Source organism: Giraffa tippelskirchi, chromosome 9 (assembly GCF_054371585.1).
Source record: "Giraffa tippelskirchi isolate mGirTip1 chromosome 9, T2T-mGirTip1v1.2.pri, whole genome shotgun sequence".
Lineage (NCBI taxonomy): Eukaryota > Metazoa > Chordata > Mammalia > Artiodactyla > Giraffidae > Giraffa > Giraffa tippelskirchi.
In genome coordinates, this window is record NC_137283.1 from 138,931,588 (window position 1) to 138,999,918 (window position 68,331).

General features: G+C 40.4%; 1 protein-coding gene across 8 annotated transcripts; it reads right to left on the reverse strand.

The window, feature by feature from the left end:
* Positions 1-26,375: 26,375 nt before the first annotated feature.
* Positions 26,376-58,940, reverse strand: IL20RA (interleukin 20 receptor subunit alpha). 8 transcript variants are annotated; one of them, XM_081528871.1, is made up of 8 exons: positions 58,453-58,543; positions 41,473-41,584; positions 40,828-40,963; positions 35,639-35,817; positions 34,119-34,294; positions 33,407-33,551; positions 29,437-29,576; positions 26,376-27,266 (listed from the first exon to the last, which is right to left on the reverse strand). In XM_081528871.1, the coding sequence occupies exons 3-8, from the start codon at positions 40,902-40,904 to the stop codon at positions 26,475-26,477; spliced, it is 1,509 nt and encodes a 502-aa protein (XP_081384997.1). In that variant the 5' UTR covers positions 40,905-40,963; positions 41,473-41,584; positions 58,453-58,543; the 3' UTR covers positions 26,376-26,474. The 8 variants fall into 8 exon arrangements, with proteins under 8 accessions (XP_081384997.1, XP_081384995.1, XP_081384999.1 ...); XM_081528869.1 differs by lacking the exon at positions 41,473-41,584 and adding an exon at positions 48,263-48,387; XM_081528873.1 differs by lacking the exons at positions 41,473-41,584; positions 58,453-58,543 and adding exons at positions 48,263-48,387; positions 57,111-57,189.
* Between the last annotated feature and the right edge of the window lie 9,391 nt (positions 58,941-68,331).

Sequence of the window (68,331 nt, forward strand, 5' to 3'; positions counted from 1 at the left end):
TAATCAGTGGTGTGTATCTCTGGTAGTATCTTAAATGATGGCCTAAGGAATTTTTGCTTGTAAGATGCTGTGTGTGTGTAGGTTGTATAGAGGGTGGAGAGATGATTTTTTTTTTCTTTTTGACTGGAAAAAATTTCTGGTAATCTTCATTGCCATTATTCTAATTTCTCTTTACTCCTCAAAAAAGGTCAATGGTTCTTTGAATGAAGTTGCCCCAATTCACTGTGCCTGCCATTTGGGAAGTGACCAAAGACAGTAAGGAAACTATTCCTACATATTAGAGGGTACCAAGTTTGGAGTAAATTGGCCACCATCACTTTTGATCTGTTAAATAAACTACACTCAGGGTTTCAGTGTCTTTAATCTACTGTTTCTGGTTTGTGAATGAGTTGGGGTAGATTTGCATTTTATTTGCAAATGGTCTACTTACTATTTGTCTCACAAGTTTTGGAGTTCTTGCCTTGATGGAATATAATTAATATAGTCAAATGGCATCACTAGGCTAGTTGACCATATATAAATTGTTAAATATAAATCTATAAGCAGAGGCTCATTTTTTCCAAATGAATCCACCTGATAGCAAGGGACACAGGACTGCAAAAAGCTAAGCCTATGTTCCAAAATCAAGTAATTATTCTGGGTGGATAAACTGAGACAGGAGGATAAAATGGCAAGCCAAGTGTACCCCAGACTAATGGGGTGTGTGGCATGTTAAATTGCCTTAAATCCCCTTAAGTGGTAGGTCTCTGGCAGGCTGAAAGCAAAAGTCAGGAAAGTACTGAGTCAAAATACATTGACTATCTCTGCAGGACGATCTGTATACATGCCCCTAGAAGACTTGTTACTGACCAGAGTTATTGACCTCCTTGTGTGTGTATGAGTTCAGTTGTATTCGACTCTTTGTGACCCCATGGACTGTAGCCCACCAGGCTCCTCTGTCTATTTGATTTTCCAGGCAAGAATACTGGAGTCAGTTGTCCTGCTCCAAGAGATCCTCCTGACCCAGGGATCGAAACTGTGTCTCTCTCATCTCCTGCATTAGAAAGTGAGTTCTTTACCACTCTGCCACCTGGGAAACCCAATTGGCCTCCTTAATCAACAGGAAGTGATCAGAGGCCAGACAAGAAATTCAGGCTTTATTGGGGCCCCTGCTACAGTAAGGTGGAGAAGGCAATGGCACCCCACTCCAGTACTCTTGCCTGGATAATCCCATGGACGGAAGAGCCTGGTAGGCTGCAGTCCATGGGGTCGCTAAGAGTCGGACACGACTGAGCGACTTCACTTTCCCTTTTCACTTTCATGCATTGGAGAAGGAAATGGCAACCCACTCCAGTGTTCTTGCCTGGAGAATCCCAGGGAAGGGGGAGCCTGGTGGGCTGCCGTCTATGGGGTTGCACAGAGTTGGACACGACTGAAGTGACTTAGCAGCAGCAGCTACAGTAAGGAGAAGTGAGAACAAACACAGTTCCCTTGCTTGCTCATTAGTTGAGCAGAGGTGAGCTTGTTCCTTTTATGTGGTGAGGATAGGGGTGTGTCCAGAGGTCCAGCCAGGGGGGTGACTTAGATGATCTGCCCACCCCTTGTTGCTGCTGTGTCAGACTCTGCGATCCCATGGACTGTAGACCACAAGGCTCTTCTGTCCATGGGATTCTCCAGGCAAGAATACTGGAGTGGATTGCCATTTCCTCCTCCAGGGGGTCTTCTTGACCCAGGGATCGAATATGAGTCCCTTACGTCTCCTGCATTGGCAGTGGAATCTTTACCACTATCTCCACCTGGGAAGCCCCTTAGGTAGTGTTGCATGTTGGGGGTGTGTGTAGTACCCTCCTTTTGCTCCTGACTCTTCAGAAGTGGCAGTTGTGTTTTCTTAAAACCTGAAGGAGCATTTTGCTTCTTAGTCACTGAACTGAAAGAGTATCTGCTTCTTAAACAGTGTGAATCCAGTGGTCTGTCTGTGCTTTGCTTTGCGTACCCCGGATGGGGCATCTGGTAGTGATTGGTAATCAAATCATATCTAGGGACACTGAGCCATCTGCCCTGCTCTCAGCCTTAAGAACTGAGCTGTTGGAAAGGGTTTCAGCTTTTCATCTTGAGCTTGCAAGCCTACATGGTCCAGTTTTCTCAATGAGAGTATCAATTCAGGCCTTTAAAAATAATTCCCAGCCTTTCTGACATCAAGGGCATGACCCATGCATCAAGGTAAAAGAGAATCAGACTGTGAATAAAGCTATTCAATTTTCTTTTACACATAAAACAAAAGTCTAAAATTCCAACAATGGCCAACAATGGCCAACAAACAGCAGCAAAGTTTAGGACTTTAGGATCAAGAAAGTACAGTGTTGGGAGGTGATGAGGAGGTTAAGGGTAACAAGCTGCATTCCCCCTAGAGCCAGTGCCAGATTGGAGTGCACCCCAAACTACAGTGGCTGTGACTGTAACACAGTCGACCAACACTTTGGCTAACATCTATTAGTTTAATTTAATGTTATTTATTTGCCACCTGTGTGACTTGTGCCATTTTAACTCCCTGACCAGGGATTGAACCCAGGTCCCTTGCAGTGGAAGCACAGAGTCCCAACTAATGGACCACCAGGGAAGATCTGGCTATCATCTATTTTATATTCATCTTTTTAGTATCAAAATAGTGACATTTGCTTCTTATGAAATTGTTGTTGTTCAATCGCTCAGTCATGTCTGTCTCTTTGCAACCCCATGGACTGCAGCATGCCAGGCTTCCCTGTCCTTCACCATCCTTTGGAGCTTGCTCAAATTCATGTTCACTGAGTCAGTGATGCCATCCAACCATCTCTTCCTCTGTCATCCCCTTCTCTTCCTGCCTTCAATCTTTCCCAGCATCAGGGTCTTTTCTAATGAGTTGGCTCTCAGGTGGCCAAAGTCTTGGAGCTTCAGCCTCAGCATCAGTCCTTCCAGTGAATATTCAGGACTGATTTCCTTTAGGATTGACTGGTTTGATCTCCTTGCTGTCCAAGGGACTCTCAAGAGTCTTCTCCAACACCACACTCCAAAAGCATCAATTCTTTGGTGCTCAGCTTTCTTTATAGTCCAATGCTCACATCCATACATGACTACTGGAAAAACCACACCTTTGACTAGATGGATGTTTATCAGCAAAGTAATGTCTCTGCTTTTTAATATGCTGACTAGGTTTGTCATAGCTTTCTTCCAAGGAGCAAGCATCTTTTAATTTCATGGTGACTGCAGTCACCATCTGCAGTGATTTTGGAGCCCAATAAAATAAAGTCTGTCACTGTTTCCATTGTTTCCCAATCTATTTGCCATGAAGTGATGGGACTGGATGCCATGATCTTCGTTTTTTGAATATTGAGTTTTAAGCCAGTGTTTTCACTCTCCTCTTTCACTTTCATCAAAAGGTTCTTCAGTTCCTCTTTGTTTTCTGCCATAAGCGTGGTGTATCTGCATATCTGAGGTTATTGATATTTCTTATGAATTTCAAACTAATAAATATATGTTTATTTGGAGTATCACATTATATTTGAACTATTTAAAAATTTCTGGGCTGCTATCAGACGGGGTATGTGAAGAGGGATGGAGCTATGCATGATGCAAAGAAGGATACCTTTAGTCCCACTAAAGACTTGAATGTATAACAAACATCAAAACTGACTGGCTTTTAAATTACTTTTAAATTTGTTAGTATCTTAGTTTGCTATAACAGAGTATCATAGACTAGATGACTTACACAAAAATGTTTATTTTTCATGTTTCTGAAGGCTAGAAGTTCCAGATCAGGGTGCTGGCACACTCTTGAAAGTGAAAGTGAAAGTTGCTCAGTTGTGTCCAACTCTTTGAGACCCCATGAACTGTGGAGTCCATGGAATTCTCCAGGCCAGAATACTGGAGTGGGTAGCCTTTCCCTTCTCCAGGGGATCTTCCCAACCCAGGGATTGGGCTCAGGTCTCCTGTATTGCAGACGGATTCTTTACCAGCTGAGCCACAAGGGAAGCCCAACATACTCTTAGTGAGGGTTTATATGGTTATGTGATGTGTTCCAGTTCCCTGTGATGAAAAGGACATCTTTTTTGGGTGTTAGTTCTAGAAGTTCTTGTAGGTCTTCATAGAACCATTCAACTTCAGTTTCTTCAGCATTACTGGTTGGGGCATAGACTTGGATTACTGTGATATTGAATGGCTTGCTTGGAAAGGAACAGGGATCATTCTGTCGTTTCTGAGACTGCATCCAAGTACTGCATTTTGGACTCTTTTGTTCATTACAATGGCTGCTCCATTTATTCTAAGGGATTCTTGCCCACAGTAGTAGATATAATGGTCATCTGAATTAAATTCGCCCATTTCAGTCCATTTTAGTTCACTGATTCCTGAAATGTTGGTGTTCACTCTTAGCATCTCCTGTTTGACCACTTCTAATTTACCTTGATTCATGGACCTAACATTCCAGGTTCTTATGCAATATTGTTCTTTATAGCATTGGACTTTACCTCCAACACCAGTCACATACACAACTGGGTATTGTTTTTACTTTGGCTCCATCTCTTCATTCTTCCTGGAGTTATTTCTCCACTCTTCTCCTGTAGCATACTGGGCACCTACCGACTGGAGAGTCCATCCTTCAGTGTCCTATCTTTTTGCCTTTTCATGGTGTTCATGGAGTTCTCAAGGCAAAAATACTGAAGTGGTTTGCCATTCCCTTCTCCAGTGAACCACGGTTTGTCAGAACTCTCCACCAAGACCCGTTCATCTTGGGTGACCAAAGAATGCTCAAACTACCACTCAATTGCACTCATCTCACATACTAGCAAAGTAATGCTCAAAATTCCCCAAACCAGGCTCCAACAGTATGTGAACCATGAAATTCCAGATGTTCAAGCTGGATTTAGAAAAGGCAGAGGAACTAGAGATCAAATTGCCAACATCCGTTAGATCATCAAAAAAGCAAGAGAGTTCGAGAAAAACATCTATTTCTGCTTTATTGACTATGCCAAATCCTTTGACTGTGAGGATCACAACAAACTGTGGAAAATTCTTAAAGAGATGGGAATACCAGACCCCCTCACCTGTCTCTTGAGAAATCTGTATGCAGGTCAAGAAGTAACAGAACTGGACATGGAACAACAGACTGGTTCCAAATAGGAAAAGGAGTACATCAAGGCTGTATATTGTCACCTGCTTATTTAACTTATATGCAGAGTACATCATGCAAAATGCTGGGCTGGATGAAGCACAAGCTGGAATCAAGATTGCCAGGAGAAATATCAATAACCTCAGATACGCAGATGACACCATGCTTATGGCAGAAAGCAAAGAACTAAAGAGCCTCTTGATGAAGGTGAAAGAGGAGAGTGAAAAAGCTGACTTAAAACTCAACATTCAAAAAATGAAGATCATGGCATCTGGTCCCATCACTTCATGACAAATAGATGGGGAATCAATGGAAACAGTGAGAGACTTTATTTTCTTGGGCTCCAAAATCACTGCAGATGGTGACTGCAGGCATGAAATTAAAAGACATTTGCTCCTTGGAAGAAAAGTTATGACCAACGTAGACAGCATATTAAAAAGCAGAGACATTACTTTGCTGACAAACATCCATCTAGTCAAAGCTATTGCTTTTCCAGTTGTCATGTATGGATGTGAGAGTTGGACTATAAAGAAAGTTGAGCACCAAAGAATTAATCCTTTTGAACTGTTGTGTTGGAGAAGACTCTTGAGAGTCCAGTCAATTCTTAAAGAAATCAGTCCTGAATATTCATTGGAAGGACTGATGCTGAAGCTGAAGCTCCAATACTTTGGCCACCTGATGCGAAGAACTGACTCATTGGAAAAGACCCTGATGCTGGGAAAGATTGAAGGCAGGAGGAGAAGGGAACGACAGAGCATGAGATGGTTGGATGGCATCACTGACTCGATGAACATGAGTTTGAGAAAGCTCCAGGAGTTGGTGATAGACAGGGAAGCCTGGCGTGCTGCAGTCCATGGGGTTGCAAAGAGTCAGACATGACTGAGTGACTGAACTGAGACTGAGATGTGGTTATATTCTCACATGGCCTTTTCTCAGCATGTTCGTGCATGCACACACATACACACACACACAGATTGACATCTCACATCTCTTTTTCTTTTTATAAGGACACTAATCCAATCATGGTGACTCCCCACTTAGGATCTAACTACCTGTTTACCACCACCAATCAAACTGGGGATTAAGGATTTCAACAAAAGAGTGTTGAGAGGACACAAACATTTAGCCCATAGCACTTGATAATATGTATTCTATTCAGAATCTTTGGACTGCATCTTAGCTTCTGTTTCTCAGAAGTAGACCCTGAGATAAGGATCCATGGAAAAGTAGTTTATTAGGAAATGTCCCAGGAGAACTTGGGCAATGGGATTGTGTAAGAGTGTTCTATGAACATCTCATGGGCATAACTCTTTCTCAATCCTGCAGTAAAGTAAACCATCCAGAGTAAGGCAAAGGTTACAAATAGCACCAAGGGGATGTAAAATCCCCTGCAGTTACAGCTTTTAAAACCAACAACCTGGGCAGGCTGAGAGAGTAGCCTTGTAACTAAGAGCTGCAAGTAATGATTGGTAGGAGTAAAAACACCTTGTGTAGGAAAAAGATAGGCTATGGATGGTACAAAACTAGCAAGCTGCAAGAAACAAAAACCCACCCAAGCTAATATAAGCAAAAGGATATCTCAATTATGATTTCATCTGGCTACATATAATAAAAACTAGATTCAGCACCTAACCAAAGGGTTTATGTTTCTAATACAATAGGACATTCAAGATTTGACTGTTTGGGGTTGGTACAGCTTCTTCCTGCATTCCAGTTCTACCTTCTTGCTTATTGCTTCATGATTGCAAGATGGCTTTTCTACCTCCAGCCTCAGGTATACATTCCTGGTAAGAAGAAGAGGAACAGAAAGAAGGCCATATGTATATCAGGAAAGCAAATATTTCCAGAAGTCTAGAGCAGCCTTCTGATTCCTTTTTATTGGCTCTGAGTTGCATAATTACCTTTAGATGTAAGGAATTCTGGGAGGTGGCATATGGCTCCCCTGAAAAGAATAACTTTTCTTTTAGTAAAGAAGAGAGAAAGGACAATGACTGGGCCTCCTGTAGTGTCTAACAATAGGGAAGTTTTCATAAAAATACAGTGGATGCCATCTTACTGGCATCCAAGAACAAGACACAAGCACAGCTTGGATCCCTCAGGGAAGGTGATAGAACTTGCCAATGAGGAGTTTGTGTTTTGTAAGTCTTTATAGATAATGGAACATGCATGTGCAAAGAGGAGACATATGAAGTGGCAGCACACAGTGTGCGCGCACGCACACACACACACACACACACACACACTTAGGCAGGCTGGCTTAGTTCTATGTCACAGTGAGCAGTGGTTAGTGTACATGCCAAGCAGTTAACTTGGCTGCACATGCCAAGGCTGGGACCAGGTCCATATTGGTGGCAATGATGGTGACAGTAGCAGCTGAAGTAGCAGTAGTGGCAGCAGCAGCATTAGCCTCAGCCCTGGGAAGCAGAGGGGCTTCTTGTGAGAACAATGCTAGGATCAATGGTGGGCGGCCAGTCTGCTGATCTGGCCGTGGAGCCCCTCTCTGGGACACTGGCACAAATCTTAAATCTTTAGCCTGGAACCGCTGGAGCTCAGCTGGTAAAACTTGGTCAGCAAATTAGTATTAAATAGAAAAATACACATGGGCATTGCAATAATGCCTATCAGTAAGTTATTAGAACGCTTTATAATTTAAAATATCTAGTTTTGAAAACTGCTGCAACATTGCAAAATAAATATCCACAAGCTTAGAAACAGAAATTAAATTTAAAGATGACCACATTTGATGGCAAAGGACATTATTGTCATGTGAAGCATCAGATGAACCAATTATTGATGAAAAAGGTAATTTTACAATTGTCTCTTTTGTACTGGAAGATACAGCGATACAAGACATAGACAGGTTGTTTGAATTATATATAAATCATGAAGTCAGATTTTTGTGTAACCTGCACAAGTCATAGGAAATGTAAGAGGAAATATTAACATGCTCTTGTTCAAATTTACATTTAAAATTAGATCCAGACTTACATGAAAGGGATTTGTATGAAAGACTACATTTTTAAGGAAAAATTATTCTTCAAGAATCATCAGCTTTTGATATACTGATATTTGTATTTCAAAATAAATAATCAGAAAATTTCCCCAAAGTTTTCACAGCTTATAACATACTCTTAACAGCTCCAGTGACTGGGGTTACCTCAAAATGAAAAATATTCAAAAATCATTTACAATCCTGCATTTTCCAAGAGCAACTCACATTGCTTTCAATATCATTAGAAAATAAAGTTGCTAAAAGTATACATTTTGATGGCCTAATAATTACATTTGCAGATGTGAGCCAGGAAAGTCTTACCATCAATCAAGCTATGCTAATAAAATATTATTTATTGTGTTATATAAGGTTGTAATACCAAAAATATTCTTCTGTTCATTTTGTAAGTTCAATTTGTAAATGATTCCTATCTACCACTATTATTACCTTGTTACAGTCTGAATTCTGTCCCCCATCCCCAGTTTGTCTGTTGAAATCCTAACCTTCTCTGTGTCTGTAGTTGAGACAGAGCAACTAAAAAGGTTGTGCTCTTGTTCAGTTGCTATGTCTGACTCTTTTTGACCCAAGTCCTTATAAGAAGAGGAAGGGACACTAGGCATCTCTCTCTTTCTGTGTGCACAGAGGAAGGGTTATATGCAATACAGTGACAAGAGAGCTGTCTGCAAGCCCAGAAGAGAGGTCTTACCAGAAACCCTAACAACACCCTGATCTTGGGCTTCTAACCTTCAGAACTGTAAGAAAATAAATTTCTGTTGCTTAAGCCACCCAGTTTGTGATATTTTGTTATGGCAGCCTGAGTTAGCTAATACACTCCTGTACAATTTATAAACAATTGTAAAGGAAAAATATATTGTAAAACTTTCGCGCCATCCCCTCCAACAGTTGTTTTGAATAAGCAGTTACACGTTTTCATTTTGTGCTGCACCCTGAAAATTTTACAGCTGATCATTCTCTGAATTGAGGTCACCTCTGTGTCTCTCTTAGGGCCTCAGAGTGGCTCTTCTCTCTGTTTTCTTTCTCTCGAATCGGCTTTTCCTGGTTGCATGCACCCAAAGAAGGCACTTCCATCCTGACTGTATGTGTCCTCTCAGATCAAGCGCTCAACATCAACCCCTTAGTTCTGTGTCAGAGCCCTGACTCTGTGCTTCTAAAAGAGAGAATCCAATTGGCTTGGCCCAGCCTGTGGATTTGTTGGTCCAGTGTTAGGTGTCCATCAGTTCTGATGGGCTGGGGCCACACATGTGGACCTGATTAACCAGGCCTCCAGCTGCAGGAGCTGAGATGGAAGGCAATTGCAAAGGTTGTGAAGTGGGCTTGTGCTCTCAACTGTGGCAATTAAGATGCATACCTGAAGGATTACTGGCTTCAATTCCAAGCTCAACTTCTTTTCTAAGGGCGTGCACTATCTTCACTCCTAAATATAACCAACCTTAGTTTCAAAAGGAAAAGCAAAAACCACTGCTCTGTGCTAACAAGTGTTTCAGGGCTGTATTCCTCAGTTCTCTGCTAACAAAGAATCCATTAAGAATAGGATTATGTAGGTGGAGATTTTCAACAGAATAATGCCATGTCCGTGCATTTTTAGTTGAGGGTTCTCAGTTCATTTCTACAGGGATTTTTGACATCCTTCCTCATTTAACATTAAACTGTATTTGAAAAAATTAAACAGCAAAGATATAAATAAGTAGAAACATAAATATTTTCCATTGAGATAAGTTTCAATAACACATTTTGGTAAGATTAATATATATCATTTAAAAAGTATAGTAAAATCAGATGTTTTGCTATACATGTTCAGAAGCAAATTTGAAAGAGTAGTATTGACATAAAAGTACAAATTAAAATGATTGATTGCTGACAATTACCGTATGGTGTCACTTATATGTGGAATCTAAAATACGGCACAAATGAACTTATTTGCAAAGCAGAAACAAATTCACAAGCACAGAAAATAAACTTACAGTTACCAAAGGGGAAAGAAGGTGGGGGAGGCATAGATTAGGAGTTTGGGATCAGTAGATACAAACTACTACATATAAAATAGATAAACAACAAGGTCTTACTGTATAGCACAGGGAACTATATTCAACCTCCTGTAATAGACCAGAATGGAAAAGAATATAAAAAGGAATATATATATATATATATATATATACACATATATATATATATATATATATATACACATATATATATATATAACTGAATCACTTTGCTGTACACCCAAAACTAACACAACATTGTAAATCAACTCTACATCAATTAAAAGGTCACCAATTTTCAGAAAGTTTAATACAGTCACATCTTAGTTACCTCTCGGTAACTTTCAGACTTATTGACAACTCCTGCCGTCTGGAACAGTGCAACAAAATTCCCTGAGGTGCTAAGCCGGTTCTCACAGAATCAGTGCGCTGAAGCTCATTTGCTTTAATTGTAGAAGAGAGATCTGGTCAGGGCCTGTTCACCCGTACTTTATACACTCTCTAAATAACTTTGATTTTCTGGTTTGCTAGCCCACAGCAGATTGAAACCAAAAATTAATTAGGGTAGTGGAAATAAGTGAATAAAAAGCAGAAATACTGCTAAAATTTATGAAGTGGTTATTAACAACAGAGAGGAAACTGAAGAGGAGAAACAGCAAAAGCACAATAGTGTGGAGACATTTCATACACCCAGGCATCCATTTAGCATCTCCCATGCATTTAATAAGCATAAGCTGAGTGCCTCCATTAGCCTATCACTGTGCTCAGTGTCCAGGACACGGAGATTGAAAGATAATGCATGCCCTCAAGGGCTTATAATCCAGCATAAAGACTGACAGGTAAAAATGCTATTATGATATAGTATGGCGAATGATTAAGTGCTGGATAAGACTGAACCCAGGGCTATGAGCCAGAATGCATTTAAGTGGTTTCAGGTGAGATGTGAACAAACCCCAATTAAGGCAGTGGAAATGAAGAAATGCGTGAGACATGAAATATCATGGAGGTAGAATTTCTAGTTCAGGATGACTGATTGGATGGAAGAGGCGAGGAAGAAGGAAAAGTCAAGGATGGCTCTCAGATTTCTGGCTGGTGTGAAGACACAGGGAAAGGCTCCAATCTCCCCAATAAGGGCATCCCCTTATTACAGCTGACAATTTAAATGAAGACTTAGGAGTCATGACAAAAGGTCAGGGAAGTGTGAAATCCATTTAGTAGTGATTTTCTGTGTTGGGGAATAAAACACCTCATTGGAAGTGGATGGTACACAGAGAAGTCCTTGTAAGTTCCTTGAGGGTAGGACATACATCATTTATCCTGGTGTCCTCCATGCCCCAATATGGTGGATGCTTAATAATAATTTATTTATGTGAATTACAGGAAACAGAATCACTTTGACCTTTTCTAGTCATCTCCCTTTAGGGAGTAAGACAAAACGGAGGAAATTTGTATTAATAGATGTCTTTCGTGCTTGAGCAGATATCTGTTGGCTCCAGACATATTCTTCTTTCAAGCAGGATTTTTCTTAAGGAAACTGAAAAGTCTATCTTGTCATGTTGGATCAGATCTTCTGAAGACCCTGGCAAGTAGCCTTTCCATCTCCTTAGGTTACCAGTGGCTTTTATGAAAGTAGCGGATACCAATTCACTCCCTGATACTGCAGGGTCTGGAGGGAGCGGGCAGTGCCACCTCAGGCGGTGGGAGTGGCCCTGTGTACTCACAGTGTTAGTCACTCAGTCGTGTGCAACTCTTTGCGACCCCACGGACTGTAGCCCACCAGGCTCCTCCATCCATGAAGTTCTCCAGGCAAGAATACTGGAGTGGGTTGCCACATAGGCACTCTGAATTCTCACCGGTCCAGGGATGGATGTGCAGTAGGAAGCTGTCATTCCCTGAATGCAAGCGGACCTCATTCAGCCTTCCTGACCCCTAGAAGGTTCCTCATGGGTATCTATTCAGAAAATAAACTCATCTCTGAGCAGCAACTTGTAAACAATTAATTAAGTCAAGATGCATTTTTTAAAAAAAAGCTCAGAATTAGGTCAGGGTTGGATGAAAGGAAGAAACAGTCTAGATACATTATGGAGCTTCTCTGAAAAGAACTGTTTTTGTGATTTTAATCACTGACATCTACCGGAGCAAAGCTATTTTTTCATTTGAATGTTTAATTTTGAAAGTTAAGCCTGAGAAATAGAAGCGTTTTATCCTTTATCAAATAGCTATGAGTCATGGCGGATATGTCTGAAAAAATCAGTTATAAGATCTGGGTTGGCTTTGAAGCAGAAACAAAAACAAGATAAAACAAGAATCACATCGCACAAGGAAAACTGACTTCCAAAAACACTCTCAAGAATGCTCATCCTTGAGAATGAAACATAGCTTATTCCATCAGATTGCCAAATTGTGAGACTGAATAACAGATTTTGTCACTACAAAATCCCTGATTGGCTAAACATCCCACTGCAAGGATACGGGTGTGTGAACTAAAATGAGAGAGGGCTGTAGGCATGCTTGGTCTTTATGTCTTATTTTTTACATCTCTTCTTTGGAGGAGTCATGCTTAAAACCCCAAAGCAACTGGGATTTTCTATATACCTGAAAGTTGTTCAGTGTGTGTTGCTGGCTAGTTGCCAGCTAGAGGTGAGCCTTCCCATTTCAGCTACCTCTCTGTGGAGAAATCATTCTGGAAGCATTTAGCTGGAAAGGGGGCCAACAAGGAAAGAGTGCAGAGCCTAGTTCTTGGGAACAGAGGGTGGTCGAAGAGGGATGGGGGCACTCCTGACCTCTCCCTGGCCTTGCTCTCCCCAAGCAGAGGTCACCTGCCAGAGGAAGGGCTTGGTCAGCTCAGAGCTGACCCAGAGAGCTGATGGGGCCTATGACAGACAGGCAAAGCGGGGCGGTGGGGGGTCTGGGGGCTGCAGCACTGGGCACAGTGACCAAACCCTGTTGGGTTTCTGAATGCAAGTGTGTGTGTGTTGGAGGGGGGTGGTGCGTTGAGAATGGAATCTCCTGTTAACAGCGGCTCCTTACCCTTAGTGGAGGGTGATGAAGACGTGACAGATTCTCCTCTGGGAAGGCTGTGGGATCCGAATGAGCCATTTTTGGATATAAATGTCAGTGGCTTTGCCTGCTGCAGTTCAAGGAAGACGTAATTGCTGTGTGCTAACTCCCCGCACGGAACCACCCACCTCCTTGGAAGCTGAGCGGCAGACTCCAGTGGAGGGAAAGGTGGCAGAGGCTGCATCTGCTCGTGGTTGCTTCCCACTCCAGCTTTCTCAGAATTCTGACCCTGACAGCCGCAAGGAATTCAAGTTGGCAGAGGCCAGAGCATCTGCCAGGGATGTGAAGACGGCTTGGGCTGTTCCACAATTGAGGGTGCATGTATGACCCAAAGTGTTAGTTGCTCAGTTGCCTCTGACTCTTTGTGAGCCCGTGGACTATGGCCTGCCAGGCTCCTCTGTCCATGATATTCTCCACGCAAGAATACTGGAGTGGGTTGCCATTTCCCTTCTCCAAGGGATCTTCCCAATCCAGGGACTAAACCCGGGTCTTCTGCATTGCAGGCGAATTCTTTACCTTCTGAGCTACCAGGGAAGCCCCACCGTGACCCAAACGCAGGAGCCTTCTCTGTCAAAGACATGCCAGAGTTTACACATTCTGAGATAAATTCTAGGCCTGTCTAAACTTTTGCTAAGGGTCTCCAAATTTAATTTGGAGACCACTGATTTCTATACTTTCCCTGGAAACACAGATGTGACTTAGAGATATTTCTGTTTGCCAATGACCTTATCAGATATGTAAGGTCTTTGCTAGATTCTTGTGAACTTTGAAATTCATAATTCCTTTCTATCATACCTACCATAAGTCAGACTTATTGAGGCTTAGGGCACTTGCTGTTCCAATATATTTGTATTTTAGATTCTACACAAACCAAATATGACTTCCTAAGTGAGCATGGTACCTAGCAGTACTGAAATATTCAGCTAACATCCCACTGACAAATACAAAGTTTACTTTGGTTCTTTTAAACAGTTAAGATTAAAGTTTCACAAGTTTGTATGAACTCCTTTATCTGTGACTGAGTTGAAGAGCTATCAAAATTCCTAGGGTGGTAGGACTCTGTTGTTTCCTAAGTTCGAATCTAATAGATGTCACATGGGACGATTCACCTTCTGTTGTGTTCATCTGGTTTTACTTCCTAATTTCAATTACACATTTTTTGATGTTCCTGCCTGAGTTTATACACTGTGCCTGTCCTTATAACATTATTGGAACAATACAAGCCATTTAATTCTCACCATAATTACTTTTTCTGTGATTCTTTGGTCTTTAAAAATGCAATAGCTAGCTGTCTCCATCTTCCTGAGAGTGGTCTGATAACAGAGAGTGTCAGTGTGCTCATAATAGAATTTCCACACCTGTTAAAATGTCACAATTGACACATGACCATAATGAAGATGAGAAAATATGTGAGCAGAAAAAAACACAATGAATTTATATGTGTATATTTATAAATTTATATATTTGAAATATATATGTATATTTGTAAAAATGTGATACATTTCATCACTTTTTAATATTTTCCTGTTTAATGTAATATGAACATGTTCCTTTATTCTAATGGTTGCCTAGTTTTGCCTTGTATGGTTGTAACAAAATTAACCTTTTATTAATGAAAATTGAAATTATTTAAAAATAGCTTTTTATGGTCAATGCAGTGGTGAATGTAATTATAGGCTTGTGCCTGTGCTGAAGTATTTTTGTAAAGTGAATTTTCTGAACCTAATTTCTTTTTGACCATGTCTCTGCTCATGACCTCTGGTTCCAAATTGGGAAAGGAGTATGTCAAGGCTGTATATTATCACCCTGCTTATTTAACTTATATGCAGAGTACATCACGTGAAATGCTGGGCTGGTTGAAGCACAAGCTGGAATCAAGATTGCTGGGAGAAATATCAATAACCTCAGATATGCAGATGACACCACCCTTATGGCAGGAAGCTAAGAGGAACTACAGAGGCTCTTGATGAAAGTGAAAGAGGAGAGTGAAAAAGTTGGCTTAAAACTCAACATTCAGAAAACTAAGATCATGGCATCTGGCCCCATCACTTCATGGCAAATAGATGGGGAAACAATGGAAACAGTGAGAGACTTTATTTTCTTGGGCTCCAAAATCGTTGCAGATGGTGACTGCAGCCACGAAATTAAAAGACGCTTGCTCCTTGGAAGAAAAGCTATGATCAACCTAGACAGTGTATTAAAAAAAAACAGAGGCATTACTTTACCAACAAAGGTCCATCTAGTCAAAGCTATGGTTTTTCCAGTAGTCATGTACGGATGTGAGAGCTGGACTGTAAAGAAAGCTGAGCACTGAAGAATTGATGCTTTTGATCTGTGGTGTTGGAGAAGACTCTTGAGGGTCCATTGGACTGCAAGGAGATCCAACCAGTCTAAACTAAAGGAAATCAGTCCTGAATATTCATTGAAGGACTGATGCTGAAGCTGAAACTCCAATACTTTGGCCACCTCATGCGAAGAACTGACTTCTTGGAAAAGACCCTGATGTTGGGAAAGATTGAAGGCGGGAGGAGAAGGGGACGACAGAGGATGAGATGATTGGATGGCATCACTGACTCAATGGACATGAGTTTAAGCAAGCTCCAGGAGTTACTGATCAACAGGGAAGCCTGGCGTGCTGCAGTCCATGGGTCACAAAGTGTCGGACACGACTGAGTGACTGAACTGAACTGATAACCTAATCACTTTGCCATACAGCAGAAATTAACACAACTCTGTTGATCAACTAGATTAAAAAAAGGCTCCTGGTCTTTAGCTGCCCCCCACCCTCATCTTCTCCCAGGCTCCTCCTGGTTCACCTGCCTTCTTTCTGACCTTCCCTTCAAGTGCAAGAGCATGTACATCTCAGAGACATAGTACTTGCCCTTCTCTCGGCCAAGAACCCCTTCCTGGATTGTGCTTTTGCTGTTGTAATCAAAAGCTTATGGCTAAGCCCAGGGTCACCTATTCTACTATATTTTCTTCTAGAAGTTTTATAGTTTTGCATTTTACATTTAGGTCTATGCTCTATTTTGAGTTAATTTTTTGCAAAAGGTGCAAAGTTTTTGTCTAGAATCTTTTTTTTTTTTTTTACATGTAGATGTCTAATTGTTCAACACCATTTGTTGAATACATTATCCTTTCTTCAGAACTGCCTATATATCTTGGTCAAATATCAGTAAACTATATTTGTGTGGATCGATGTCTGGGCACTAATTCACATAAGTTTTAAAAACCATTTATTCATATTTTCCATTAGCAAATATTTATTGAGCAACTAATGTATCATAGAACTGTTTTAGGTGCTGGGAACATAGAGTAAAAAAAGATCAAAACCCCTGCCTTCATGGAGTTTACACTCTAGAGGTTAAGTAATAACCTGTGAGAATAATTTTGGAGTTATTCACATTCTTTTCCCAACTAAGTATAGTGTGTCCTTCAATGCCCAGTTATTTGCTGCACTGTGAAGTTACCCCCTTCCTTCCCACCTCCGTTCATTCCATTCTCACTTTCTCTAGTTGTTGGAGAAGCACAATAATACAATTTTTAGATCTAGGCATACCTGAAACTTTGAGTGCAGTAACATACTGGTTAAGTTGTATTTACCAACCTACTCTGATGCTTCCAGCAAAGAAACCTCTACTCCAACGCTAACTGCCACAGAGTTTTCTGGATAATTGAAATGAAAACAAGTAAGATTTATTCAGGTGAAGGGTAATATAAGCAGTGTTTTCAAAATGTAAACCATGACAGAGATCTCAGTACCTCATATGGTCATGAATTAAGAATTGCCACTTAATTACAGAAAGCTCTTCCTTCCTTGGAACTGAATCCTGTCTTCTAGCAACTCCCAAATACGTGTCCTAATTTCATTCTTTGAAGCAAGAAACACATGGTTAATGTCCTCATTCACAGGAAAGTCCTTTGCATGTGGCAGCTGTTAGGACTTTACTAAATCCTGGATTCCATCCACATTTCCTCTTATATCTTGGCTATTGGATCCACTCTGAGATGCTTTCTTGTTGTACAAGCCTTTGTTAAAATGTGATGCTCAGGCAGAAGAAGAGGGTGACAGAGGATGAGATGGTGGGATGGCCTCACCAATTCAATGGACATGAACTTGGGCAAACTCCAGGAGATGGTGAGGGACAGGGAAGCCTGGCATGCTGCAGGCCATGGGGTTGCAAAGAGTCTTAGCAACTGAACAATAACAACAGAGGAACATGTGCTCTAGATTTTTGAGACTGAGGTTTAGATGATGTGGGTTGCTAAGAAGAAATATTAGCACACGTCTTAATTATACTTCTATTTATACCTTGTTTGGGGGAAAGTTAAATGTTTAAAGTTCATCATTATGCCTGGATGAAAGATGTTTCCACTTGAAAGTGTGGTTTAAACCTGTAATTTTGCAAATCTTTCATTCAGGAAGCTGCTAGTAACAGGCTGGCAGGAAATATGGGGATTTAGGAAAAGCAAACATTTTATTTGCCTGTGGTCACTAAGCATGTGTAACCAAGGCAAGCTTATTATAGAAAGGAGCAGTGAGCTGGAGTATAAAGGAAGAGCCTTTGAAAGTTCTAATCCTTCTTCCCTGCATACTAACATCAGCAGAGATCAACGACTAGCTGCTTCATAAGGAAGGGATGTGTTTACACTATGTAATTTTTGTCAGTGGGTCTGTCGGCCTGTCTGAGACATTAACTCTTTATCACCTGGAAGTCAGAGAAGTGCTTGCATTTCAGAAGTTCATGTGACTCACATGTCCTCCTCACTTCATGTCAGGGCTTTGGTATTCACTCTTTGAATAATGGCAGTTCTCAATCAAGCCAAGGTTTTCAGGGCATGTCCTCCACTGGACACAGAAATCCAATGAACCAATCTGTCAACAGCTGTTTTCTGTTCAGAATTTTAAGACCTAATCAAATCTTCAGAAACCAAGAAGATTTGTAAACAGAATATGGTCATAAAACACTTGTTTCTGACTTGCAAGGGAAAATGTCTGACAGCTTGCATCATTCCAAATGGTTTTACCAATGGTACAAAGCTGACACGAGTTATGAAACATATGAGAATGAAACAAAATTCAGGGGCTTTCAGTTTAGTCGCTCAGTGATGTCTGACTCTGCGACCCCATGGACTGCAGCATATCAGGCCTCCCTGTCCATCACCAACTCCCAGAGCTTGCTCAAACTCATGTCCATCGAGTCAGTGATGCCATCCAACCATCTCATCCTCTGTCATCCCCTTCTCCTCCTGCCCTCAATCTTTCCCAACATTAAGGTCTTTTCCAAGGAGTCAGTTCTTCGCATGAGGTGGCCAAAGTATTGGAGTTTCAGCTTCAACATCAGTCCTTCCAATGAACACCCAGGACTGATCTCCTTTAGGATGGACTGGTTGGATCTCCTTGCAGTCCAAGGGACTCTCAAGAGTCTTCTCCAACACCACAGATCAAAAGCATCAATTCTTCAGTGCTCAGCTTTCTTTATAGTCCAACTCTCACATCCATACATGACTACAGGGGCTTTGGGGTTCCACTATTTTTCTTTATTAAATATATACACATTAGTGCATATATAATATGCATGCACAGTTTAAAGAAGAATACCCTGTCTCTACCATATTTAAGGAGCCTGCTAATAATTCCGTTGAAGCCCCATGAGCTCCATGGGCTCCCTGGATTTTCAGTCCCTGAGGGTATCCATGATTCTAAACTTTGCTTCACGTTAATAATTTCTTTGGCTTTCTTTATAGTTTTATCGGGTATATATGACTAGTGTTTAATTCTGTGTATTTTGAGGTGTTATGTAAATGGATTTATGCTCTGTATATTCTTGTAGGAACCACTCTTTTTGCGCCACATGCTTGTGAGTTTCACTCAGGTTGCCATGTAGATGTATGGTTCCTTTATTTCCACTTCTTTCTCCTGCTGATAGATAAACACACTCAGTTTGTGTCAGGCACGCTTCTAAAAACTGTCAATATATTGATTCCTTAAACCTCCCTCAACTCTAGGAGATATGGACAATTATTATGCCCACTTCACAGATGAGGGAACTTGGTTCCAAAAAGTTAAATAAATTGCCAAAGGTAATGTGGCTTCCTAGGTGGCACTAATGGTAAAGAACCTGCCTGCCACTGCAGAAGATTTAAGAGACACAGATTTGATCCCTGGGTCAGGAAAGTCCCCTGGAGGAGGGCATGGCAACCCACTCCAGTATTCTTGCCTGGAAAATTCCATGGACAGAGGAGCCTGGAAGGTTATAGTCTCTCTGCAATGAGTTGGACATGACTGAAGCTGTGGAAAATTCTGAAAGAGATGGGAATACCAGACCCCCTCACCTGTCTCTTGAGAAATCTGTATGCAGGTCAGGAAGCAACAGTTAGAACTGGACATGGAACAACAGACTGGTTCCAAATAGAAAAAGGAGTACGTCAGGCTGTATATTGTCACCCTGCTTATTTAACTTATATGCAGAGTACATCATGAGAAACGTTGGGCTGGAAGAAGCACAAGCTGGAATCAAGATTGCCGGGAGAAATATCAATAACCTCAGGTATACAGATGACACCACCCTTATGGTAGAAAGTGAAGAAGAACTAAAGAGCCTCTTGATGAAAGTGAAAGAGGAAGAGTGAAAAAGTTGGCTTAAAACTCAACATTCAGAAAACTAAGATCATGGCATCCGGTGCCATCACTTCATGGCAAACAGATGGGGAAACAGTGGAAACAGTGGCTGACTTTATTTTGGGGGGCTCCAAAGTCACTGCAGATGGTGCTGCAGCCATGAAAGTAGAAGACGCTTACTTCTTGGAAGGAAAGTTATGACCAACCTAGACAGCATATTAAAAAGCAGAGACATTACTTTGCCAACAAAGGTCCGTCTAGTCAAGGCTATTGTTTTTCCAGTAGTCATGTATGGATGTGAGAGTTGGACTGTAAAGAAAGCTGAGCACTGAAGAATTGATGCTTTTGAACTGTGGTGTTGGAGAAGACTCTTGAGAGTCCCTTGGACTGCAAGGAGATCCAACCAGTCCATCTTAAAGGAGATCAGTCCTGGGTGTTCATTGGAAGGACTGATGTTGAAGCTGAAACTCCAATACTTTGGCCACCTGATGCGAAGAGCTGACTCATTGGGAAAGACCCTGATGCTGGGAAAGATTGAGGGCAGGAGGAGAAGGGGACGACAGAGGATGAGATGGCTGGATGGCATCACCGACTCTATGGACATGGGTTTGGGTGGACTCGGGGAGTTGGTAATGGACAGGGAGGCCTGGCGTTCTGTGGTTCATGTGGTCGCAAAAAGTCGGACAAGAATGAGCGACTAAACTGAACTGAACTAAATCTATTTAGTGTATGTGCATACACACATTGTGGATTAAAACATTGCCTGCCATATCCCGATGGTGCACGAAGAGGGGTTTCAGGATGGAGAAAAGCAGGATACTGGCTCTAGATAGTTAAGGTGCATATCAAAGGAGTGATTTCAAGGAGCCCAGCTTCTTGCATCTTCCCAGACATGGAAAATTCCTGAATTCATTAACTTGAGATATCTGGTTTTCTTTAATTATCAGTAGTCTTTTGATGTTCTGTTTTTAAGTTTTTATTTTATATTGAAGCATAGTTAATAACAATGTTGTGTTAGTTTCAGGTGTACAGAAAAGTGATTCGGTTATACTATACATATATCTATTTTTTTCAAACACTTTTCCCATTTAGATTATTACAGAATACTGAGCAGTGTTCAACAGACTGGGATAGATTGGGAGTTTGAGATTGATATGTACACACTGTTACATTTAAAATAGAGAACCAACAAGGATCTACTCTACAGCACAGAGAACACTGCTCAATATTCTATGATCGATATTTTTGGTGCAAAAACTCTACATATCCTGGCTCCTTCCTTACCTCTTCGGAGCAGCCCCTCAGAGTTACCTGAGAGACTGCCTCCCAGGCTTAAGTCCTCAGAAGGTCTGTCAAATAAAATATAAATCTTAACCTCTAGGTTCTCTAATTTTTTTCAGTCAACAATCCGTATATTGCTTTGTTTCTCAAATGCTGCCAGATTCTTTTAGAAGCACAAATTTGACAAATTGAATGAATATCCAATATCCATGCCTCCTTTGGGGGGGAGTAAGGATTAAAATTTTCCACTCTCACATCAAATGTTCTGAAGGGTCTACATTTCAAATCAGTTTCAGATTGGGGAAGAATGCACTTCATGAGAAGGAAGAATAAACTGTCTTAACTATCTTAACTCTGTGAGACCTCTCAGAGCAATGTCTAATTCATACATCCCACAGAAGTCAGTTTCAGGGACAGGCGAATGGCAGATGGTATTTATCCCCAGCAGTGTTCATCGTCTCAGTGGCCTGGGTGTGAAAACACAAACACGAGCCATATGTCCATCGTCTGAATTGGTGGAAAGCCTCCAAATAACACTTAATCCAGAGAACGACAGATTGAGATACCAAAAGAAATCTGTTGAGAAGTAGAAGATACCTCATCTGCTTCCAAATTTAGCAAAGTGCCAGAGACAAGAGTTGTAGGAGAACCCATGAGAGGCAGCCTTGCCTGAGGACAGAAGAAGCCTCCTTCAATCAACATAAACACAATGCAACCCCGCAGCCCTCACCCCTCCAGGAAGGGAGCTTTGGATGAAGCAATGTTCGCAGAATCTTAACCCTGCATCTTTACTGGCTTTCAGAAATGAAAACCAGCTGGAAGACTTGTTAAAGTCTAAAATTAGTAAAGTAGAAAAGAAATCTTGTTGCTTCAACAGACAAACAAATCTGGAGGAAAATTAGTGATAAACATGAATGAAACCCAAAAAAGCCAAGATTACCTTCTAGGACCTGTCACTGAAGATCTTAAAGACTTTAAGAGGAAAAGTGGTCAAAATTAAGCACAAGAAAGTCCAGCACCTCAAAGGAAAGGTAAACGACCATCAGATAATCATCCAGCCACTCTGCAGAGGCAGTGATTTCTAGGAAAAACATTTTGGAGAGGTTCAGTTATCTTTAAAGGATTCACATCATGTTGCTCTTAATAACGCCAACTTTTGATTGCTATTTGACTAAAAAAAATTTAAAGTGTTAAGTTCAGAAAAAATAATTCATCATCTGTCATTTCCATAGTTCTAGTTTGAATAAGATTGGTGCTTCACAAAGTTAATCTAAGTATAGTTAAGACAGATACATATTTTTGAGTGAGTGAAAAGAAGTTATGAAAGAGTTCAGTAGGATTCTTTTTTTGGAGAAAAACTGCAACTAGCTAATAGGCTGCTTGAAATTAAATAGTACTGTACCTTGCTGGTAATTTGTGTATAGTCAACCTCTTCTTTTTTAATTAAAAATGTTAATGTGTTTATTTTTAATTTAACTTTTATTTTATTTTGGGGTATAGTCAATTTACAACATGGTATACAGCAAAGTGATTCAGTTATACATACACATATATCCGTTCTTTTTCAGATGCCTTTCCCATATAGAATACAGAATGCCTTTCCCATACAGAATATTGAGTAGAGCTCCCTGTGCTACAAAGTCCTTGTTGATTGTCTATTTTATATATAGTAGTGTGTATATGTTAATCTGAAACTCCTAATTTATTGCACTATTTATTTAAAAATTATAGGCTTAAGTTTTTGAACAAAGTCTTTGAAAGAAACACCATAGATAGAAGATTTATGGAAGATACAATGTGGGGAATCACAAAGGAAATAGAAAAAAAAGTTCTTCTCAAGATAATTTAGCAAAAATTCATCTCAAGACATGGGGGTGGTAGTGTGTGGGCCAAGAGAATTTGATTTATGAGCCAGGTGCACCTATCCATACTGATGGAGCCCTCTATTTGATGTTCTCATTAGATTTACCATGCTGCACAGACTTGTGCTCTGGGCTGTACAAGCAATTTTACCCTGCACCAATTTCCCTCTGAGATGAGTTCTGCCTGGGGGCATCTGATCTTGCCTACATTGTAGGCTGAAGGGGAAATGCCCCTCTTCACCTACTTCCTTCCCATGTGCAGTATTGGCGCTAGGTCTCACTTACTTCTTAGTGAGGGTGTTTTTATTCACCCAGTTATTTAGAATTTATGGGGTGTGGACATAGAGCCATCAGCAGGCGTTTTCATGAGGAAAGACCATCTTTGGTCTTTCCTCATATAGAAGAGGTTATGTGAAATCCTAGAACTGATGAACAGCTGGTGAAAGGATGAAAGTGCTGGTCCAAGGTTCTGAAACCTCAACTTCCCAGCTCTCCTGGGACCTCAGTCCTAGGCATGGAGTCTGCTGAGGCTCCAGAGGATGGCTTCTCCGAGCCGCTGAGGCTGTGGTCACAGAGGTGACAGGAAGCATGATGGCTGCCACCCACACAGGTGCACTGCATTAAAGAATGTACCACCTTTCCCCCACAAGACATGCCTACCGTATACTCATATTTAAATATATATATATATGTGTGTGTGTGTGTGTGTGTGTGTATTGCAAAGTACTGGAGAAACAAAATTTTACAAAGGCTCAATACTTCTGATATGCTTAGAATGACAAGAGCTGCAAAAGCAACTCAGAATTAGATTCCCTTTTACAAAACCACAGATGGATTTCAATCTGAAGGCACAATGTAGGAAGCAAATTACTATTGTACTTTTAGGTAAGAGAAACAGTGAGGCAAGCTCTGCCTTTAAATCAAAGTAGTCATGTGTCTAAATGGCTTGTCTTCTTGATGCTAAGCACAGGTTTTGGAAGTTACTAATGATAACATGGAGAAGGAAATGGCAACCCACTCCAGTATTCTTGCCTGGATAATTCCATGGACAGAGGAGCCTGGTGGGCCCCAGTCCAGGGGGTTGCAAAGAGTCAGACACGACTGAGCGACTAACACTTTCACTGATGATAACACATTGCACTCACTATGTGCTGGGCACTGTTCTAATGCTTTAAATGTTCTAAGGCTTTTTCATCCTTAAAATAACCCTAAGGTTGTTGTTATCCTCCATACAATGAGCACGTTGTAGGACACAGTCAATGCTCAGCAAGTATTTTGTGAATGAAATTAATAAAGCTAACAATCATCAATCACTCTATTTTCTTTTTGCTCTTAATAACAACTCATTCTTTCCCACTCCTGAACTTCCTTTATAATAATAATAAATTTATTCTTCAAAACTGGCTGTCTGTTTTGAAGCAAATGGTGAAGAAGAAGGGAATAGCTAAAGGAATTTAACTAGGATAGTATTGTTTTATGGTATACATTCATTCCCACAGTATATTATGTAAAATCTTTCATACACTCTCTCTTACATATTTACTTAATAATACATTTGTTCTTCAAAACTAGCAGCATCATTTTTACAAAGATTGAGAAGAACAGGACACTCTAGTTAATAGAATTATGCTCTCAATTAAATTGCTAGATCAGAAGCTGTTTGGATTTGTGGACAATCTCAAAAGACCATGACTTCAGAATACAGGATTGTCTGTCTGTGCCAAGAACATAAGTAAGAAAATATGGATATTTTCTGTTTTCCTGAAAGAGCATCAATGGATCATGAGTTCATGATTAAAACAAACATACGTTAAGGTAAATTATAGGAAATTGTTGTCTCTGCAGGTCAAATATGAATAATTTTATATGGTTTAACTTAACAGATTCTGTCATATTTTAACACAGTGTTACTAATGAATTTTATTTTCTAGGCAAATAGTGAAGGAGGTGGGAATGGTTACTGGAATTTAACAAGGTTGGTATTGTTTTATGATATAGTTTCATTCCCACAGTAAACTATGTCAAAATTTTAATACACTCTCCCTTACATATAAACTCAACATTTCTTTTTTATGTCTTTATTTACTGATTTTAAGATTATGTAGTTATGGGATATTCATTCACATAAATTCCAACAAGTCTTTGAGGCACTGTCCATTCAAATAGAATATTTAATATTATAGTGGTAACTGGAAGGACTGATGCAGGAGCTGAAACTCCAATACTTTGACCACCTGATGCAAAGAACTGACTCATTGGAAAAGACCCTGATGATGGGAAAGATAGAAGGAGGAGAAGAAGGGGACGACAGAGGATGAGATGGTTGGATGGCATCGCCGACCTGATGGACATGAGTTAGAACATGCTCTGGGAGTTGGTGAGGGATAGGGAAGCCTAGTGTGCCGCAGTCCTTGGAGTTGCAAAGAGTTGGACACAACTGAGCGATTGAACTGAACTGAACTGAGCTGAATGGTAACTGACTCAGCTACTAAATATGTTTTGGTTTATAGACAACCTAAATATCTTTTGATAAACACACTTCCAGAAATAAATGTAAGACTCTATTACAAAGTGTGACATTTTCTTTTAGGTTAATTCCCTACTAAAAAGCCCTCACTAAACTATTGAGAGAACATTTTCTGAGTATAAAATACACAACAATTTATGTTTACACTTCAGAACTTCTCCTAAAGTATTAATATATCCGTTTGATGTAGTCCAAATCATGTGACATCAAGATCTTTGCCTGATTCCTTCACTCTGAACATGGATTATTATGACTAAAGAGTGGATTAGGGTCTTTAAATGTGACCACTTCCCACCCAGTTAGAGGTATTTGCAAGTTTTAAGTACGTCATCATTTGGGCAACAAACCAAATCCTAAAAAAAGTAACACTTGTACAATGAATGATCTTCATGGAATGTTTTTTACAGTGCTATAGACTTGGTAGGGGCTTCCCTGATGGTTCAGATGATAAAGAATCTGCCTGCAATGCAGGAGACCTGGGTTTGATCCCTGGGTCAGGAAGACCCCCTGAAGAAGAGAATGGCTACCTACTCCAGTATTTTGCCTGGAGAATTCAATGGACAGAGGAGCCTGGCAGGCTGCAGTCCATGGGGTTGCAAAGAACTGGACACGACTGAGTGACTAACACTTTCACTCTCACTTTCACAGTTGGTAAAGGCCCAGGAAAAACTGTACAAGTGTTAGAAAACCACAAATAAGACTACAGCATACCCACCTGAATAAATTCTGCATCCAGTTTGGTCAACATTTTTGAATATTTACTGGGTACAAAGAGGGTCAGCCCCTGTACTCTGGGTGCCCACCATTAGTGCAGGAGACCTCCATGCATGACTGAATCACCCATATGAGGCAGAACTAAACAAGTGCTACGAAAATAAAAGAAATGAGTGATTCTCACTGACACAGAAATATGAGTAAACTTCTATCTCAGGTACTTTATTGTTGGGCCACTTCTCTGCACTGACATGTTTTGTAACAGTAGAGGTCTGGCAAAGGGACATTTGAGAGTTAGTCTTTCATTTGTACATATAATCCCCATTCTTCCATAAATTGCATGAGATAGGCTTCATTTTCTTCCGGTGCCTTGTCTGGAGCCCGATCCTGGTAGAGCCTAGATAAGAGGCCCTCCTCCCTGAGCCCCTCAGATTCAGGATGCCCACATCCCTCTGGGTCATGTTCAAAGCTGGATAATGAAGGTATACACAGCTTGCCAGTCTGAGGGTCCCAATCAACCAGTGTGGTGGATGGCTCTTCCTCTGGCCCCTCCTCTGTGTCCACATGCCCCTGCCGCAGATGGTCCAAGTCTCTGAGCTGAGGGGTATATGAATACAGCAGTGTTTGTGGACCCAAGTCTGCTAAAGTTGCCTGTTGCTCAAATATATTTCCTTGTAGGGACACCTCCTCCTGCAAATTGAACTCCTGTCCTCCAGGCTCCACAGAAATGTCACTACTTGTTACATCATATTCATATTCAATGACTGTTTTATCCATGGGCTTTGTTCTGCTGGGTGGCTCTTGCTGGGTTAGGGAAGTCCCTTTGGAGCTTTTCTCAAAGTCATACACAATGTCCACTACATGTGACACATAGCCCAGGTGTTCCACCTCCACATCCTCCCAATGGGGTTCCTTGTCCTCGATGGGCTCATTCATGTCTGATGCATCACTGCCTTTTTCCATTACACTTATATCCTTGGGAGAAGTTTTAGAATCCTCCAAAATATTGAGGGTGATGAAGTTAATCACAATTTTTTCAGTAGGTACAAAAAATCTTTTGTCAAATTCATTTCCATAAATCAAAACCTAAACAGAGAAGAGAACGGTTTTCACCTTTTCACTTTACAGAGACATTAAAAGCAGCTGTTAGTTAGAATTTATACTGTCCCCACATAGTTTTAAAGGCCTATACTTACCAACTCATGGAAGTGAAAGTTATGCTTAGAGTACACAGGAAACCTCCCTCACCTGGACCCAAGGGACCCAAGATGCATGAGATGCACATGGCAGTGAAAAGTGCTTCCCTGGGTGGTCCCGATCCAGTCGAAGGGTCAGGGTGTGATTGCCCCTTCCTCTAATTGGCTCAGGGCATTCAAGGGGGTTATTTAAATTCTGGAGCCTCATTTTTTAAATTCTGTAAAATCAGAATTCCTGCTGTGTCAGGATGAGTGAAAACAAATAGAGGTTTTGAAATTCCTTTGTTAATTACAGTTTGAAAGTGAAAGTCACTCAGTCGTGTCCGACTCTTTGCGACCTTAAGGACTGTAGCCTGCCAGGCTCTTCTGGGATTCTCCAGGCAGGAATATTGAAGTGGGTAGCCATTCCCTTCTCCAGGGGATCTTCCTGACCCAGAGATCGAACCCAGGTCTCCTGCATAGCAGGCAGGTTCTTTACCACCTAAACCACCAGGGAAGCCCTAATTACAGTTTTAATGTATTAATCAATAAATCGTCCTCTGGGCCACCAGCTGTTTTCTGCATATACTCTGGACAGGAAATGTGGAAAGGTATGAAAACTAGGTGTAAAAAGGGAAGTAAGCACATGAATAGAGATGGTTTAACTAACTGCCCCCCTACACTATGCTATAATAGGGCCAAAATCGGAAATTCACCTGCCGGTTCATAGCAGATAGAGAAACTAGATCATGGGAGGAAACTTGTTTAAGATTAACATTCTGTTGGGAATACATGGACGGTGCCAATTCAGATTGTTGACCATGAATTATGTTCCAGTTCTCATTGTCCACCCTAAGATGTAATTTCATTTAACTAGAAAACAGGAACTCCAACATCATTCTTTTATGAAAGTTTTGGTTTCAAAAAGTCACACATGGTCAGTTCTCCTGTGCCTTTTTCTCCTAGAAAAGGTCTCCCTATCTCACTAAAAACTAAAACTCTGAAACCTAAATGAAGGCAGAACAATAGAAATGTTTTAAAACAGAACAGAAATGCATGTATGTATCATGTACATATGAACATGTATTTTGATAATTCCCAAAGAAATAATCTTTGTTTGTTAAAATATGCTCAGCCCTTGGAAACCCTCTAGTACATGTTCTAGAAGCATAAGGTTTGTTCCTTCTTCTACCTTCTTGCTTCTCCTTGCTGTGAGTGATGAAGTCCTGGCCACTTTCCCCCTAAACGTGTCTCCATTCTGTGACTGTCTCCAGCCCTACCTCCCACTCTCCTCTTTTAGACTCTCATCTTCCCTCTCCTGGACAACTCTCACAGTCTCCTAGCTGCTTTTTTTTTGTTTCTAGGCTTCCTCCCCTTAAAGTTGTCTTTAACACTATCCAGTTGTATCTAAAACTCAATATTGACCCTGATGATCCCAACCCAAAACCCTACAGAGTTTTGCAAACCTGATGAAGCCCAAGTTCCTTAGAATAGCACCCCAATTCTCCCATTACTTGGCCTTACTCCCTCAGTCTCTTCTTTCATAGCTCCTTTTCAGGAACTTTATTTCAGGAGCATTATTATGTGGTTTTCCAAACATCCACCCACCTTTGACTCTGCTAATTTTTCTGCCTGTGGTAGGTGCCCTAACTCTCTCTCAACTTTCATGACCAAGCCCCGGCATAAGATTCCTTCTGATCCTCCAGGTAAGGTGCCACTGCCCTTCCTGTACCCTCAAGAGTCCCGAGAACACACTTTCATCTTAGTCTTCACATATCATTTAAAAATTCTAGTTCCAAACTAGACTTAAGCCTCTGGAGGGGCATGGATCATAACAATTTATCTGTGTACCTCAAGACCTAGTCTAATCTGTTCAGTAAATATAAAATCTTTGTCAAAGTAAAGGAATCTTTCTCTTTGGTTACGTTAATGAGTTAACCTAGTACAGAAAGTTTTTAACTCATCAACTCTTTAACTTGAAACTCACTCTGCCCATAAAAGGAATGGTATCTGTTCTAGAACATCCTTTTCTATCTTCTTGGAGGTGTGTTATAATGCCTCTTACCACAGTAAGTACTCACCAGATTTGCTGGTTGTTTCTCTTTACCGACATGGATATATCTGTACATGGAGTAGCCCATCACAGAGAAAATAAACACAGTAACAGATATGGGCAAAACATACCAGAGGATGATTTTAACCTCCAATGCTGATGTTTGATCTATAAAAACAGAAAAGTGAAGTGGGGTAGATAGTTGTGATTTGGTGGGGTGGGAAAACATTGCTAAGGTCAAGCAGCTTTGTAGAGATCAGTTACATTTAGAAATTAAGTTTTCTCATTTATAAACTGAGAAGCTTGAGCTAAATGTTATGAGAGATCTCAGAATTCTTATTCTCTCTGACAATAGATAGCCTTAATTATCATCTGGACTTGTCTCAAACCTTTACAGCAAGGATGCCTTAACAACCCAAATCAGCAGGTATTCCAACAGCTTATATTTGGCTATGAGACTCATACTGGTCCTTATATTTGAAGTTAAGTGTATATTAAGGCAACTCAGAGCACTGCAAACCAAGCAAAACCTTCTTGTGAAGATTCCATTAAGCTGCTCCACGTTTCCACATCACTCATTCGACTCAACCTTTTCCATATATTGAGGAGAGGAGAAGAACATATGGTGTCATCTTCTGTGTAACAAATAGAACCATCCTACACAGCTGGCCAGGTTTTCTGGTAGGTCTGGAACTTGGGGATGTGTGTGGGAGGTGGCTGAGGTGGTATGTGCTGAGAATGGCAGTAACTCTCTTCTAGGTCCTGCTGTCCTGAAGGTGCATGGTGAATTTAAAAGTCCATAGATGAATGAAAAGATCTGCTGAATAGTTTTAATAAAAGTAGTCCTGGATCACCACTGATCAGACTGTATGGTTGATGGACAGGACTTATTGTGACTAATTTATATTTGCTAAGCTTCTATGGAGTACTTGAAAATTGAAAGGGTTAATTTTACATGTCAATCTATGTAGAACAAGGTATCCAGTTATTTGGTCCAATATTATTTCAGATGCTTCTGTGAAAACTTTTTTTAGATGAGATTAGCATTTATATGAGTAGACTTGAGTAAACCAGATTACCCTCTATAATATGGGTGAGCCTCATCCAATCAGTTGAAGGCTTTGATAGAAAAAAGACTTGATTACTCCCCACTCCTCTGGAGGACAGAATTCTGTTACCTGATCACTTTCAGACAAGAACTGTAACATCAACTCTTCTTTGGTTCTCCAGCCTGCTGGCCTGCCCTGTGGATTTTGAACTTACCCTGTGCCTTCAAAATCATGTGAGTCAACTCCTTAAAATAAGTCTTTTTCTCTCCCTCTTTGCGTATATACATATAAAGATTATGTGTACTGTGTTCTCCAGAGAATTGTGACCAATACAGCTGTAGAAAAAGGGGCAGCTCTAGCACAAATGATGAAAGTTCTAGGGCATTGTGCTTGTGTGCTCAGTCGCTTAGTTGTGTCTTTGTGACCCCTGTTGACTCTTTGTAACCCCAGGGACCGCAGGAGCCCACCAGGCTCCTCTGTCCAGGGGATTATCTCGGCATGAACACTACAATGGGTTGCCATTTCCTCTTCCAGGGGAAATTCCTGACCCAGGGATCAGACCCACCATCTCCTGTGGCTCCTGCACTGGCAGGTGGATTCTTTACCACTGAGCCACCTGGAAGGCCATTCCTTACATACTAATACAATCAGCAGGAGTGTCCTGAGAGCATTCTAACCCATGCAGACACTGGATGCTCTGGATGCCTAGTCCTGGGAGAAAGCTGCCAAGTCACTGTCCAGTTAAAAAATGGAAAGAGAAGCATCATGGACTTCTGGTCAACAAGTACCAGTAAGAGAGGTCTGGGTACATGGGTCTAACTGCAGGTTCTTCCATCCTGAAGAGCGCATCTGTCTACAAGTTCCACATAGAAAGACGCCAATAATGCAGATGTGGCAGGTGACTGAGTATCACCTGTTCCTACTTCAGGCTACAACTCAGCCCAGTCCTCTTTTTTAAAAAAAATTTGTATTGGAGTTTAGCTGATCTACAATGTTGTGTTAGTTTCAGGTACACAGCAAAGTGAATCAGTTATACATAAACATATATCCACTCTTTTCGATTCTTTTCCCATACATGCAATTACAGAGTATTGAGTAGAGTTCCCTAAGCTATATAGTAGGTCCTTCTTAGTTATCTATTTATTCTAGTGTGTATATGTCAATCCCATTCAGTCCAGTCCTCTTAATACAATCTCTGGTTTCAGGACCAAACTCGCCCTGCTTAAACAGGGCTGCGACAACAGTGACTGATGGCACCAGCACAGGTTTGCAACAATCAGCTAATAAACTGTACCTGTATTTTAGGAATTGAGGGATTTTGGAGAACAGAAATATTTCCAAGAATAGTCCCAAGAGAGGTAATAGCAAGTTTTTGAAAAAGTAGACCCTCATAGTGGTGTCTTAGAAAGGTACCTGAGTTGATCAACAGCTAGGAAATCACAGAAAAGGTCAGAACCTGAAATGGAACTTTGTTATTTTGTTACTTTTCCAGGACTAGTGAAAAAGTCAGCTCCATCTGCTTACTGGGAAGTATTTAATTTAATCTGTATTTTAGTTGCTTTAGCTTTGCCAATGGCTTGATTGATTTCCACTGGGAATTCATTCCTACCATTTGGCCACTGATCAAGCTGTTAGTAAACAGAACACTCTTCCAAATACAAAAATGATTTCCTCAATCTGCTTTGTTTTGCCTTTTGCTTGTTTTGCATTTTAATTTTATTGGACATATGGTAGAGAATCCTTTGTTTAAAAGGGGAAGGTATGATAAGGATGGAGATTCAAACATAAGGCTTTTCACTTTTGATATGTATTCACAAAATTCCCTTTTTAATCCCTGGGACAGTTTCATCTCAAAATGTGGAAGGCATGAGGAGAGAGGAAAACAGGGATTCTGTCACCATTCCTGTCCCATAGTTGTGATGAGAAAAGGCTTGGGAGAAAATGGTTATTTCATGTGGAAAGCCAGCACATTTGGAAGAGAGAAACAGAAGAAGAATAGAGGAAGAGCTGTTCCATGAAGATAAACTTTAGGATTTATTTTCAACTTTTATGTTCTGAGTTCAAGGTTTTACCACTCTCAGAGAAACTGTCAGTCACTCTGTCGTGTCAGACTCTTTTGCGACCGCATGAACTGTAGCCCACCAGGCTCCTCTGTCCATGGAATTCTCCAGGCAAGAGTACTGGAGTGGGTGGCCATTCCCTTCTCCAGGGGATCTTCCCCACTGAGGGATGGAACCCAGGTCTCTTGCATTGCAGGCGGATTCTTTACTGTCTAAGCCATCAGGAGGACTCTCCCTCAGGGAAGAACAATTTAACAAATGCCAAGCTCCTAACTCTAGTCTCCTAACAGGAATAAGAATTTTCAATCACACTTCCTAGTCAGCCAAGTTCAGAAAACATGAGAAGGAGACAAATAAACGGAAAGAGAGAGAAGCAACTGCAAGACTGAGAGAGTAGTAACTGATTTGCTGACCCCAGGCCCTCCCACAGCCAGTGAGTAATATTTGAACACAACCCGCACAGTCTCTAATTTGTATTCTGGAGGAGAAGCCAAACACTATCTTTAAGTGTTTTTAGGGTACTGTCTGTTTCTAGGAATAAATCATCTGATGTTCTTTAAGACCCACAGGACTTCTATGATCAGAGTGATTATAGATTTAAAGAAGGAAGACCACGTATGTAAAAATTCCTATAATTCTATTTCCGCAAGGCAGAGTGATGTTGGCAGTGGACGCCAGGACCTGTACTGAGGATTCCCCAGAACGTGAAAACACCGTGAGTCAAGTTCAGTGGCAGAGTCCCAGGCTGCCCGGGGATGGTTGTTTCTGCCTTCGCTTCAGCCTGTTTCTGGTAGACATGGATTTGTCAAAACCTTGTCGACACCGCCATACTTCCTTCTAGTTTTACCAGATTTCCTTCCCCAGATCAGCTGAGATTTTCAAAGCTTACCTTCTCGAGTACTGACACACTGCCTCTCAGAAGGCTGAGTGAGGCGAGGAGGGCCTGGGACAAAGGACTCCACGAGGACACAGTACAGAGTGTCCGGCTCCAGCCAGCTGAACACCAGAGTGTGGTTTGTCACACACTGGGACCACTAGGATAGAGAATCGCAAACACAGTTAGAGCCAAGGATTTCCAGCAACCCCCCGACAAATAACTACAGAAATAAATAAAAGACCGAGGCACCATTAACTCGCTCTCACTATGCATTTTCTTTTTAGCAACAGCTTTAAAATAACTTTTCCCTTCAGCTCGGCAGGGCGTGGTCAGGAACTAAACAAATTGTGGGAACAATTCTAAATAATGACATAGGAGGGATTTCTTATTCAACTTTATCCTGTGTTCTTGCTAATATTTTTTTCTTTCTTGGAGAGTGACTGGCAGATGTTAAGCAAGCAGAAACTCTCCATCAAAGTGAGGTGGACAATTGCTCTACATGTTAGCAACAACATCACAGCAGAGACTTTCTGTAAGGAAAATCTGAAGGTAGCTCTTTAAATTTCTATGCATCACCTTCAACTGTCTCCTGCAAGGCATCACTTTTGAGTATCACACCTTCCCAGATTCACATGCCGGGAATTTTAGAATCAGGGCTGCATGTTCCAGCATTAGCTTCAGAAAGTGACACAGATTATAGGTCCCCATTCCATTTCAGGCTTACCGTTCTATTGGATTTAGTATTATATATGGACACGTTATACTTCAGATTAGAGTATATCTGTTGCATGGAAACAGAGCTTTCTTCTGGATTTTTCTTCCACTTCTTTGGAGCCGTCAGAACAATTGAAATGGATTTCTCATCAGTAGTCAAAGCAACCTCTGGTGGGCCAATTTGTGCTTAAAGGGGAGGGGAGAGGGAATTATCATGTTCAGATGTAGAAAACACCTTGGATGAAGGTACAGTATAATTCTACTGGGATCAAAGCTCTAAACCCCATCCTCTTATTTGAAGTGCCTCAGAATGCTCACCCAGACCCAAATTATACCAAATTTTGAAATAATCAAGTCACAGACTCTGATGCAATGTTAAAACAGCTGATTTACTTAGTCACATGTAGTTCCTAGTTACTTGGATAAACAGTACTAGAGGATAGTAAATACAATTAAAAGTGCTTGCAACACTACTATAACCTGACAAGTTGGTGATAAATAACATTAATCAGATTTGATGTGTTTGAAAGATCAGCAGTGGAGAAATGAAGCACTGCTAAAGAGCTTTGGGGATGTAACCTTGGGAGACTAATCTAGAACAGAGATTAGCAAACTTTTATCACAAAGGTACAGGCCATATTTTAGGCTTTGCAGGCCATGTGATCTCTGTTGCAACTATTATTTATATAAATGTAAAAATCATTCTTCTCCTGTAGAAAAATAGAAAGGAGTGAGGTGCTGTATTTAGTCTGAGGCTCTGGTTTGCTGACTTCTGATCTAGAAGAGCAACAAGGGAAAGTGCCAGCTCCAGAACTCAGGGAGCACTTGTAAATGTCATCCTGGCAGCTCTGAGTGGGTCCTCCATGGCTGAATCAATCTTAGATTGGGATGGGAGAATTTAAAAAGCAAATACCAGGAAGACGTTGCCCTCATTCCGAGTTACACCTAGAAATTTTGTCATCACAGTATCGAGTTTGTAACAAGCAGAGACTTAGTTTGGTGATCAGAACAGTCTTTTTTTAAACTTATTTTTAATTGGAGGATAATTGCTTTACAATGTTGTGTTAGTTTCTGCTGTACAACAATGAGAATCAGCCATAGGTAGACATATATCCCTCCCTCTTGAACCTCCCTCCTGAAAACAATCTTTAGTCAATCTGTGGGCATATGTCAAATAGTTTATAAAACCATAACATTAACATAAATCTGTCAGTTGTTCCTGAAATTATACAGTCTCAATTGAGCAATAAAGCAAAATCAAAATTTGACAGTTTTGGCCTCTAGTGTCAATTCTGGATCAGGGAGAAATCTGAGAGACACTTGGCCAAACCTTTTTTTCTAAAGATGAGGCTCTGAGATACAGTAAGGTGAAGTGACCAGTATTGGGCTGGTTACTCCACCTAATGGACAGAGTGCAGAAGAGAGCCAAGCAGAGCACTGGGATTTGGACAAGGCTATCTATGAGGCAGAGATTGTTACATTAGGTCAGATGAACTTGATACTTATTTAATACACAACTGAGCTACTTACTTTCTAAGAAAGGATAGAATCGTCCAGTTTCTGCCCATTTGGAACAATTTGTTCCCCACATGGCCTTAACTTTAGCATAATATTGATGTTCATAGTCAGAAGTTTCAGCAGAGAGGTCACAGTAGGTCCTACTAATATTTCTGCATTCAGATTTATTCAGCCATTTCTTTTGCCCATATCTGCTGAGAAGAAAACTGTGAATCAACAATGAGGTGCTCTCCATGCTTTACAATAGGAAACAAAAACAGTCATTATATAAAACTGAATGGAACTTAAGACCTTCTCTTCAAAACAGCAAAAGTGCCTGTCATTGAGATAAAAAAGAATCTACTTTTGCTGCTAGCAATTTTTTTCATTATCTGTCAGGAGCATGAGTCAGAGTCTCTGTAATCATCTTTCTTTTCTGTGAATTATAATGTGGATAGTACATTTGAAAGCATGTATTTTATTATTATTCTTGGGCTACAGTATAAATTTTACAGATTGTGTGATCAATTTTTCTATGTAAGTTTACAGCCCACATGCATACCAAGGACAGTTTGATGGATACTTTTTGTTTGTTTGTTTTGGATGGGGTGTTTTAAGAAAAATTACTAATTTTTTTTCTTAGAAATTCTTTTTGACATTCTCATAAAATTTAAAAATATACTTGCCCTCAAGGGTTCTAGGGAAAATTCACTAGGTTGGAGTTCATTTCAAAATCTGTATTTTCGATGATCATAGTGATAATGATGATACCGACTAGGTTGTTCATATAGACTTTTCCTCTCCTTTATTAAAAACATAACACTCACAGCAAATAGGAAGGGGGGATATTTTTAGCATTTTTCAGGTGGGAGAGACTGAGGTATTGAGAGTTTAAGTGACACGGGATGAGCCAAGTGAAAGAGACAGGGTTGCATGAGAGGCTACTGAAAGGATTAAAGCAGGCATGTTGGGCTATTAGGTGTGTTGGGCTATTAACTCTGGTGGTAGCAGAGAGAACATAATGGGTCATGAGTGTCCGACTGGGGAACGGTTGAAGAGAATGCTGCAGTGGTCCAAGTGGGAGATGTAGATGGATAGCACAAGTATGGTGACAGTGGAATGAATGGCAGGACAAAAGTAAGAAATGTTAGGAGGCAAGACTTGGTGACTGAGTGCACGTAAGAGATGATGGAAAAGAAAGTGTTGAGCATCACATCTCTTTCTGTCCAGGATAGATCGGTAGAACAGTGGTAACATTTACCCAGATCAGGAATGCGGAAGAAGAGTGGGTTTGAGAAATAGGGAGTGGGGGATGGGGAGGAAGGAAAGATGAGTTCAGTTTTTGACATGTTGAGCTTAAGATATGTGTAAAAGGTATCCGAATGCAGGTGCCCAGAAGGAACTGGAGCTCAGCAGAAAGGTGTGCGTGGGAGGTAGGGATTTTGAAATCCCATAAAGCTGCTCATTGAAGGCACAAGCATGAATGAAATTATCCATGGAGACAAAGCAAAGCCTAGGATAAAATTTCAGGAGCATCAACATTTAAAGGTGAGATACAAAGTATTCTCAGAAATAGCAGCTAAAGAAGGAGAAGGAAAAAGAAAAACAGACATCATAAAAGTCAAGGGAAGACTATGTGTTGAGGAGGAGGAACTGCCAACTTTATCAAGTGCTGCAAAAGCTTAAGGGTATCTTCCCTTTTCAGAATATGGCAACAGGGTCCTGAAAGTAAACATCTCCTGTTTCATAAGTACCATAGTTACCAGAAAACGTTAAAAATGTAGTTAGATCTGGGGACATCCCTGGCAGTCCAGTGGTTAAGACTTCACCTTCCAATGCGAGGGGTGTGGGTTTGATCCCTGGTTGGGGAACTAAGATCCCACATGTTTTGGCCAAAAAGCCAAAACATAAAACAGAAGCAATATTGTAAAAAATTCAATAAAGACTTCAAAAACGGTTCACATAAAAAAAAAATCTTAAAAAAGATAAGAAGAAATAGAGTTTGTTGACCAGTTTCTACAATTCAAGTAATCACCATGCCAAGGGGCTTTCACACTTTTGTCACTTTCTATGATGGTGAGCCACAGAAAGAAATACATTTCACACTGTGACCCAGTTCATACATATATCTCACATACCAAAACAAAGGTTTTATAAGATCATACAACTTTACTACATGCCAGGCATTCAGTTATTTTACTACTCTAATCCCCTCCACACCATCCTAAACCTTGCCATGCTAGTTATGTCCCTCAAAATTGATTTCATGGCTCACCAACAGGTCTTGACTAGTGGCTAGAAAAATACTGCCATCGCCTATTTGACCCTTTCTCCTCAAACTTCCTGACTCTGCCAAGGGTGGGGCAGCATCCCATGATAGATGTTGATGAAGGAGAAATACTCTTGACCAAGTTCTGGATAAAATGCTTTGTAAGTTTGACAAGCCGATAGACATGAATCCCACAATAAATGCCACAGCAATGATGTTTATCCATGCCTCAAAATCATGTGGGGCTCTAGGTGGTCTCCGACTGCTTTCTGGTAACAGCAGGAAACATTTATCAAGTGCCTGTTAAGCATGGGCGCGTGCTTAGGATTTGAAAGCTTTATCTCATTTAATTGTCATAATAACCCTTGGAGGTGGGTATCATTATATTCATCCCATTTTACAGATGAGGAAATCGAGGCTCAGTGATGTTAATGGAGCTGCTCAAGTTAGTCTGACTAGGAACAGGCATAGCTGGGGTTTGAACCACTTTCTCTGATGCTAAAACTTGTGCTTTTAATGCGACACTATATTATCTGCGTTAAATTCCTCGCATAGATATAATTTAAACTTTTGCTAAAATTTCATCTTTTACTTGGAAACAGGCTTCACTCAAAAGTAAAAATGTGTAATCGATCACCAGCCAGGTCCACAGCCTGGCTGTGAACCCAGGACTGTTTGCCTTTGGAACCAAGCATGGAGTCTGTCGGTGACACACACTGCCCTGTATTCCGGCCCACCATCCACATGCACAGGGAGCGTAACAACTCCAAAATGGAAAGTTTCCTTCAAACATTCTTTTTTGAAATGTATATAATCTAAATTATCTGTTCTCTCAGAGCAGTGATGACTCTCTTTTTTAAAAAATCCTTTTCTGAATCACACAAACACATGAAGAACAGAGCAAGCTCCTTGCTCCACCTATTGGAAAAGGAGGCAAGGGCACACTCGTGAGCCATTTCTCTTGACAGAGTGATGCCTCTTCCCTAAAATACTGGTTCCTGAGAAACTCACTGGCAATGAGCATGAGGTTCTAGATAGATGAGGTCATTGTGAATAGCAGCCAAAGTCTTCCACTGACTTTAATGGTCAGAATATTTTTTTTCAAAGACAAAAACAACATTATCCTTTTTTTTTTGTAAATATGGTACATTTTTTAAACTCACATGATCAGAAAAGTATAATGGAGAGACAAATAAATTACCTTGAAGCCCATTACCCCGAAACATTTGGTACATGTGATTCTGTACATCTCACTGTGCTTATATGTACCCAGAAGAATGATTCAATAGTTGAATACGTAGACAAAAACTTGATTATGCCATACTTATGATTTTAATAAAAACAGTAAATTTAATTTGATTTGAACTTTAATGAGAAAGAAATTAAACTGAAATGAATCACTGCAGTTCAAATGTTTCATCACACAAGATATTAGTTCTCAATATCTTTTAATAAGATAGTTTAAATTAAGAAAATCATATATGAAAGATATTGAGAGTTTAGTTATTCAAATGATAACATTTTCATTTCGGATCACATATAATACCTTGGCGCTATAAAAGTCAGTACACATACAGTCTTTCCCCACCTTTACAATTTGCTATATTATTAAGTTCAAACATTCAAAGGAAGTTCTGTAATCACATTTCTCATTACTGTTTAGTCTTAGTTCTACATTTAGATGGTTTCAATGCATGCTACTCATCTTTTTTGCTGTAATCTTGTCATTATTAAGGTCGTTTAGGTTCATTTTTATCTCTCTTTCAGTTGGAGAGCCTCTTTAGTTAGTGTTTCCCCTCCCAACCTTCTGCAAGAAAGTCTCAGCGGAGTGATATCCCAAGTTCCACCTGCTTGAAAATACATCTGTTGAACTTGGTGGGAGTGTTAGGTTACACCTATATTTCCCTCAGAAGATGTATCACTGTCATCAGCTGAGTGTTGCAGATAGAAATCATTGCTTTTACTATGATGGTTATAAATCATGTCATTTTTTCAAAGTTCAATAACTTCCCCAGGATGTCTTCCTATTATTTTTATTAAATTTTCCTAGGCAGAGCATGCATTTGCAATATGCAATTCCAGACAGTCATTATCACTTGTTCAATTATTGCTATCAGCTAGAATAGATTTTTCATCTCCATAAAACATTTTTATTTTCTATCTTCTTCCTAAATTCTGCCATCTTCCTTTTTAAAAAAGTTCTTCCTCTTGGAGTCTTAGAATCTTCTCTTTGACTGTTTATCTCTTCTTTGACATTTACCATTAGAGACCACGTTGTTTATGGACTCAAACTACAGACAATTACTTGTCTGAATTTTTATTCTATTTCCACAAGAAAGCTTTCAGGAACTTTTAACTTATGTTCATTTTTTTTTCTTTCTCCCTTTCAGTAATTAGGGATAGGTTGCTGGATTCTTTGGGACAATTACTCTTTGGAGGGAGCAGTTCTTTATTAAATATTAGGTGAGTGGGTATGGAAGTGACAATCTATCCCACACTCACTCATCATTTTGCATTCTTTCTTGCTTGTCATGGGTTTTGAGGGAGAGGTGAAAAGTGAAAATGTCCATTCATTACTATCTTTAATAAAAACCATGAGTTGTACAGAATTCGGTACTCAGTTTCACTTAAAAATACCCTGTAATTCTAATAAGTTTACACATTTCAGAGGTGATGGATCTCCTTGTTTGCTCAGCCACAGAATAACATTTTGATCAACTTCTTTTCTCCATTTAAATATTCCTCTTGCCTAAGCACTCAACACTCTGTTTACATGAAGAAATTATTGTCTAATTTAATCTAACAAAACATAACAAGATAATTTAACAGGAAACATCTAAAATCTCTCTTTTTCTTCAAACACTCATTTAATATAATAGATGGTTTGTTAATCTTTGCATAGGAGTCTAAGTCTTGCTTTTATAAATAAACCAAAGGAAAAGAATCGACTTACATGAAATACTGCACAGTATAACTAACTTCCATGCCTTGTAAGCCCTCTGGGGGGTTCCACTGTAGGATATTCTTCATGTTTATGGATATGAAGGTGACATTTGTAGGTTTAGGCAGATCACCAGAGACACAGGGAACTGAAAAAGGAGTAGAGAGGAATTGAGGGTTTAATGGAGAGGAAAGAAGACCTAACCTGTAGTGGCCGGTCTCTAGATACAGCCCTCAAGAAGCAGTACCTTCCAGTATGCATGCTCTGTGAAATTTCCTTCCAGCCTGACCTGACTTCATGACCCTCTTTAACCAACAGAAGTGATTCTGGGACTGAGCCTTAACAAGGCCTAGGAGCTTTCACTTTTGCTTGTTTGAATGCCCTGAACTGCAGTGTAAAAAGTGGGCTACTCTGCTGGACAAACCATGTCGAGAGGCCATATGACAAGGGAGATATCCAGCTGTCCTAGTGTCCCAGCTGAGCCCAGCTTTCCAGCCAAGGGGCCAGAATGAAGCCACAGTGGACACTGCAGCCCCATTTGCCTCAGACTAAAGCTCCGTGAGAGGCTTTGAGAGAGGCCAGTAGAAGAACCATCCAGATGAACCCTAGTTAATCCTCAGAACTGTTAGAAATAATAAAATGATTATTTTAAACCACCTTGCTTCTTGCCTGGAGAATCCCAGGGATGGCAGAGCCTGGTGGGCCGCCGTCTATAGGGTCACACAGAGTCGGACACGACTGAAGCGACTTAGCAGCAGCAGCAGCTTTTCTGAAATAAATTACACCCTGAAATGTGTTGTCAATCATTAATGTTCAATGATTTAACAGAAATTTTGATTAGTGTTTTGTAATTAAGTGATCCTCTAGAAATGCTATGTGGTGGTTTAGTTGCTCAGTTGTGTCTGACTCTTTGTGACCTCATGGACTGTAGCCTGCCAGGCTCTTCTGTTCAAGGGATTCTCCAGGCAAGAATACTGGAGTGTGTTGCCATTTCCTTCTCCAGGGGAACTTCCTGAATCAGGGTCAAACCCAGGTCTCCTGCATAGCAGGCAGATTCTTTACTGACTGAGCCACCAGGGAAGCTTAAAATGCTATATCAATTATCAAAATGTTAAAAGCTCTGTATCCTAAGGGATTAATTTCTAGAAATCCTCTGCAGAGAAATGATTAAAAAATAAACATTGTAATAGTTTAAATAAAAGGAATAATAGGTTAAATAAAGAGAATTAATAATGTGACAATAATATCAAAACATTAAATAATTTTCTCATCATACCATTCTATTTTTTGAAAATAAAACATATTTCATTATAAATGTGAACCTCTTTACAAGTTTACATTATGGATAAATCATATGTATTGCCACAGTTTTGGTGGCCGGTCTCCAAGATGATCTTCAGTAACCCCCTCCTCCTGGCATTCACAGCCTGTATATTCCCTTCTCATACTGTAGCTGGGTTGGTCTGTGTGACCAATAGAGTATGACAGAAGTGACAGTACATCATTTCCAATATTAGGTTATAAAAGATACTGTGGCTGTCATCTTGCTTTCTCTCTTTTGGATTATTTACTCTAGGAAAGGTCAGTTGTCTTTTTGTGAACAGTTCTCCACAGAGGACCATGTGGCAAGTAACAGACCTCCAAGATATGTTAAAGAATTGAATGAAGTTTCTTGTCAAAAGGCACATTAGTGACCTTAGAAGCGGATCCTCCAGTCCCAGTCAAGCTTTCAGATGACTGCAGCCTCAGTCATCTATACTCTTATATATACTCTTGACTATACTCTCATGAAAGATCCTGAGCCAGAACCACCAGATAAGCCATTACTGGACTCCTAACCCACAGAAACTGAGAGATAATATTTGTTACTTTAAGCTGCTAAGTTTTGAGGTAGCTTGTTACACAGCACTAGATATCTAATACAACAGAGAGTCTAAAACTTAGAGAAACTAAGAGAAGTTAATCACTTGAAAAAAACACAAGTTAAATGGTTCAGTTCAGTTCAGTCGCTCAGTCGTGTCTGACTCTTTGCGACCCCATGAATTGCAGCACACCAGGCCTCTCTGTCCATCACCAACTCCCGGAGTCTACCCAAACCCATGTCCATCGAGTCGGTTATGCCATCCAACCATCTCATCCTCTGTCGTCCCCTTCTCCTTCCGCCCCCAATCCTACCCAGCATTAGGGTCTTTTCCAATGAGTCAACCCTTCGCATGAGGTGGCCAAAGTATTGGAGTTTCAGCTTCAACATCAGACCTTCCAATGAACACCCAGGATTGATCTCCTTTAGGATGGACTGGTTGGATCTCCTTGCAGTCCAATGGACTCTCAGGAGTCTTCTCCAACACCACAGTTCAAAAGCATCAATTCTGCTGCACTCAGCTTTCTTCACCGTCCAAATCTCACATCCATATGTGACCACTGGAAAAACCATAGCCTTGACTAGACAGACCTTTGTTGGTAAAGTAATGTCTCTGCTTTTAAGTATGCTATCTAGGTTGGCCATAACCTTCCTTCCAAGGAGTAAGCGTCTTTTAATTTCATGGCTGCAGTCACCATCTGCAGTGATTCTGGAGCCCCCAAAAATAAAGTCTGACACTGTTTCCACTGTTTCCCCATCTATTTCCCATGAAGTGATGTGACCAGATGCCATGATCTTAGTTTTCTGAACATTGAGCTTTAAGCCAACTTTTTCACTCTCCTCTTTCACCTTCATCAAGAGGCTCTTTAGTTCTTCTTCACTTTCTGCCATAAGGGTGGTGTCATCCGCATATCTGAGGTTATTGATATTTTTGCCGGCAATCTTGATTCCAGCTTGTGTTTCTTCCAGCCCAGTGTTTCTCATGATGTACTCTGCATATAAGTTAAATAAGCAGGGTGACAATATACAAAATGGAGGGAGGAAAAAAACGGTTCCCTCCATTTCCAATGATGTTATAAAGGACTACTGCTTTCACAATCTTGAAAAATGTTCTATTTAGTAGTTTCATTTCATCTTTATGAAAAAATTAAAAAAACCAATGAGAAGACTGAAAACTTCTTAGACTTAATTACAAGTGAGTGTTACAGTGATAATTTTTTGAATTTTTTATAAAAGATAAATGCTCTGTTAAGCACATTATAGTGGGTTGGCCAAAAAGTTCATTTGGTGTCTTCCACAACATCTTATCATGAACTTTTTAGCCAATCCAATAAATACAATGATAAGGATTCAGAGTAGTAAACACCTTTAATAGAAATGCATTTTAAAATGGATGTTGCTGTTTGGTACACTATTTCTGGGGGAAGAATATCCTAGCTTTTAGTCCTTTAGATTCATTTGGATCGACATTATCTTTCAGATTTCCTAGGCAGAAAAGATAGCAGTTTTGGATATCCTCTAGTCAATAAATCAAAGCATTACCCCAGGGACAGCCCTAAAATAACAACAACAACAAAAATCTGAAGACATAGGGATACACCACTTGAAGATGGAAGATTGGAGTGATGCATCTGTAAGTCAAGAAGCCTGGCTACTACCAGAAGCTAGGCAAAGTGAAGAAGGAGCTTCCATCAGAAGCTTTAGAGGGGGCATGGCACTGCCAGCCCCTTGGTTTCGTACTTCTAGCTTTCAGAACTATGAGAGAATACATTTCTGTTGTTGTAAGCCATCCAGTTTATGGTTCTTTGTTATGGCAGCTCCAGGAAACTAATACAGCTGCCACCATGTGGATACATAATGATGAATAAACAGGTATGTTCCTGCCCTTGTGGAGATCCCAGACTAGTGGGAAGAGAGACACCATTGACAAGTCAAAAATCAAACAAGCACGTGGTGACCCAGCTATGGAAGAGAATAAGGTTGGAGTAGTGGGTCACAGAACCTACTTAGATAGGGGCTTCAGAGTCAGCTGTGAGGTGGGAGGGCAGTGTTCCAGGCAGACTCCAGAGATGGGGAAATGCCAATCCAAAAAGACCATGCTCTTGGAACAGTCAAAAGATCAGTGTGGCTGGAAAAAGTGAAGGCTATTGGCCACGTTGTGATTGAAGAAGTTCAAAGGGGTTAGACCGCCCACCACCACCCCTATCTTTGTAAACCCTGGAAAGGAAGTTGGGATATAATTGAAATACAGCAGAAAAGCACTGATGCCTTTTAGGCAGTGGAAGTCAGAGCCTATTTGTATCTCAAATGGATTACTTCACTTCTGAGAGGAGAAAAGTTTGAATGAGGGCAAGAATAGACCTGGAGAGACAGGTAAGACCACAGTTGCAGCAACCCCAGTGAGGATGGCTGAGCTCGCACCAAGATGCTGGCTGTGGATATGGAAAGTAGGGTGGCAACAGCTGGGAGCTCTATTTTCAATGCAGAAACAACAGGAATCCATGATGAAGCAAAGCTATGAGAGTCTCATCGGGTACGAGAGTTGCCTGTTGTGAAAGCTACATCAACAGATGAGGATTATTAAGGAATATTTGCCTTTTTGATGATGCAAAAGAATGATAGAAAATAGAATTAGTACTTGTTTCTGAGGGGGAGAAATAGCACATTTAAAAAAAAAGCACAATCAATAACTAGTATTTCCTTGTGGTGTTTTCATCTTTACAAAGTTATAGGTACTGTTTGTTTTCAGTTTGGAGAATGTAAAGAAAACACTCCTGAATAAATGTTCCAACTGAGATAAGTCATTTTCTTAACCTGCCAGTACTGATAAGATAATTTAATCAACAGTCAAGTAAAGATATGTCATACCCACATTGATATCAGGAGTTATGTGCCGATCTGTGAGTAACAAAAGCACTTTTGTTCATATAGATTTATGGCCTGTGAGGACAGGTCTGATCTTCTGAGAGTCCTTCTATTTAATATCCCAAATCACAAAGTTTTTGGATTGGTACACATAATTTTATTTCTGGGAGTGCTGAACCACTACAACTTTGGTTTGGTGCGAGGGTCTCCACAGTCTGGTCTGGCCTCTCCTTATTTTATTCAGACAAATGCAGTATGTTCACTAGTCACACCAAATTACCTGCAAACCCCTAACTTGCTTAGCTGCTTTACACCCTTTATAATTTTGGTACTGTCTCCCTAAATATCTTTTGAAACTAGAAGACACCTTATTTTCCCTTGTGTGCCTCCATTCAATGAATATTGGCCTGTGCTATTTTAATGACATGATTGTGCTATGATATTGTGGAGAGTATGCATGGTATACCCTAAAAGGGAGTGGGCATTTCAGATGACAGTCACTGGGTAGGAGGCATTTCTTTCAAGAGAAAGTGAAATTCAGAAGACCTCAGAAAGGGACCAGAATTTTGGGCTCCCTTTGAGCTTCCCTGATGGGGGTGTGAATGTTGGGCAATGGGAGGAAGACTTGAGGGGGGTCCCCTTGGATTATGGGTAATTAAGATGGCTTCTACAAACTAGCGGTTATCATTGGGGAGGGAGGAAGGGCAATACAGGGGAAGAGAATTAAGAAGCACAAACTATTACATATAAGATAAGCTACAGGATATATTGTACAACACAGGGAATACAGCCTATAAATGGAGTGTGAATGGACCAATGAACAACAACAACAGAAAAGATGGCTTTTGCCCTAACAAAGCTGTGAGAGGTCAGCAAGGAAGACCCACTTAATGAACTCCCAAGTAATGATGAGTTAGCTCTAGCTTGTAAGTCATGTCGTTTAGACTCGTGTTCCCTCTTTGTGTTTATTTTTGTCTCATTATATCTTGGCCTTTGGGAAAGCCTTCTAGCCTAGCTTCATCTATGTTGTAGCATCATAAAGAAAAAGTCCTTTGTCTCCTCCTGGGTCCTTTAGTAGAAAGAGAATAGATAAATGGCATTTGAAATGGATAAGTCTTTGACAAGTTTATTAATGGAGTTTTACAAATTGTGGCTGCTGCATTAGTTCCAAAAGTTATCTTACAGTTACCTTTCTGTAAGTGTAATGAAACAGTATGACATTTTCCTAATGGCCTCAAAGATAATACTAAGGCCACTATCTAAATATGTTGCAGTTTTAATCATATGCCTGACAGTAAAAGGTATTTCTGTTTCATTACACTGTGGGAAAAATCAATGCATAAATGAGTATTTGATGAACACCAGTAAAAAATGGCGAGGTTTTCAGCGTGGACTCATGGAGGGTAACTGGTCTCATGGTTACCCAAACCTCTCTCTTCTGGGGCTGAGACTTTCTGACTTACCCTTTATGGAAAATATGTTCATGCACTCCTGAGAAAAACCACCAGACTGTAAGAAGCTGAACAGTCAAATGTGGCTGCTTCTGGGGACTTCCCCTCAGGACCATTCAAGTTTCGCAGGCTCATTAACTTGGGAACCACAGCGTTGAGGAAGCCCTGCCCAGCTCTGCCCTGAGAAAGTCTCCAGCCCCATCTGTCTTTCTGCAGCTGAGGCAGTGAAGCAATCACCAGGCTCTGAGCTATTTGATGCAGGGCACCATGTCTCACAAGAGTTTTTGTATCCCCAGTGCCTGGCAAATACTTTTGAACTGAACGAACCAGGAACTGCATGGCTTACACAGTCATGAAGACAGAGCAGGACCCAGGTTCACATGAGCATCTGAATGAGGGTGATACAGTCTGAAATACCAAACCCTGAGAGCTTGAAATAACCCTGGAAAGCTGGCACTGTAGACAGGGGATACTCAACACATTTTTAATGAAGGAAGAGCAGCTTATGGCAAGTGGTTGCCACATATTGTAAACGTCTTTCAAAATAGGAAAATACTTTACTACCTTGTAAGACCAAAAGAAGAGAAAAAAAATCACCTGACTGAGTTTTCTGTTGTGGGAAATGCGGTTAAGAAGAGTTGATGTACAAAATGGCACCAGAGGGCGATTAATCAATTTCAGGAAGCAAAGTTGTAAATATCTCATCCCAACCTCCACCAAAGGAGAGCTAAACAGTGTCTCTGCCTTCCAGCAGATGAAGTATTGTTCTAACTTCATCATGCTGAAAGGAAAGGCATATTTCCTTTGGTCTTAACTTTTAAATTATTTCTCCTGAAAAATATTAACTCTTCTTTCCTCCTTCCCCAGCCACTGCAATTATATTTCAAGTGCTCTTAAAAAGTGAATCGTCTAACCAACACTTAAAGCGTGATGCAGGAACTATTTACCTGAGAAAATATACTTAAAATATACTTTCCTATAAAGGAAAGAGTACAGTTTGGAGCTAACATTAGTTCCTCTGAACTCGATTATCTTTCTCTACCAATTCTGCTACTATTTCTCTATTACCGCTTTGCCCATTTGCTGTTGTACTTGTGTACAGCCTCTGCTTTGTCTATAATAGGACTACTCGTTGTTATACGGGGCATGGCCACCTGCTCTATCTCATTGTCTTTTAATAATTGTTTATGTGAGTAGGTCAGAGAGAAGTCATAAGAACAAGAGTTCTAGAGCCACACTGACACCTACCTGCTCCCTGCTCTCCACTTACCTAAGCTGTGTGCCCTGAAGTAGTTATTTAGCTTCTGCACTCAATTTCCTCATTTGTAAAATGGAACATTATTATCTGCATCACAGTCTTGTTGGGATGATTAAATAAGGTTTGTAAAATAGTGCCTGGTACAAAGAAAGAACTCAGTAATTATTAGCTCAGCCTTGTCCTTCATGGGCTTCCCTGGTGGCTCCATGGTAAAGAACCCGCCTGCTAATGCAGGAGACACAGGTTCTATCCCTGAGTCAGGAAGATCCACTGAAGGAGGAAATGGCAATCCACTCCAGTATTCTTGCCTGGAGAATTCCATGGACAGAGGAGCCTGGTGGGCTACAGTCCAAGGGATGGCAAAGAGTTGGACACGACTTAGCGACTAAACAACAACATTGTCCTCCATGGTTATTATTCTCCTTTCACAGCTGAATAAAGGCCCAGAGAGGCTGACCAACTTGCCTGCGGTTATTCAACCATTCGGAGGGTGCTTGAGTCCAAGTGTTCTTAGGACAACAGAGATCTCTCTGCTAGGATACCCACTTACTGCCTTTAGGGAATGCTCCAAAGAACAGTGTTGTGGGAAAAAGAGCCTGCACAATCATTATAAAGTTTGCATGTTACTGATAATTGCTTCTAAGGAGATATGTAAGAAATTCAATGAGGAAAACCTGAGTATTTCTCCTTCACTGAATCTTTTTCTGATGGAAGTATACTTAGTCATATCATTCATTCAACCTCATTACCAGGCACCTACTAGAAATAGAAACTGCCAGTTACTAAGGTGCACTGGAAGGCAGAAACACACAGAAGGCCCTGCTCTTACAGAGCAGGTATTTTCTGAATCTGGACATAATCCATCAATACACGCTTTCCCTGCCAAGTATGTGAATGTTTATATGGATGAGTGATACATAAGTCATACATAAAAAGCATGTTATTTCTTTATGGCCACACCTCAATCAGTAAATCTATGTGCTTAAACATGTTCTGGAATATTGCTGTTGGTGCATGAGAGTAAATAGGACTTTAAGATTGAGACTACTTCTTACAATAAATATATTGGCGTTTACCCATCAAAAAGAGTGCACATCTTCCAAGCAGTTTCCTTGGGACGGTTTATAATTATTCCTGGCATTGCTCAACTCTGGCATTTGGGACACATATCCTTTTAGCTACAACTGTCTTCAAAGGTAGCTTATAAATATGCATAAATTCCATCTCATTTTTTAAAATAGGCACACCTTGTTTTTGCCCAACATAACATTTCTTAGCTTTGTTACACAAGTTGCTTGGCAATGGCTCTGAAAGCTTTTGAAAATTAAACCACACCTTCAAGATGAGGTTTGCCACTTAACGGGTTGTTCTGACCAACGTGTGCAGGGTCTACCCAGAACTCTGAAAAAAGGAGTTTAGGAAAAACACTGTCAGATTTTTGTGCATAGCTTCCTAAAATGCCTATTTTGAAGATATCATTATCAATTTGTATATGTTGGTCCCATTGTTAGAGAATCAGTCCCACTGGCTTATGTCATTTCTTGTGTGAATGCCTTCCCTTCCCTTCCCTTTCAGAAATTGGCTTTCTGAGGGCAAGGATTTGATTTTCTCCACATTTTGTGATTGCCAAAGTGTCTATCCAAAGTGACTATCACAATAACTGTGGAAAAGAAGATTCAAATGGGCGTTGTAGTCTCTACAAATCAATAACTTGCCTCAGAAAGGAAAAGACAGAAGAAAGAACAGAGACAGACTTTCCTAGTGGAACAGTGGGTAAGAACCTACCTGCCAATGCAGGGGACATGGGTTCAACCCCTGGTCCAGGAAGATTCCACATGCTTCGGAGCAACTAAGATGCCCAACATAACTACTGAGCCTGAGTGCTGCAACTACTGAAGCCTGTGTGTCTAGAGCCTCCACTCCACAATAAGAGAAGCCACCACAGTGAGAGGCCTACATACCACAACTAAAGAGTAGTCCCCACTCTTTGCAATTAGAGAAAGCCCACGTGAAGCAACAGAGACCCAGCCCAAGCAAAAAATTCAAAATAAATAAATGAAAAGAAAGAACAGAGAGAAACCATTTGGAGCCACTAAGGTATTGGAAAGAACAACTATTGGGAGCTCCAAGTTCAATCAACAGATATTTACTAAATATCAACATATATCATCCACTTTATCATTCACATCATTTTCAAATCTAGTACTTCTTTTTATCCTCACATATGTAATACAATTTTTCCATTGATATCTCTATCACTTCACATTTTCAAAAGAAAATGAACAAGATAAAAATGTGAGAAGACAGAAAAATAAAAAAAAGTAAGAGAAACAAACAAACAAAATAAGCCTTAAAAATAATTGCTTAGTGGAGATTTGGAAGTAATCATTTAATGGAGACTTGTAAGTAATTAATAGTATTTACTTCTTCTCATTGTTGATTGGGATTTTGAGGCAAATGAGGTTGAGAGTGTAATCTCAAGCTGTCCAATCAAATAAGATGAAGACAGAACTGTACAGCAGCCATTAAAAATACAGTCAGAAAGATGCATTCTTTTTCAGTGGGCTAACTCTCCTCCGTAGTGACAAGTCAATGCTTTGATGTTTTTGACAGTGACTTGGACTTGATTTAGACCTCTTCAGGTCCGGTTATGCCTTGATGAAGTTGTGTAACTAAATGTAATACAATGGACAGGGGATCCATGTGCAACACAGGTCCCTCTGAAGATCAGCTCTTAGGGGTAATTATCCTGCCACAAAGATGTTAAAAAAACACTGGTCAGGATAAGGTACTGGCAGCATTGGAACCTCTCCAGGATCAATGCAGAGAATGGATCAATGCAGACATTCCCTTGATCTTGCTATTAAAGCTAACAGAGCCTTCAAAGGACTGTGTTGATTCAGGAAGTGGGCAACAGCACCTAGGATACCAGCCTTCTTAGAAAACTACAGCTGTAACATAGGTGCCTTTTGATAGCTGTTTGCAGTTGGACTCAGCATTGAGTTAGAGCCACAGTCCACAGTGACCTGGTGAGGCTGTCAATGACCTTGAGGTCAGGCTGTCCTTAAGCTGCAAAGCTCCTTACTCCTATCCATTTGACAATACCACCCTCAAAAAAAAAATCCCTTCTTTTCATAGGATTTTGCTATTTGTTGTTGGCTTTTGTTTGTTGATTAGTAGCTTTATAAGAAAGAAACATAAGTGTGGAAAAGGAATATTAACTACTTGGTCATTTACAGATAGAATATGCTTAGAGCAGGATTTAACTTTATTTTCTTGCTAGTATTTTAAATGAAAAATACAACGAGTATATTGGCAATTCTCATAAGTTTCAGTTTCCCTTTTCATAGAAAACCCTGCTTGACTCCTAAATTAGAGCAGTTGCCTTGTTCTGTGCTTCTAAATAAGCTTGGTTTCCTCAGTTCTGGCATTTATACTGTGCTCATCTGAGATTAAAAGCTCTACAAAGAAAGAATTCTTGCTTTCTTGTTCAATTCAATACTTAGAACAGTTCCTGAAATGTCTGAATGAATGACACTGAGAAAGTGAATGAATAAATGAAGATTTATTTAAAAGATTATTTAAAAATCACATTGCATCAAGTTATATTTTAACTTATGAAAACTTAAAATGAATGTGTGGGGGTGTGAAGCTGATTCTTTTTCATTACATCTGATCAGCTCAAATACCTCATTCCCCTAAGTTATTTACTCCCAAGGTACATATGCTGTTCTATTTTGCACTGAACCATTAGCCAATTTAAAAAATAACAACGTAAAGCATTTAGTAGATAATTTAGAGAACCTTTTAAACATATACATTTTAATCTAAAATGGAGGAGGGAGGCTGACTTGGAATCATATGAGTAATTAGCCTTAAGCATGAAAATGGTCCATGTTGGAGCAAGATTTTGCAGGAAAGTGCCCCATAGAGAAATGGAGGCAGGAGGTAGGGGTTGGAAGAGAGTGAACCCCTCTGCTGAAGAAATTTTAACTCCACCATCTTGATACACATCCATTGATGTTTCTGTTTTTAAAAATTGAGATATAATTGACATAAACATTATATTAGTTTCAGGCATACAGCATAATGATTCCGTGTTTGCATATATTACAAAATGGTGGCTCTCTCTTAGATTCATGTTACAGAAAGCACAAGAGAAGACTCATCTATGCCCTTTACATTCTCAAGGGAGGCTTTCAGGTGTGAGACCTCTGCAAAAGTTTCCCTTTGGCAGTGGACGTAGATTAATAAATATGTTGAGGAGAACTACATAGGATTGAAAAGGCAGCTTTTCTTCACTTTAGGAGCCAAGCTTATGGGTCCTGCTCACTACCCTCCAAGTCTTTGAGGGTATGGTACGTGCCTGCTCAGTCATGTCCGATTCTTTGCAAACCCCATGGACTGTAGCCTGCCAGGCTACTTTGTCCATGGAATTTTCCGGGCATGAATACTGGAGTGGGTTGGCATTTGCTCCTCCAGGTGATCTTCCTGGCCCAGAGTTTGAACCCGGGTCTCCTGCATTGCAGGCGAATTCTTTACAACTGGGCCACCTGGGAAGCCTGTTGAGGGTATGTTTGGTGTTGTAAATGTATGTTGAAAGGAATATGTTGCAGTCCCAACCTCCAGTACCTCATTAGGGTGGGCTTCAATCCAACATGACTGGCATCTTTATAAAAATGGAAAATTTGGACACAGAGACATGCACAGAGGGAAGATTATGTGAAGAGACAGAAGGAACACTGTGTGAAGGCAGAGGACTGGAATGGTGCTCAACAGGCTAAGGAATGCCAAGGATCGCCAGCAACCACCAGATGCTAGGAGAGAGGCGTGGAGCAGATGCTCACCTACAGTTTTCAGTTCTAGCTTCCAGAACTGTGAGATAGTAAATTTATATTGATCTAAGCAACCCAGTTTGAGGTACTTTGTTATGGCAGCCCTAGAAAAGTAATATAGTAGGTGTCTGTTGCTCATATCTTTCCTCACAAATGAACATAATGTTTATTTATGAGAACAATGAATGCTTTAAGGGCTGCCAAGTTACCTGAAAGTAAAGAGGAAGGGATTGATGTAGGAGAAAAAAAAATCTGCAACATTGAAAAGGAGGAAATTTAAATGGGGGAAGAAATGTAAACAGAAGCTTTAACTAAGAGGATACACTTGCCAAAATATCTCATACTATCAAAATACAAATGTAATTGTATGGAATGGAAATTTCAGGAGGCTGAGTTAAAGGCATACATGCCCAGACTCAAGAAGTATAAGGAAAACTTCCTGACAAATCTGTAGAAGAGAGGTATGCCACTCTCTGTGCCTGGAGGTGGAGCTGGCATTTGATGAAGCCGTGCATAAAGTGATTGGAAAAGTTGAGTGGAAGTCATTTTGGCATCTCTGCGTGCAATGAAGTGAGCACCACAGTTGAAAAATAGAACTGATTTTGAATAGATAATATTTGTAATCAATAAAAATTTCCTTTCCAGAAAAGTCTCATTAATTGCATTAAAGTCCATCATCACAGATTTCACAAGCTCTAGCCAAAACATTATGCCATACTTCCATTCTCTATAATCTAAGAAGTGAAGAGAAAGAAAACTGCCTCCACAAAATGAAATTATATTCATATGAAATCCTGAGTTTAAATGAGGGGTCAAGGTCTGTGTCTCATAGGAGAAGACAACGAACATAAAAAGGGACAGTAACTTAGGCATTAGGGACCTGTGTTCACCAAGAACCTGATGCTAAATCACTTAAGGACCAACATGCCAGGGGTAGTGTTGAAAATGTGGGAGATAAGCCATCTCATCACGAGCTACAGTGAATCAACCTGAGAGCTTACAGACAATCCAGAACACACACCTACAGAAAAGACCAGGAGAGGGAGGGACCTGGCAGGATATAACTGGGGAGGTGGTTAGCTGAGATGAAAGAAGACAGAGGGAATGTGATAGTTGCAGTCAATGAGCTGAGTAGCTTGTTCTGTACAACTTCATCCACTCAGATCAACTCTTGAGAGAGACAATGTGAGAAGATGAAAGAGATCAAGATCTCAGCTCATTACACAGAACATTCCAGTAGCTGGAAGTCTGCAACAACAGGACATCGTGACTTGGGTGTCAGGTAGTGAGTTTCCTACAATGGGAGGTGCTTCAACAGCAGATAGGTAATGACTTGGAAGTTATGCTGCAGAAGAGATTCACAAGAGAAGCAGTTGGATGGGATTTTAAGGTATTTTCAAGCCTAGTTTTCTGTATCAAAAAGAATTCTGAAAATAAAGTAGAAGAAATATTTAATTTTAACAATGCCAGTCAGCTTTTTTTTTTTTAAGAGAGCCTAAAAACAACATTCCAGTAGCAATGAGGACACCTGGCAATGAGATTTTGGTTTCTAGTTCTTATTCTCCAGGATAAGGAGCTAGAGCTCCTTGGGGAAGTGGCTGATTCAGCCCTTCATGCCTGCATGCTAAGTCACTTCAGTCATGTCCGACTCTGTGTGACCCTATGGACGGTAGCCCGCCAGGCTTCTCTGTCCATGGGATTCTCCAAGCAAGAATACTGGAGTGGATTGCTATGCCCTCCTCCAGAGGAATCTTCCCAACCCAGGGACCAAACCAGCGTCTCATGTCTTCTGCATTGGCAGGCGGGTTCTTTACCACTAGCACCACCTGGGAAGCCCATTCAGACCTGGGGAAGGGAAAATACGAGATGAACTTGAAATATTTTGTGATGCTACAAAATAATGAAATGCTCAGAAAGAATGGGGCCTGTTGAAAACATGCAGGAACCAGTAAAAGAGCTTTTGATGGCCAAAGCCGGAAAATTTGAGCAATAAAATTAATACTAAATAATAATAGTATTGGATTATAACTCAAAGAATAAAGTAAACATTTATGAGTCCTTATTAATAAATGCAAGAAACTAAATAAAGAAATAAATGAGGGAGAAGCAAAGGCTCTTCCCTGCATTAGAATTCCAATTTAATAAATTGAGAAGGAAAGAGTGAAATTAAAAAATCACCATTAAGCACAACAGTTATTGCATCCAGTATCCACTGATGAATATTAAAATTAGCAGGTGTAAGTTTGAGGAGAAACAGGATATTTGCTCCATCTCACAATATCCTCCCACTAGATATTTATTAATCAGAAAGTGAAAATAGGAACTCTACAGTGAAAAACCCTACAGACACCAGCTAAACCAAATGATTAAAGTTAACATCATCAGGAAGAAGATGTATTGATATCATAAATCCTTTGATAGGATGGGCTGGTATTGCCCAAAGGGAATAATCTCACTCTCTTGAGGAAACTTCAAATGAACCCATACTGAGGGAAAAGTCTGAGGGAAAGGTGACTGGACTCCTCAAGTGTCAAGGACATGAAAGCAAAAAGAGGCTGAGGAACTGTCACAGATTGGAGAGGAAGGAGACACAGCAGCTAAAGGTAATGGGGACCCTGGATTGATCCTGGAACACAAAAGTGGCATTAGAGGGAACAAAGGGTGAAATTGAAACAAAGTCTGTAGTTTAGTGAATAGTATTACTTTTTGTGGTTTAGTTGCTAAATTGTTTCTGACTCTTTCGGGGTCCTATGGCCTGTAGCCCACTAGGCTCCTCTGTTCGTGAGATTTCCCAGACAAGAATACTGGAGTGGGTTGCCATTTCCTTCTCCACGGGATCTTCCCGACACAGGGTTTGAACCCAGGTCTCTTGCATTGGCAGGCAGATTCTTTACCACTGAGCCACCTCGGAAGCCTGAACAGTGTTATATCAATGTTAATTTCATGGTTCTGGACACTGTATGGTTATATAAGATGTTAAAATTAAGAGAAACAGGGTGAGGGAGTTAATGAGAGCTCTATTATTTCTATAGCTTTTCTGTAAGTCTCATATTAGTTCAAAATTAAAAGCTAAAAAGAAGAAAGTAATGAAAAAATTTAATTAGTTCACTGGAATCATTTGTGTGTGTGAAAAATATCTTAAAATAACTTTTCCATGAAATGAAATACCTGATGCTGCTGTGTTTATATCAAAGAAGAAACACTTCAACAAATACCCTCACTGTGATAAATATAGTATATTAGTTCTAACAAGCAGAGATGCTTTATTATTTAGACTGTATTCGAAAGCTCCAAACCTAGAGTTGGCAAACTCTAGGATGATGCAAAACAGTTTGGTTTGCTCTAGGAACTGGAAAAAGTCCACGATAGTGGGAATTAAGTGGTGTGAGTGAGGCTGAAGAGACTGGCAGGAGGAGTCACATAAGACCACACAGGAGAGTTTAGAATGATTCTATCAGCAGTGGAAGTTTCTCAAGGGTTTGAGGAGAGGAGACACGTGACTTTGGCAAGTCATCTCCTCCCACTCTCTGTTACTGGCTTTAAATGCTTGTTAATATTATGCTGACCAGGATTCTTTATCTGCAGTGATGAATAAGACATGGGATTAGGCCAACAGGGCCAGACTGCCAAACCACAGTGATGAACTTCCTAGTGAAACTTCTGTCCCCGGAGAGTTGAGGGAGTCAAGTTTGTGTCCCTCCTGCCTTGTAGGTGTGGTACAGATGATCTGAATTCCTTTCAAAGTTTACCTGAAATGAAATACCAAGAACTTTCCTAAAATGTTGATGGCACATTGAAAATTTTTTTTCTTTCTCTTTGGATGTTTGGTATTGCAGTACAGCTCGATCCAATCACAGATCTAATCAAATTTTTGTGCCAAAATTTTTGAAATATTAAAGCATTTACTACTGGAATGTGGCAATGTTATATAATTCTAAGAAAGTTCACATGGCTCAACAGATACGGTGGTGGAACCAACAAGTCGGAATAGCTCTCTATCCACATAAGCACATGTACCTTCTCACCTGGTTTTCTCATCAGCCCTCAGTGTGCTTCGAGGCCCAGAAGAGGAAAGAAATGTTTTCAGATGAGCCAAGAAAGTACCTGGGTCAGGAAAGAGTTTCTTTGTTTTTTTCCCTAATTTTGCTTCGAAGCCAAGAATATTATTACCTTCTAATGTCAGCCTCCCAATCCAATTAAGGAGCAAGCTTTATTTCTTTGATTAGAAATATAAACAACAAAATTCCTGTCAGTTAGTTGAAGCTCAGTATCTGGCTAAGTCAGGAGCAGTCTCTTCCCATTCAGCTTACCTAGGAATATTTATCACAAGAAGAATGACAATTTCTGGTAACTTCAGGATTTAGAAGAGAAAGAGAAACTTTTTGTGCATAATGTCTATTGTCCAAAAATCTCTCCAAGATCTATATACACATTTTTCTTACCTTTGTAATTATATTGAACTTTTGCAACCTGTTCTTTGATTACTAAGGACACCACAGTTTCATGGCCAACTTCCTGCATTCACAGTCATTGTTTAGTTCTGGGTTAAAAACATAGAGGCCTGGACCAAATCTGTACAAAACACAGTATTTCAAGCTCTGTTGCTTGAAATTTTTAAAAAAGAGAGGGTCCTAGATACCTTGCTTTAAAAACATTCTTTTTCTCGTACACCAGAAATGCAGAAGGAAAAAAGTAATCAGTTAATGAATCATTCTGATTTACTGGCTTGCAGCTGGTAGAGTGGAGAAGGCAAGGGCACCCCACTCCAGTACTCTTGCCTGGAAAATCCCACGGACGGAGGAGCCTGGTGGGCTGCAGTCCATGGGGTCGCTAAGAGTCGAACACGACTGAGCGACTTCATTTTCCCTTTTCCCTATCATGCATTGCAGAAGGAAATGGCAACCCACTCCAGTGTTCTTGCCTGGAGAATCCCAGGGACGGGGGAGCCTGGTGGGCTGCCGTCTATGGGGTCGCACAGAGTCGGACACGACTGAAGCGACTTAGCAGCAGCAGCAGCAGCTGGCAGAGTTAAAACTTAAAACCGAAAAGACCTGTATCACAGATCAGTTCAAAGTTTTGTTACTTCCGAAAAATCAAAGGGCACTTACATGTCCGTGGTCAAAACCGCAAAGGAAAAAAATGACGTGCCCAGGAAAGGGATCTTACTTTAGAAACGTTGCCCCCTTCTAGCTCCCGTCCCCTGCGAGCCCAACTCCTTCCGGGAGTTTGGGTTTTTAAAGCGCAGGCATCGCCTCCTTCCCTGGGGTGCTCCCTGTACAAGTGCAGCTGGTCCGTGGGGCCGCGGCTGTGGTGGCGACAGCCTGCGACGTGGGGGCAAGTGCGATGTGCAAGGGCACTGTCACCGACCGTAAGTTACCAGCTGCGGGTACCACTCGGAGCGACTACCGTCAACCTTCCTCCACCGTCACCCGCAACCCTCGCAACGACAAGTGTGAGTAAGTTCTCAGCGCGCGCGAGGCAGCGGCGTTTCTTCCCAGGGGCTCCAGAGCTCCCCGCGCTCCTCCTGCTCGGCGCTCCTGAAAGCAAAACCCGAGGCGGGCTGCACGAAATCAGTTGGAGCTGGGCGGTCGGCCGGCCCCAGGCGCGATACTACTACCTGCTCGTCCCGTCGGCGTGGCCACCAGCAGCAGGAACAGCAGGGCCAGGAGGCCGGGTGCCGGGGCCCCTCTGGCCGCCACCCTCGCTGAGGGTACTGGGGCGCACATGGGCGGCGGGGCTGGGTCACATCTTTGCAGGCGGCCGTCAGCGTGGGACGCCCCCTCGAGCCGCTGGCGAGGGGAGCGCTGTCTCCCCTCCGCACCCAGGGCCCCCGCTCAGGCTGCGCGCCGCGTTCCAATCGGCTGGGTGCCCGGGGAGGCGGAGCTGCGGCGGAGCCCCACCCGCATCCCGCCGGAGCCGGGGCTGGGTGCCAGCGCCAGGTGAGTGTCCGACTTCTCCTCCCAGCCCGTCGGGCTCGCAGCTCCGAGAATCCGTGACTTTCCGCCTCCCCAACCAACGAGGTCACTTGTTGTTATTATTGTTTAGTCTCTAAGTCGTGTGGTTCTCTTTTGAAACCCCATAGACTGTAGCCCACCAGGCTCCTCTGTCCATGGGATTTTCCAGGCAAGAATACTGGAGTGGGTTGCTATTTCCTTCTCCAGGGGATCTTCCCCACCGAGGGATGGAACCCACTTCTCTTGCACTGCAGGCAGGTTCTTTACCGCTGTACTGCAGGGAAAATTTCCCTCCGGACTGTTTAAACAGTTTCTCATAGCAAATTCTTTGTTAAAGTAAATAGTGTGTTTTCTGTTTTCCTAACTGGACTCATTGATTTGGTAAGAGTTTAGGAAGGACAACATTTTTAAAAGGGTTTATGTTATCAGTGGGCTTCCCAGGTAGCACTAGTGGTAAAGAACCCACCTGCCAATGCAGGAAACATGAGACGCGGGTTTGATCCCTGGGTCGGAAGATCCCCTGGAGGAGGCATGGCAACCCACTCCAGTATTCTTGCCTGGAGATCCCCATGGACAGAGGAGTCTGGTGGGCTACAGTCCATGGGGTTGCAAAAGAGACCCACATGACTTAGGGACTAAACACATAACACACAATACCACTTCTCAAAACAAAACCTGAAGAGTTGGAGGAAGATTTGATGAGATAAGATTCCATAGGATTTTGAAGGGCTTCCCTTCCCTTGTGGCTCAGCTGGTAAAGAATCTGCCTGCAGTGAGGGAGACCTGGGTTCGATCCCTGGGTTGGGAAGATCCCCTGAAGAAGAGAAAGGCTGCCCACTCTAGTATTCTGGCCTGGAGAATTCCATGGACTGTATATAGTCCACAGGGTCGCAAAGAGTCAGACACAAGTGAACGACTTTCACTTCTTTCACTAAAGCAGTTAAGTCCGTTTCTGGATTTTAAATACTAGATACACACACACACACACACATTCTAAAGTGTCACTCAGCCATAGCAAAGAATGAAATATTGCCACTTGCAACAACATGGATGAACCTAGAGAATATATACTAAGTAAGTGAGACAAAGACAAATATGTGCTATCACTTATATGTAGAGTCTAAAATATAATACAAATGAACATATATACAAAAAAGAAACGGACTTACAGACATAAAAACTAATATGGTTACCAAGGAGGAAAGGGAATGAGGGATGGATAAATGAGGAGAATGAGATTAACAAATACAAACTACTATACATAAAACAGATAAACAGCAAAGACTTATTGTAGAGCACAGGGAACTATATTCAATATCTTGTAGTAACCTATATGGAAAATAATCTAAAAATATGTGTACATATAACTGAGCCATTTTTTTCTCTATCTGAAATTAACACAATATTGTAAATCAACTATATTTCCATTAAAAATTGATCTAGCACCATCATTATTACTTCAATTCTTGTGGGTTAAACATGATGTATATTTGCCACAGAAGTATTTTGAATCGATCATTTTTGGTATCTAAATCTTAAGACTTGTGTGTGTTTTGGTTCCAATGTGAATTGTTCATGGGTCTAAAAGGGCTGAGGCATATATACATAACCCTCTGTCCCTGTCTCCTAACCCCCCCTTTTTTTTAAATTGATGTATAGCTGATTTACAATGTTGTGTTAATTTCTGCTGTCAGCAAAGTGATTCAGTTACACATATATATTGTTTTTCATATTCTTTCCCATTATGGTTTATCACAGAATATTGAGTATAGTTCCCTGTGATCTATAGTCTCCTAACCCTTCTTAACTTGAGCAGGAACAGTTTATTGTTTCCTCCTTCTAGGAAGCAGAAATGGGGAGCGTACCTGAGACCTGTAGTCCTTTCCACTCGTAAGTGGGTGCCCCTTGTTTGTGAGCCAACCATCTTCTGTGTGCCCTTGCCTCCCTCCCTCTCTCCTTTTCTCCTCAGCTTCCCCTGTGCACCGATCAGACAGTAAGTCAGAATTTTATGGTCTCATGCCTATGAACACACTCATGTTTCTGTCCTCAGGTTGCCTGTGGCTTTTGCAGGATGAGTGTGACCTGAGAAATTGCTAGGCGTTCAGTTGTTTCCATGCATTAAAGAGGACAGACATGACTTTTGTTTTCAGCTGTGACCTGGAATTCACCTTAGGGTGTTTCCTTAGTACCTTTAAATGCTACCATCTTCTCACCATTGCGAACTTCAGGAAGAGACAGTCTGAGTCCCTCCCAGTCTAAACCTCTCAGGTTGAAATAAATCCTTGTATATCCTTCCACAGATTTTTGAAATGACTCAACACATTCAGATCAACGTTTTTCTTCTCCTCAAAAACATTACAATTCTTCTTGCCATGACTTATCACACTGGGATCTTAGTTCTGTGACACCTCATGTATGAGTTTCTGGGCTTTCTGTTCAGAAAGGTCATAAACCAATCCTTCCCATCCCAGCCCAGACATTAATACCACAAACAGACGGTATAAATTTTCCCTATTCCAGTTTAACTCCCAAACAGTTTCCAGGGATAATATCATCATCATCGTCTGAAGTTATTGTGTTCTTATTGTCAGCCAGGTACCAACTAAAATTTCTATATTTGCTACTTTATTTAGTCCTTAAAACAATTCTGTGAGTCAGTTATGTTACCCCGAGTTACAAAAGGAGCAAACAGGCTTATACAGATGGTTTACTTACATGGACAGAACAAGGATCTGAATCCTGGTTAATGCAATTCCAAAGTCTGTATTTTAATGACTTCCTTGTATGCCTCTTATATTAATACATAACAAAATGAATCACATACATAGGAGGAGTGAACTGTGAAATAGTGCACATAGTAAGACGTATTCTTATTAATTTATGGGAATGCAGCATGAACTTGATTTCCTTAGCATAAACTACCCTGTGAGTGGGAAGAGATGCCATCCCTGGACACCCAAGCAGGGACAGGGCAGGATCAGAATGTGATAAGGTTACTGCTCCAGGAGTACACCTGAAGATTAGGGGACAGGTGGCAGTTAGAGCAAGAGAGGTGGCAAGATAAAGTTCTCTGAAAAGGGCTGGGGGTGGTGGCGGAAAAGGAGAGTTCTGGGGAAACAATAAGCAACCAGTATTTAGAGGGTTTCCACAGTCCTTTTCGGCTACTCTGCTATGCTCTGTTCATTGATTGAATGAACTACGCTGTGGCTATATGGGGCCACTAGTACTTTTTGATATGCTATCTGCTTAAATCCAGGTTATATCTAATATTTCAAATCCTGGAATCTTATCAAATCTTCCCCCACCTCTTCAGTTTTTATTTTGGGAAATGGTATTGTTTCCACAGTCCTTTTCGGCTACTCTGCTATGCTCTGTTCATTGATTGAATGAACTACGCTGTGGCTATATGGGGCCACTAGTACTTTTTGATATGCTATCTGCTTAAATCCAGGTTATATCTAATATTTCAAATCCTGGAATCTTATCAAATCTTCCCCCACCTCTTCAGTTTTTATTTTGGGAAATGGTATTGTGTGCTGTGTGTTCAGTCACTAAGTCATGTCTGACTCTTGTAACCCCATAGACTGTAGCCTTCCAGGCATCTCTGTCCAGGCCTCTCTTCCCAGGCAGGAATACTGGAGTGGGTTGCCATTTCCACCTCCAGGGGATCTTCCCGACCCAGGGATTGAACCCATGTCTCCTGTGTCTCCTGTGTTCCTTGGGGGTTCTTGACTGCTGAGCCACTGGGGAAGCCCCTTTGAGAAGTGGTACATGCTTTTAAAAATGTTTTGTAATTGTGAAGTCTAATATGCATACAGAAAAATGCACAAATGTAGTTGTTACAGCTCAGTTTAGTTCAATTCAGTTGCTCAGTCATGTCCGACTCTTTGCGACCCCATGGACTGCAGCACGCCAGGCCTCCCTGTCCATCACCAACTCCCAGAGCTTATTTAAACTCATGTCCATTGAGTCGGTGATGTCATCCAACCATCTTATCCTCTGTCGTCCCTTTCTCATCCTGCCTTCAATCTTTCCCAACATCAGGGTCTTTTCCAAGGAGTCAGTTCTTTGCATCAGAAAGAATTCCAAAGTATTGGAGTTTCAGCTTCAGCATCAGTCCTTCCAATGAATATTCAGGACTGATTTCTTTAGGATTGACTGCTTTGATCTCCTTGCAGTCCAAGGGACTCTGAAGAGTCTTCTCCAACACCACAGTTCAAAAGCATTAATTCTTCAGCACTCAGCTTTTTTTATAGTCCAACTCTCATATCCATACATGACTACTGGAAAAACCATAGCTTTGACTAGACAGACCTTTGTCGGTAATGTTATATCTCTGCCTTTTAATATGCTGTCTAGGTTGGTCATAACTTTTCTTCCAAGGGGCAGGTGTCTTTCAATTTCACGACTGCAGTCACCATCTGCAGTAATTTTGGAGCCCCCCAAAATAAAGCCTGTCACTGTTTCCATTGTTTCTCCATCTATTTGCCTTGAAGGGATGGGACTGGATGCCATGATCTTAGTTTTTTGAATGTTGAGTTTTAAGCCAACTTTTTTTTTCCCTTTATATATATATTGTGAATTTATTTATTTTTAATTGAAGGATAATTACTTTACAGACTTTTGTTGTTTTCTGTCAAACACCAACATGAATCAGCCATAGGTATATATATATCCCATCCCTTTTGAACCTCCCTCCCATCTCCCTCCTCCATCCCACCATTCTAGGTTGATACAGAGCCCTTGTTTGAGTTTCCTGAGACACACAGCAAATTCCCATTGGCTTTCTATTCTACACATGGTAGTGTAAGTTTCCATGCTACTCTCTCCATGCATCTTACCCTTTCCTCCTCTCTCCGCATGTTCATAAGTCTGTTCTCTGTGTCTGTTTCTCCATTGCTGTCCTGCAAATAAACTCTTCAGCACCATTTTTGTAGATTCCGTATATATGTATTAGAATATAATATCTATCTTTCTCTTTCTGACCTACTTCACTCTGTATAATAGGCTCTAGGTTCATCCACCTCATTAGAACTGACTCAGATGTGTTCCTTTTTATGGCTGAGTAATATTCCATTGTGTATATGTACCACAACTTCTTTATCTATTCATCTGTCAATGGACATCTAGGTTACTTCCATGTTCTAGCTATTGTAAATAGTGCTGCAAAGAACAATGGGATACATGTGTCTCTTTCCATTTTGGTTTCCTCAGGGTATATGCCTAGGGGTGGGATTGCTGGGTCATATGGTGGTTTTATTCCTAGTTTTTAAAGGAATCTCCATACTGTCTTCCATAGTGGCTGTATCAGTTTACACTCCCAACAACAGTGCAAGAACGTTTCCTTTTCTCCAATCCTCTCCAGCATTTATTGTTTGTAGATTTTTTGATGGTAGCTATTCTGATTGGTGTGAGGTGATATCTCATTGTAATTTTGATTTGCATTTCTCTAATAATGAGTGATGATGAGCATCTTTTCATGTGTTTGTTAGTCATCTGTATGTCTTCTTTGGAGAAATGTCTGTTTAGGTCTTTTTCCCACTTTTTGATTGGGTTGTTTGTTTTTCTGGTCTTGAGTTGTATGAGCTGCTTGTATATTTTGGAAATGAATCCTTTGTCAAGTTGTTTCATTTGCTATTATTTCCTCCCATTCTGAGGGTTGTTTTCTCACCTTGCTTATAGTTTCCTTTGCTGTGCAAAAGCTTTTAAATTTAATCAGGTTTCACTTGTTTACCTTTGTTTTTATTTCCATTACTCTAGGAGGTGGGTCATAGAGGATCTTGCTTTGATTTATGTCATCGAGTGTTCTGCCTATGTTTTCCTATAAGAGTTTTATAGTTTCTGGTCTTACATTTAGGTCTTTAATCCATTTTGAGTTTATCTTTTTGTATGGTGTTAGGAAGCGTTCTAATTTCATTCTTTTACATGTTGCTGTTCAGTTTTCCCAGCACCATTTATTGAAGAGGCTGTCTTTACCCCACTGTATATTCTTGCCTCCTTTGTCAAAAATAAGGTACCCATAGGTGCATGGGTTTATTTCTGGGCTTTCTATCTTGTTCCATTGGTCTATATTTCTGTTTTTGTGCCAACACCATACTGTCTTGATGACTGCAGCTTTGTAGTACAATCTGAAGTCAGGAAGGTTGATTCCTCCAGCTCCATTCTTCTTTCTCAAGACTGCTTTGGCTATTCAGGCTCTTTTGTGTTTCCATATGAATTGTCAAATTTTTTCTTCTAGTTGTGTGGAAAATACCACTGGCAATTTGATAGGGATTGCATTGAATCTGTAGATTGCATTTGGCAGAATAGTCACTTTCGCAATATTGATTCTTCCTACCCAGGAACATGGAATATCTTTCCATCTGTTTATGTCATCTTGGATTGCTTTCATCAGTGTCTTATAATTTTCAGTGTATAGATCTTTTGTCTCCATAGGTAAGTTTGTTCCTAGATATTGAATTCTTTTTGTTGCAGTGGTGAATGGGATTGATTTCTTAATTTCTCTTTCTGATTTTTCATTGTTAGTAGATAGACATGCAAGTGATTTCTGTGTATTGATTTTGTATCCTGAAACTTTGCTAAATTCACTGATTAGCTCTAGTAATTTTCTGATACTATCTTTAGGGTTTTCCATTTACAGTATCATGCCATCTGCAAGCAGTGAGAGCTTTACTTCTTCTTTTCTGATCTGGATTCCTTTTATTTCTTTTTGTTCTCTGATTGCTGTAGCTAGGACTTCCAGAACTATGTTGAATAATAGTGGTAAAAGTGGACACCCTTGTCTTGTTCTTGATCTTAGGGGGAGTGCTTTCAGTTTTTCACCATTGAGAATAATGTTTGCTGTAGGCTTATCATATATGGCCTTTACTATTTTGAGGTAGGTTCCTTCTATGCCCATTTTTTGAAGAGTTTTAATCATAAATGGGTGCTGAATTTTGTCAAAGTATTTGTCTGTATTTATTGAGATTATCATTTGGTTTTTATCTCTCAACTTATTAATATGGTGTACCACATTGATTGATTTGTGTATACTGAAGAATCCTTGCACCCCTGGAATAAACCCAACTTGATCATGGTGTATGAGCTTTTTGATGTGTTGCTGAATTCTGTTTGCTAAAATTTTGTTGAGGATTCTTTGCATCTATGTTCATCAGTGATATTGGTCTGTAGTTTTCTTTTTCTGTGTTGTCGTTGTCTGGTTTTGGTATCAGGGAGATGGTGGCCTCATAGAATGAGTTTGGAAGTGTTCCTTCTGCAATTTTTGAAAGAGTTTTAGGGGGATAGGCATTAATTCTTCTCTGAATGTTTGATAGAATTCTCCTGTGAAGCCATCTGGTCCTGGGCTTTGGTTTTTTTGGAAGATTTTTGATCACAGCTTCAATTTCAGTGCTTGTAATTGGGTTGTTCATAATTTCTATTTCTTCCTCATTCCGTATTGGAAGATTGAACTTTTCTAAGAATCTGTCCATTTCTTCCAGGTTATCCATTTTATTGCCATATAGTTGTACATAATAGTCTCTTATAATCCTTTGTATTTCTGCATTGTCTGTTATAACCTCTTCTTTTTCATTTCTAATTTTGTTGAGTTGATTCTTCTCTTTTTTCTTGATGAGTCTGGCTAAAGGTTTGTCAATTTTGTTTATCTTCTCAAAGAATCAGCTTTTAGTTTTATTAATCTTTACTACTGTTTCTTTCATTTCTTTCTGCTTGGATCTTTATGATTTCTTCCCTTCTACTAATTTTGGTTTTTTTTTTCTTCTTCTTTTTCCAGTTGCTTTAGGTGTAAAATTAGGTTGTCTATTCAATATTTTTCTTGTTTCTTGAGGTAGTATTGTATTGCTATAAATTTCTCTCTTAGAATTGCTTTTGCTGCATCCTATAGGTTTTGAGTTGTCACATTTTCATTGTAATTTGTTTCTAGAAATTTTTTGATTTTCCTTTTGATTTCTTCAGTAACATGTTGGTTATTTAGAAATGTATTGTTTAATCTCCACGTGCTTGTGTTTTTTACAGTTTTTTCTTGTAATTGATATCTAGTCTCATAGAATTGTGGTCAGAGAAGTTGCTTGATACTATTTCAATTTTCTTAAATTTATTGAAGTTTGATTTGTGACCCAAGATGTGGTCTATCCTGGAGAACGTTCCATGTGCACTTCAGAAGAAGGTGTATTCTGCATTTGGATGGAATGTCCAGAAGATATCAAGAAATCCATCTCATCTAATGTATCATGTAAGACTTCTGTTTTCTTATTAATTTTCTGTTTTGGTGATCTGTCCATTGGTGTGAGTGGGGTGTTGAAGTCTTCTACTATTATTGTGTTACTGTCAGTTTCTCCTTTTATGTCTGTTCGTGTTTGTCTTACGTATTGAGGTGCTCCTATGTTGGGTGCATAGATAGTTACAATTGTTATGTCTTCCTCTTGGATTGATCCCTTGATCATTATGGAGTGTCCTTCCTTATCTCTTATAATCTTTATTTTAAGGTCTATTTTGTCTGATATGAGGATTGCTACTCCAGCTTTCTTTTGCTTCCCATTTGCAAGAAATATACTTTTCCATCCTCTCACTTTCAGTCTATATGTGTCTTTAGATATGAAATGGGTTTCTTGTAGAGAGCATACATATGGGTCTTGTTTTGGATCCATTCAGCCAGTCTGTGTCTTTTGGTTGGAGCATTTAATCTGTTTACATTTAAAGTAGTTATTGATATATATGTTCCTATTGCTATTTTCTTAAGCCAACTTTTCACTCTCCTCTTTCACCTTCATCAACAGGCTCTTTAGTTCTTCTTCACTTTCTGCCATTAGGCTGGTGTCATCTGCATATCTGAGGTTATGGATATTTCTCCTTGAAATCTTGATTCCGTCTTGTGCTTCATCCAGCCTGGCATTTCACATGATGTATTCTGCATATAAGTTAAATAAGGCTGTGACAATATACAGCCTAAATGTACCCCTTTCCCAATTTGGAACAACTCTGTTGTTCCATGTCTGGTTCTAACTGCTGCTTCTTGACCTGCATACAGATTTCTCAGGAGGCAGGTAAGGTGATATGGTACTACCATCTCTTTAAGAATTTTCCACTGTTTGTTGTGATCCACACAGTCAAAGGCCTTGGTATAGTCAATAAAGCAGAAGTAGATGTTTTTCTGGAACTCACTTGCTTTTTCTACGATCCAACAGCTGTTAGCAATTTGATCTCTAGTTCCTCTGCCTTTTCTTTTTTTTTTTTTCCTCTGCCTTTTCTAAATACAGCTCGAACATCTGGAATTTCATAGTTCACATACTGTTGA

Excerpts from the sequence above, each read along its gene's own strand:
- IL20RA (XM_081528865.1), bottom strand. The coding sequence starts at position 58,811 with ATGTGCGCCCCAGTACCCTCAGCGAGGGTGGCGGCCAGAGGGGCCCCG. Across the intron at positions 29,577-33,406 it reads GTGTGTCAGTACTCGAGAAG|ATCAAACATCAGCATTGGAG; the intron begins GTAAGCTTTGAA and ends CTGTTTTTATAG. Across the intron at positions 27,267-29,436 it reads AGAAACAACCAGCAAATCTG|GTTTTGATTTATGGAAATGA; the intron begins GTGAGTACTTAC and ends TTCTCTGTTTAG.